Below are 72089 nucleotides of genomic sequence, written 5' to 3'. Positions count from 1 at the left end.
AGCCTTAAATGTAAATGGGCTAAATGCCCCAATTAAAAGACACAGACTGGCAAATCGGATAAAGAGTCAAGACCCATCAGTGTGCTGTATTTGGGAGACCCATCACACGTGCAGAGACACACATAGGATCAAAATAAAGCAATGGAGGAAGATCTACCAAGAAAATGGAAAGCAAAAAAAAGCAGGGGTTGCAATCCTAGTCTTGGATAAAACAGACTTTAAACCAACAAAGATCAAAAGAGACAAAGAAGGCCATTACACAATGGTAAAGGGATCAATTCAACAAGAAGAGCTAACCTAAATATATATGCACCCAATACAGGAGCACCCAGATTCATAAAGCAAGTCCTTAGAGACCTAGAAAGAGACTTAGACTCCCACGCAATAGTAATGGGAGACTTTAACACCCCACTCTTAATATTAGACAGCTCAATGAGACAGAAGGTTATAAAGGATATCCAGGACTTGAACTCAGCTCTGGACCAAGCCCACCTAATAGACATCTACAGAACTCTCCACCCCAAATCAATAGAATATACATTCTTCTCAGCACCACAGCACACTTATTCTAAAATTGACCACATAATTGGAAGTAAAGCACTCCTCAGCAAATGTAAAAGAACAGAAATAACAACAAACTGTCTCTCAGACCACAGTGCAATCAAATTAGAACTCAGGATTAAGAAATTCACTCAAAACTGCACAACTACATGGGAACTGAACAACCTGCTCCTGAGTGACTACTGGGTACATAATGAAAAGAAGGCAGAAATAACGATGTTCTTTGAAACCAATGAGAACAAAGACACAACATACCAGAATCTCTGGGACATATTTAAAGCAGTGTGTAGAGGGAAATTTATAGCACTAAATGCCCACAAGAGAAAGCAGGAAAGATCTAAAATGGACACCCTAACATCACAATTAAAAGAACTAGAGAAGCAAGATCAAATTCAAAAGCTAGCAGAAGGCAAGAAATAACTAAGACCAGAGCAGAATGGAAGGAGATAGAGACATAAAAAACCCTTCAAAAAAATCAATGAATCCAGGAGCTGGTTTTTTGAAAGATCAACAAAATTGATAGACCACTAGCAAGACTAATAAAGAAGAAAAGAGAAGAATCAAATAGACACAATAAAAAATGATAAAGTGTATATCACCACTGACCCCACAGAAATACAAACTACCATTAGAGAATACTATAAACACCTCTACATGAATAAACTAGAAAATGTAGAAGAAATGGATAAATTCCTGGACACATATATCCTCCTAAGACTAAACCAGGAAGAAGTTGAATCTCTGAATAGACCAATAACAGACTTTGAAATTAAGGCAATAATTAATAGTCTACCAACCAAAAAAAATCCAGGACCAGGCAGATTCACAGCCGAATTCTACCAGAGGTACAAAGAGGAGCTGGTGCTACTCCTTCTGAAAGTGTTCCAATCAATAGAAAAAGAGGGAATCCTCCCTCATTTTATGAGACCAGCATCATCCTGATACCAAAGCCTGGCAGAGACACAACGAAAAAAGATAATTTTAGACCAATATCCCTGATGAACATTGATGCAAAAATCCTCAATAAAGTACTGGCAAACCTAATCCAGCAACACATCAAAAAGCTTATCCACCATGATCAAGTTGGCTTCATCCCTGGGATGTAAGGCTGGTTCAACATACACAAATCAATAAACGTAATCTATCACATAAATGACAAAAACCACATGATTATCTCAATAGATGCAGAAAAGGCCTTTGACAAAATTCAACAGCCTTTCATGCTAAAAACTCTCAATAAACTAGGTATTGATGGAACGTATCTCAAAATAATAACAGCTATTTATGAAAAACCCACAGCCAATATCATCTGAATGGGCAAAAACTGGAAGCATTCCCTTTGAAAACTGGCACAAGACAGGGATGCCCTCTCTCACCACTCCTATTCAACATAGTGTTGGAAGTTCTGGCAGGGCAATCAGGCAAGAGAAAGGAATAAAGGGTATTCAATTAGGAAAAGAGGAAGTCAAATTGTCCCTGTTTGCAGATGACATGATTGTATATTTAGAAAACCCCATCATCTCAGCCTAAAATCTCCTTAAGCTGATAAGCAACTTCAGCAAAGTCTCAGGATACAAAATCAATGTGCAAAAATCACAAGCATTCCTATATACCAATAACAGACAAACAGAGAGCCAAATCATGAGTGAACTCCCATTCACAATTACTACAAAGAGAATAAAATACCTAGGAATCCAACTTACAAGGGATGTGAAGGACCTCTTCAAACTACAAACCACTGCTCAATGAAATAAAAGAGGATACAAACAAATGGAAGAATATTCCATGCTCATAGATATGAAGAATGGATATTGTGAAAATGGCCATACTGCCCAAGGTAATTTATAGATTCAATGCCATCCCCATCAAGCTACCAATGACTTTCTTCACAGAATTGGAAAAAACTACTTTAAAGTTCATATGGAACCAAAAAAGAGCCCGCATTGCCAAGACAATCCTAAGCTAAAAGAACAAAGCTGGAGACATCACGCTACCTGACTTCAAACTATACTACAAGGCTACAGTAACCAAAACAGCATGGTACTGGTACCAAAACAGATATATAGACGAATGGAACAGAACAGAGGCCTCAGAAATAACACCAGACATCTATAACCATCTGATCTTTGACAAACCTGATAAAAACAAGCAATGGGGAGAGGACTCCCTATTTAATAAATGGTGTTGGGAAAACTGGCTAACCATATGTAGAAAGCTGAAACTGGATCCCTTCCTTACACCTTATACAAAAATTAATTCAAGATGGATTAAAGATTTAAATGTTAGACCTAAAACCATAAAAACCCTAGAAGAAAACCTAGGCAATACCATTCAGGACATAGGCATGGGCAAGGACTTCATGACTAAAACACCAAAAGTAATGGCAACAAAAGCCAAAATAGACAAATGGGATCCAATTAAACTAAAAAGCTTCTGCATGGCAAAAGAAACTATCATCAGAATGAACAGGCAACCTACAGAATGGGAGAAAATTTTTGCAATCTACCCATCTGACAAAGGGCTAATATCTAGAATCTACAAAGAACTTAAACAAATTTATAAGAAAAAAGTAAACAATCCCATCAAAAAGTGGGCAAAGGATATGAACAGACACTTCTCAAAAGAAGACATTTATGCAGCCAATAGACACATGAAAAAATGCTCATCATCGCTGGTCATCAGAGAAATGCAAATCAAAACCACAATGAGATACCATCTCATGCCAGTTAGAATGGTGATCATTAAAAAGTCAGGAAACAACAGATGCTGGAGAGGATGTGAATAAATAGGAACGCTTTTACACTGTTGGTGGGAGTGTAAATTAGTTCAACCATTGTGGAAGACAGTGTGGTGATTCCTCAAGGATTTAGAGCTAGAAATACCATTTGACCCAGTGATCCCATTACCGGGTATATACCCAAGGGATTATAAATCATGCTACTATAAAGACACATGCACACATATGTTTATTGCAGCACTATTCACAATAGCAAAGACTTGGAACCAACCCAAATGTCTATCAATGATAGACTGGATTAAGAAAATGTGGCACATATACACCATAAAAAGGGATGAGTTAATGTCCTTTGCAGGGACATAGATGAAGCTGGAAACCATCATTCAGAGCAAACTATTACAAGGACAGAAAACAAAACACCACATGTTCTCACTCATAGGTGGGAATTGAACAATGAAAACACTTGGACATATGGCAGGGAAGGTCACACACTGGGGCCTGTTGGCGGTGGGGGGCTGGGGGAAGGGATAGCGTTAGGAGAAATACCTAATGTAAGTAACGAGTTGATGGGTGCAACAAACCAACATAGCACATGTATACCTATGTAACAAATCTGCACGTTGTGCACATGTACCCTAGAACTTAAAGTATAATAAAAAGAGAAAAAAAAAAGACATCTTATTTTGTCTTACTTTAAGAAATTTCCACAGCCACCCCAACTTTCGGCAACCAACACCCTCATCAATCAGCAGCCAACAACATTGAGGCAAGACCCTCCACCAGCAAAGGTTAGGACTTGCTAAAGGCTCTCATGGTCACTGGCATTTTTAGCAAGTATTTTTTACTTCAGGTATGTACATGTTTTTTAAACATAATAAGATTGCCCACCTAATAGATTACAGTACAGTAGTAAATACAATTTTATATGCTCCAGAAAACCAAAAACTTTGTGCCACTTGCTTTATTGAGATATTCATTTTACTGTGGTGGTCTGGAACTGTAACTACAGTATCTCTGAGGAGTGCCTGCACATTGTTGCTTTGTTTTTTCTGTTTATTGTTTATTGTTTTTTGTTTTTTGAGGCGGAGTCCCGCTCTGTCGCCCAGGCTGGAGTGCAGTGGTGTGATCTGGGCTCACTGCAAGTTCTGCCTCCCAGGTTCACGCCATTCTCCTGCCTCAGCCTCCTGAGTAGCTGGCACTACAGGCACCCGCCACCATGCCTGGCTAATTTTTTGTATTTTTAGTAGAGACGGAGTTTCATCGTGTTAGCCAGGATGGTCTTGATCTCCTGACCTCCCAAAGTGCTGGGATTACAGGTGTGAGCCACCCTGCCTGGCAAGTTGCTTTGTTAACATTGCACTCACTGCCAATAGCACTGCTCATATTTGGACTCATGCAATTCAAATGTTCAAGATGTTTTGGAAGTTATGTTGCTGAATCAGGAAAGAGATGCTTGCTTCTCATGTACAAGTGGCCCAGTGACTAAACTGGTATTAAATTATAGGTTAGGTCACATGCCCTTGTATCACTAGTCTATTGGTGATGCAATTCTGATATTAAAAAGGGTTACGAATATTGAAGCTTTTCTGGCTATTTGGAAAATATGTTTATGTTCTACCAGGCTCATGGACTTTAGATTTCCATCACCTTTATTTTATTTTATTTTTTTAGACAAAGTCTCATTCTGACACCCAGGCTGGAGCGCAGTAGTGCAATCTTGGCTCACTGCAATCTTGGCCTCCCGGGTTCAAGCGATTCTTCTGCCTCAGCCTCCAGAGTAGCTGATATTATAGGCACGTGCCACCATACGCCACTAATTTTTGTATTTTTAGTAGAGATGGGGTTTCACTATGTTGGCCAGGCTGGTCTCAAATGCCTGACCTCAAACGATCCACCTGCCTCAGCCTCCCAAAGTGCTGGGATTACAGGTGTGAGCCACCACGCCAGGCCCATCATCTTGTTTTTACTTGTCTGTTTCCAAAGAAGGGGTGAGTTAACAAGAAACTTAGAGGGCATAATTTTATCCTTAAAGATCTCCTTGCCTCAAAAAAGCAGCAGTTGTAAATAGCTTAAGGTCATTTGACCTCAAAATCATGTTGCTTCTGTGCCCTCGGTGCTTGGTTTGAGAACACATCCTCAACACTTAGAATCCTTTCCTCTCCCTCTTCCTTGAATAGATGGTCATCTTCCTCTCTTTTCTACTCTGTTCAAAAACTAAAATTGGCAGAACACATTTGTTTGCAAGAAACCCAGTTGCTCTGCTGGTGGGACATGCAACCTGCTGTCTTCAAGTAAAGAAGTTTCCAGAAATATTAAGACAAACGCTTAACCATTAGTAGATTGGCAATAAAAACGTTAAAAATGGTCAAGCCATTACTTCAGCGTTTCTGAATATAGGGCATTTAGGGGAGGGGCATCATTCTAAAGATAAAGCATTCGGTCCCATTTAGCTGGAGTTACAGCCCCCCACCGCCTAAACAACAATGGAACTAGTGGTATATCTCAGAGATTTGGGAGAAATCTTTAAACAAGAACCCATTGCTGCTCTGGAATATTCATTTCCTTCCTGACCACTTTCAGTTAATAGAGTGAAAGTTAACAGCATCAAACTCATGCAAGAGCTTTTATGAAAATGAATGTATCAAACAAATGGATCTTTAAAAAAATCTGAGAGTTGATGCACGCTAATAATATTAGCTTCAATTATATTTAGCCTTTTTCAAATAAAGCCCTTGCAAATAGATAAGAGATAACTGCTTCCATTTCCGCTCCTCCCACCCCCATCCTCCTTTATGCAGAATGACTCATGGGTTAGTCTGAGGCCCAAACAGCAAGCAAAGAAATCGACAAAAGCACAGAGGAAAGATGGTGCCTCTGTTTTTCCTTCCTTTAAGTGCTGACAGAAAGGTCTCCCAAGAGATGCTGAAATTGGTCAGGATGTTGGATTCTCTCTATCTGGCAAATTCCATTCTTCATACTTATTGTCTTCCTTGCCCCATTGTCATTTTCTGCGATTAAGTAAAAATAAATGTTAGCATCATTAGGAAGGTGAGATAATTCCGCAGTGCATGCTAATTCACCCTGGTCTGTCTGCAGTGTGTTTTCAAATCCCAAGCCCAGCTCATTTCGTTTCTGGATCTTTAGAAAACACTATTTATAACATTAGTTGTCACCCCTATTAAAGAGACTTTCTGGAAGTTATAATGAACCTTGCCATGTTTATACAAGAGGGTGTGTCTCAGTAAATCACATCCTTGCCTTTGCATATCATTAGTGTTTTCAAGCCAGCCTGGAATACCTGCAGATTGGGTGGGAGAAGGAAAAAACAGTTTACAGATGTCTGATAACTAACCGCAGAAGCTTCATAGTTTTTCCTCTAGACTGAATCACTTGTCAGAGAAAATTATGTTGATAACTTTCATGCAGTTACATTGATAACAAATTAACACTTGAAGTCACCATATGCATTAATTGTAGTGATGCAAGTCAACTTTCCTGCTGTTCATTAATATCCATCTGGGTAATAACAATTTCCGTCATGGAGCAGAGACAATAGGGAGGCCTCTCTCACCGTCTGGAAACTGACACTTTTACTCCCTATTTTCATCTTTCATTCCTACCCTGAGATTGCTGGTTGCAGTGTCTCATAGCAGTTTATGACATTACTACTGATTACAACATAATGAATCTTCATTGATTAAATGCAGTTTACATGGGATTGTCAGAGATGGATCAGGGAGCATGCAAATAGAAATTGTAACCACTAATGAATGCTAGGCCTATGCCTACTTATCCTGGAACGCAATGACAATGTAGAGAAAAGTAATTCAAGCCCTGCATATAGGGCTAACTTACTCATTTTCTAAAACGAATTAACAATCAATTCAGTAAAATAACGGATTTGATGAATTTTCAAGTTAAAATCAGCTAATGTAATCATTGGAGTCTGCAAATCATAAAACTTGTTCTTTGACTATAAGTTCAAGAATTTTTGTTTTCAGTGATTTCCTTATCATTTTGGTTTTATGTACAAGTCACAATGACAGTTACTTTGACAACTGTAAACTCAGTTAATGGTTTGGCAAAGAAGCCCTGTCCTGTTAGTCATTCTATTCGTAAATCTGCAATTGGCACTCAGCTAGTAATTGTACGTATACAAAACCAAACTGTACTATCCAGAATATTCTTAGGTAAGAGGTTAAACTCTGGGTTCCCTGTTCCTCTTGACTCTGTGATACAGGATGAAGTTAAGAATATTAAAAAAAATGTAGACTCTCAACATACTTGAAATCCCTCATAATAGAAAATGTTATTTAGGGCAAGTTAATATCACATTAACTAACTTGGAGGAGAGAAAAAGTTTTTGTTTTTACTTTTGTCTTTTAATTTTGTGGAGCTTAGGCCTTTGTGGGAAAAAGTCATCAAAGTTTGGCACACACTTACTGAATTAATATATTGAGTTAAGCTAAACTATACATTAAGAGAATACATCAAATAATTCACAATCTAGGAATTGGTCCAATTTGTGGAAGATGATTTGTTGTATATTTATGGGGCAGTCCTCTTAGGGGAGGTTAGGAGCAGGGACAAAGGATACCCAAGAATTCAATTACCTGATGCAATAAATATGGAATGTATGATAATTGGTCTAGAGGCTGGGCTGAAGTTTATCCTCATATATTAATCACAAAACATTTGACTAAGATAAGGAACAACATGAAAACTGTTTCAGTTCCTAAAATTAAAAATAATTCAAATAATTCATTAAGTATAAACACTTCATATTTTCTAATTATATGTGATTCTTAAATAGTCATTAAAGCAAAGTTAACTGAACTGCTACTAGCCTATATTTTGTTGGTCTATTTCTAGTTACTGCATTTCCCTGAAAGACAGAAACTGGACTTTTGAAGTCTTCTGAAATCCTAACTTGCCTTTCTCCCCAATAATTAGACTGTACCATGATAATTAGACTGTACCATGAGAATTCTTCTCTGCTTCAGGATTAGAGTGTAGCAGAGCTCAGCACATTCGTTTTAGGTTGACTTTCATGGATTTCTTAATCCCATTGCACATTTCCTGTCTACAGAACCAGAGGAAGAGTTACTTGTGAATTTCCTTACAAGACCGCTTTACCAAGTGACCCTTTCATTGTTATTGTAGGAATAGTTCAGATTTTCTAGGATCACCTTAAAGGCTATTTGCCTCTCAGTTGTTTTTACATATTGGTGCTAAAAACACTCCACCAAACATGACATACATCTGTCATCGTACCATAATCCACAGTAAATTTCTCAAGTTACCATCAGGTGCTCAATGTATTCCTCTTCTTGTCTTCCTTCCCTGCCCCATCCAGGCAAATTTATGTGCTGCTCTCCTTGCTACCTTTCTGGCTCTTTCTAAACCATGCTTTCATTCCATCTGTCTCCACCTCTCACTGAAATGGCAAGTCTCTTTTGACAGCACTACAGAGTTAGGTTAAGACCTCTAAAGAGAAAAAGAATGGGTCAACACCAATATTCTCATTTAATGCAGTGAATTACAGTCTGACACTCAAAATAGCATATATTCCCCTGCTCTTACCTGATATAGTGGATGAGGTGAAATAAATTATTTTCACTCCTTAAGCTGTATTTTATCCATGTGCTGATGAAAAACTGCACAAGGCTGCCACTCATGGAGGATGGTATTCTTCCCCAAGTTTGGAAGTAAGGCAAGCTGTTAATAGTAAATATTTAAGATTAAATCCAAACCTATGATTGGAATTACACTCCTTTCTTACTGGGCAAATAATAATTTAAGAAATAATAAAAATCCCTGGTGAGTGCATTATTGAGCAGCAGCCATGCCCCAGGCTTTGATCTTAGTGCTAGGGTGTATAGTAAGTGGTGAGTAAATGTTAGTCACTATTATTACTTAGCATTTATTAATTTATTTTGATCCATGTTATGGTTTGAGTGTTTGGCCCCTCCAAACCTCAGGTTGAAATTTGATGCCCACTGTTGGAGGTGGGGCCTAACAGAAGGTGTTTGGGTCATGGGCACACACCTCATGAATAGATTAATGCCCTCCCTTGGGAATGAGTGAGCTCTCAATCCATTCATGATTGCAAGAGCTGGTTTTTCAAAAGAGCCTGGCATCCCCTCTCCCCTTTGATTCTTCTCTCACCAGGTGATCTCTGCACATCCCTGCTCCCCTTTGCCTTCTGCCATGAAGCCCTCACCAGATGCAGATGCCCAATCTTCCTGAACTTTTCAGCCATCAGAATCATAAGTCAAATAAAGATTTTTTTTTTTAAAAATATAGGCCGGGTGCAGTGGCTCACTTCTGTAATCCTAGCACTTTGGGAGGCTGAGGTGGGTGGATCACGAGGTCAGGAGATCGAGACCATCCTGGCTAACATGGTGAAACCCTATCTCTACTAAAAATACAAAAAAATTAGCTGGGACTGGTGGCGGGTACCTGTAGTCCCAGCTACTCAGGAGGCTGAGGCAGGAGAATGGTGTGAACCTGGGAGGTGGAGCTTGCAGTGAGCCCAGATTGCACCACTGCATTCCAGCCTGGGCAACAGAGTGAGACTCCATCTCAAAAAAAAAATATATATATATATATAAATTACTCAGACTCAGGTATTCCTTTTTAGCAACAGAAAATGGACTAAGACACCTCACAACTACTATGTGAATTTAATGTCATCTCATTTAACAGATGTATTTGTTTGCTAAGGATGCCATAGCAAAATGCCATAGATGGGCTGCCTTAAACAATAGAAATTAATTTTATCGTGGTTCTGGAGGTTGGAAGTCCAAGATCAAAGTGTCAGCAAAGTTGATTTCTTCCGAGGCCTCTCTCCTTGGCTTGCAGTTGGCCACCTTCTTGCTTTGTCCTCACATGGTCATTTATCTGTGTGTGTCTATGTGCTAATCTCATCTTCATACAAGGACAGTAGTTATATTGAACTAGGGACCACCCTAAAAACCTCATTTAAACTTAATTTACCTTTGTTAACACCCTTTATCCAAATAGTTACATTCTAAGGTACTGGAGGTTAGGACTTCAACATACAAATCTTGGGGGACATGATTTAGTCCAAATAGCAGACGAGAATACAGAGACACGTGCAGAGCCAACCTGTGATTCCAGGCAGTGAGCTCAGGGGCTGTGTTCTTAATCATTACACGGTCATGTATTTTGAATAAAATATAATGCCAGCATATGTACTTTTGGCATCTCTTACTAGTTATCTCAATGCATTTTTAATTTCTATGTAATCAGTATTGATCAAAATAGTCAGGAAATTAGGTTAGTTCATTTTTTTTCTAATTCATTAAGCATTAAGCATAATATTTTTGATTTCATACTTTGTTTAAAAATGTTCTAGGATGAATGTCTCCTTTCATCCTTTACTATGTGGACTTTGTAACAATGACTGAAATCCTATTTTGTGATTGAGGACTTTATGATCTGTGAATGAGGTAAATATTCTGAGTATTAATTTGAATTGTACAGTGCTGTTGCCACTGAAGGTGTGAGAGGCTGAGTCAACTAAGGGCGCAGTGTTGTCTTGTCATTGCCTTTTTCTCATAGAAGGAATAGGTACATATATACACATATGTGGTTAATTGAGGCTGTGGTAGGTTAATGCTAATTTGAAGATTTTAGCATTATCTAAAAATACAGAGATTTTGTTGAGATTAAATTCTACAAATTATTGCATATTTTTCTTGATGACATTTTCTTTTGCCAACAAAAAAGTTTCCATACTCCTAGGAAAGACTAATTATTCTGTAGCCATAGTAACAGGTAAGCACCAAAATGGATTTTAAACCTGTTGATTTGTAATAAGACAATTTCATAGTAATGGAGCATGAGAAGTCATTGTAAACCTATTTAATCCATCAACAACTCCCCTCAGTAAATATGCTTCTGAAAGCCAAGTAATCAGCATCAGCCTTTAGCTTTGGAAAATCAGACAGTGGGAAATGGACTCCCTCCAATGAATAGCCTTCTAGTGGTGAACCCATCCACAACAGTCTCACCTGAGTAACTACGCCCCTACAGGTTACACTACCCTCCACTCCACCCATCAGTTACCTACTCTTCTTCTAAGAGATCATGCCCATCCAGCATAACTCTTCCTCACTTAAGGAAGGCATAAATTAAGTTTTGTGTGTTTTTGTTGTTGTGCTTTGTTTGTTTAAGACATTGAGCAGTGGTCTCATCCTTTGACACTTTATTGCTTCTCAGTAGCACTCAAATATTGACTGGTCTAAGGGCCTTCTGGCTCTCCTTTAGGTCCCTTTTTGGTAGAACATGTGGGAAAAATGACAACGTGGCCTTCTTAACTCCTTTATTCCAACTGTCTTTATTGATTGAATTTCAAGCATAAGGCATAAGTAAGTGATCTGTCTTTCTTGTGGCATGATACGAGATTAGCTCTAACTTCCAATGCCTGCAAAGTGGCAGATTAGATGTGCAGAGAGACCTTTTCCAGTACAGCATACCTAAAAATCCTGCATAAAAATCAGCCTCTCACAGGGAGAGTGCAGGTAGAGTGAGGAGAAAGTAAAGGAATTTCTCCAAATCCTTTAAGAAACTTCAGGAAAATACAAATCCAAAAGGGCAGTGTAGCAGTGCTGGAGCCAGTTTTTGTCCTGGGGGTATCTAGTAAAACCTGGAGATGGCTTTCTGGGTTTTAGTGGGACAAAGACACAGGGACAGGGGACAAAGCCTGAGCCCCAACAGGGAAAGGGGGGGCATCCAGTCAGAGTTCCTGTGTAAATCTAACACCCCTAAAGTAGATAAATAGAAAAAAATTTGCCCTGCTGATAAAGAGCTTGGAGATACACACCAGAGATATATTTCTGTCTTAATCTTGGCTTTCAATAAATTGGATGAAAAAAATTTCCCACTTCTAATCACAGGCCTGTAATCACAGGTTGGGGACCAAAAACCCTCTACCTGTTTGGTTGTAGAAGAATTAATTTACAGTAGTCTTGTGTTGGTAGTGCTTCTGGAAGGTTGGCAGAAGCAAATGTAAATACTCCCTAGATGAATACAATTTCAACTACAGCCTCAGAAATTTCTCATACAAAAATCCCCAAAGGGAGTGGGTTCAAAATTTCTTACAAAAATTAAGCAAAACCAAGCCATTATAAACAAAAGTCAGCAGCAAAAACAAAGCACAGAAGTAGACTTGCAAAGCCAGTAGACATTAAAATGATAAGAAACAGAATGTACAGGGAGTATGTTTGATATGTTTTCATAAAACAAAGTATTGAAAATATAATGAAGAAACAAGAGATCAACATTTACTAGGTGGATTTGGAAAAGAATCAAATAGAATTTTCTGATAGGAGAATAAAATAATTGGAAGGCAGAGATGCCATGCTCTCAGGAGGTGGTAAGGGCGTCTGTTTACATGAAAGAATGCCAGGTCTCCCTGTGTACATTTATAAGGCTGGCTTTCCTACAGGTGAAATAGGGAAATCAGGGACACTGTTGTAAGAGGAAAAATCCCGATGCTTGATTTATAATAAGAGTCAGAACTCAATGGCAGTCCACAGATGTTCTGTGGTTTGGTTTTTACTGTCAGTCAGTTTCTCTTTCCTCTTCTAGTTATTGTGTGGCCCCTTGAGAGTCTAGGTGGTCATGACAGGGCTCATTTTCCCAAGGTTGATAGGCTAGCAAACAGGACCTTCTATAGTGAAAATGACCAAACTTTGAAATATCCCATCTCCCAAGCTTGGAACACAGACCACCAGAATAATTTCCTCTTTCTTTGTCATACTTTACTTACTGTACTTTACCTTACTACTGGAAAATCTGCCCATTGTTTTTTTTTTCTGGATGATGAATTCATTATTAATTAACAAATATGTCTTTTCATTCCCTTGCTTATTGTTATTGCCCTAGTTCTGGTCCTCATTACCCCATTTGTTTCTTCAGCAAATGGTTTCTAATTGATCTATCTGTCTATAATGTTATTTTGCTCAAATTCTTCCTATACAAAACTCAAATGACATCTGACCGTACCACTCTTCTTGGCAATAAAAGTCAAAGATTTCCCATAGTGCATAATCCGAAAGACCCAACTCCTGGTTCTCTCTGAGTGGGCCTGCCTACTTCTGCAATGCTATGTTCTGCAAATCTCTACTTTCTTCCTCGCCACTCTACCTTCATTCTCTTACACATTCCATGCTGCCTCTCACCTTCATAACTTTTCTCATGCTGTTTCTGCTGTCCTGAATGCTTGGCGAATTCTAAGTTATCATTTGAGATTGAGATTGTGTGTCACTCCTTCCAGGAAATCTTTTCTGACACTCCCCATGTCCTGCTGAGTTAGCAGCTCTCCTTAGTACTTCCATGTACAAAGCATTTCTTTCTATATCAGTGTCTTACAATATTATACTCTGATTATGTATCCACATGTTTGATTTCCTCATTGTAGTGTGAGCTCCACATTTATCTAAGGGTCTACAGAGCTAGTCTGTATTTACTAAGCGTTTACTAAGAGCTCAATGAATTTTGTTCAATGAATAAATTATTACCCTTCCTCTAAGATTCAATTTTCTGAGATGGGACCTTCTTGAATTAATCATTCCTGGGAATTTAGTTTAACATCAAACCTTGGATGTTCTCAATGTGTCTGTAATGTAGCAACCAAGTACAAAAAAGACAGACCCTGTCATTGGACACCTCATGTGTTGTGGCCACAAAATTGCTTATTTGCTTTTCATGAGCTTAGTTTTTCTTCATGATGAAACTAGAGAAAGTGATAAAAACCTTGGTAGCCAGTATCCAAATAGTTCCCAATGATCCCCACCCCTGTTATTCGTTCCTTGTGTAGTCCCCTCTTATATTAAATAGAATGACCCATGTAACCAATAGGATATTGTGAAAATAACCACGTGACTTCCAAAGCCAGAATGTTCATAAAAAACATTGTGGTTCCATTGGTCTTGGATTATTCACTCTAGGGAAAGCTAGCTGATATGTTATGAGGACATTTGAGTAGCCCCACGGAGAAGTCCACGTGGAAGGAACTGAGGCCTCTTGCTACCGTTATGTGAGTGAGCCATCTTGGAAGCAGATCCTCCAGCCTGGTTGATCCTTTGGATGACTGCAGCCCCAGGTGCCATCTTGACTACAACATCAGGAAAGATTCCAAACTAGACTCCCCCATCCCAGGTAAGCTGCAAATAACATCACATAACAATAGCCATTTATTATCTTCCATAGAAACTATGCAAGGTAATAAATGGTTATTGTTATGTTAAACCATTAAGTTTGGGGGTAATTTGTTAAGTAACAATAGATAACTCATATAGGAAACATACGTTATACTTTAGGGTTTTCCTGTGTATCTTATCAGTAGATCTTTGTAGATAGCAAGTAATTACTAAATATGATTTTTAGTGTAAAAACATGCATGCAGTGAGCCAATTATCTGTGAAATGGCTGGGGTGAAGCTTTATTTTCCTTGAATTGTGGCCAAAGGATAAACACGCACTGCCACAAACAGCAAACAGATGTAGGATTCAGATGGTCTGTGGATGCCTAAGAGTTTTCCATCACAGATTTGTTTCTCACTTAAGCGAAGTTAATGAATTTGGGGTGAAGTGATGTAACTCTCATGGTTACTTTTATCCTGTCTCAGCATACTATGCTATCCTACCTCTCAAGACTATACACCTCCTTAATGTAAAAAACAAAAAAACAAAAAAAACACTAAGTTTTAACAAATCGCAGCATTTACTTTATAAGCTAGTCAGCACTTGAAATGAAAAAGAAATATTCTGCGTAATTTTGAATACTAATCCACACAATAGGAGACAATGCTGTGCTGGGATATTGTTCGTTCATTCATTCATTCATTCATTCATTTATGTGTTCATTCATCATGCATTTCACAAATACTTATCCGTGAAGGTATTGGTTTTAATGCTATGGGAAAACACAAAGTGGAACCAGCGTAATGAAGTGGAAAGAGCATGGCCTCTGGAATCAAATGGACCTAAGTTCAGTCTCTTACAGTATTTGAGGCAACCCAATAAATAATTTCTGGTTTCCAACCTGGCTTTTCAATCCTCGGAGAGATAAGACAAAAAGTAAGATAACATATGGAAGCCAGTATATCACTACTTTTAGTAATGAGATGATTTTGGTGAATGTGGCTTGTATCTGAAGTAAGTTGACTTCCTAATTCTGAACTTGAGAATTAGGCAGACTTTTACACCAATCACTCATGGAGAGCTGAGATAGAAGAGAACTCATGCTGTCTGGGCACTCCCGGGAGAAGGAACAGGAGCAACAACAGAACAGCTCCTTACTCCAAAACCACCACCGATTATTACAGGGCCTGTCCTGAGGCACAGCGAATGCCAGGGTGATGGAAGGCAGAGGGTGTGCCAAGGGCACTCCATCTTCAGGAAGGGAAACTCCAGGAGTGGAGAAGGAGCATTTGGACCTGGAGCCCATGAGAGGGATGGCCATTCCCTACTCAGGAAGGGTCAGCTGGCTCTCAGGAGAGATCCACTCTCATGCTCCTGATGCTGCTCCCAATACCAACCAGGGTCTTTTGGGCATCTCCCTGATATCTCCAGGGCAGTAGATTTTGCTCCAAGAGGTTTCTAGAATAAGCCAGAAAAGTGAATTAGTGAAATCAAAGCCAAGGCCAGTCTGAAATCTGTAAAATCAAAGCCAAGGCTGAAAAAGCAATCCTTCTTCCATTTCCATTTCAAATTAATATCAGCTACACTGTACAATTCAGCTCATTCTAGTGTTTTTAATTCAGAGATTCAGAGATGAAATTAAATGATAACATAACAACAAAGTACAATAATACAGTATAACAATGTAGATATCTGAAATTTGAATCCAAACCCTCTTCCATTTTAAATTTCCTAGCAAGAAATTAGAGTTTAATGATTAAAATTCCTATGCAGATTAAAGTTCAAACATTCACAGCAATTAACATCTGGAAGTAAATTCTATTTCCCTATCTGTTAAAAATGCAAAGATATTGCCATACCTTCATTGCTTAATTTATTATTCTGGCTGTTTTAGCCAGAGGGTTCTTACTGTCTATTCAGCAATTTTCCAACTTTTTAATCTCAGGATTTCTTGAAACTCTGAGTAATTGTTGAAAACACCAAAGTACTTATTAATATTTATTATATTATAAATTAAAACTGAGGAATTTAAAAATACTTATTCATTTAAATATAACAAAATAAAACCATTTCAACTTAACATAGATAGCATGTATTTATGAAATGGGGTATGAGAAGATGCTGGTCAAACTGTGCAAAATTTCAGTGATGCATGAGAAATATTTTAGTAATCATCGCAAAGCATGATGACTATAGTTAATAGTAATTCAAAACTGTACATTCCAAAACTGCTAAAAGAGGAGACTTCATTTTTTTTACCACAAAAAATGTTAGGTATATGAGGTGATAGATATGTTAATTAGTTATATTTAATTATTATACCATATACATGGTAGACTATATATATATTATATTTGATATATATGATATATATCAACACATCACATTGTACCCCATAAATATATGAAATTATTTGTCAATTAAAAATAAATTAAAAAATACAGTGAAAAAGTGTAGCTTTTTTTTTTTCATGTTGGCGAATCCTTCTCATGTTTGGTTTAATAGAAGGCAGCTGGATTCTGCTCTTGCCTTCAATCTGTTGCAATATGTTCTTTGGTTGAATAATCTGAAGAAAATTCGGCCTCACACAGATATGCAGTTGGAAAAGGCAGGCATATTTTTATACCTCTTTCAGATAATGGCGGATTTTCTTATTTGATATTATGATGATGATTGACAAGTGGTAGTTTCTGAAAAGTTAGTGCAATGCGTTGAATCTGAAACCACGTCAGTGAAGTTTTCACACGTTGCTGTATTAAAATCCATCATAGCATCTTGCATTTTGAAAGAATCCCTTATCCATGCATAATTTTGTTAACATCATATGTTGGTCATATGGAAAATATTGGTTCACTGAGTTAGGCAGATCTCCCAAATCTTGACACATTTCATTATACAATACCAAAAAATCATATTTGGTAATATTTCCATGCACCTCATCAGAAAAGTCTTTCGGTATTAAGAAGCTGTCAAGCTCACAGTGCTGGACACATGTTTTTTGAAATCCTGATTTTCACTTGAAAGCTTGAATTTTATTATTAGTGACAATTATTGTCAGCTATTCTCCTTGAAGTGACAGGCTTTCCTTGTTCATTTTTGAGCAAATAGTTGTCAAATACCCAGGTTTGAATAATCTCAATAGTTCCATTAAGATAAAAGAAATGCTCATTTAAAAAAAGAAAAGAAAAAGCCTAGTTCGCTCTTAATCTAAACAACTGCACAGTGCTTGCCCTTGAAACAACCTTCATACTTTGGTATGTTGCAAAGGTAATCTATGCAACTTCCCACTTTGTCACATGGACTATTAAAAGGACATGTCCTCAATCGATAAGATTTAATAAAACTAATATTTTTTTACAGTTTCATTAAGGACAGTCTTAAGTGAAAGTGACTTAATTTTTTGTGTGTGTGAGTGCTTGATGGTGAATAATTCAATGACTGCTAGTATACTTGAGTGTCATAGTGGAGAGAAGAGAGAAGGTAGTGTCTTTTCCTCACCTGTAGCAAAGTTCATGGCGGGGTTCCTATAAAAAATGATAGATTGACTTAATAAGTTTTACGTGACACAGGAGCCTTCATAAGGAAATGAAGAAACAAAGGAATAGGGGAACCTATATCTTTTTATGCTAAGTTTGGTGAAGAAGTGAATACTTGTGGAAAAGTATGCTTGGACAAAAGGGGTATGGTTTAATGGTAATAAGTTGGGGGAAACTTAGCAAGTCCTGTTTGTCTACATTGTTCTTTGTGTTTCTGTCTGCAGAGACAAGGACATCTCTTTCCTCTGGGTATAGGGTGGGCATCTCTCACATGAGGGTCTTATGACCTGGTCCAGAGGAAGGTCAGAGAATTCTTTCTATGTTTTATGGCTTGCTTTAAGGGGAACTTCCTCTGCTGTTTCTGCTGTTTTCTCAAATGTCGAGGTACCATATTTTGGAGTAGCATGTCCTGAAGCCCATCAGTGCTGTGTCTTGACATATACTAAGGGCAAGCTCTTTACCTCCCCATGCTTTTGTGCCACCAGTGCAAATGTCAATAAATGGAAAAAACAGACTCACAAATACCATCTTACTTTTATTTTGAAAATTGTTTTGACATGGCAGAACCCCTGAAAATGTCCGGAGAACCGTTAATGGCCGATGAGCCATACTTTGAGGACTGTAGTCTAGGGAGATGCCTAGTTTGTTTCTATCTGGAATGGGCATAGTTCTTTTTAGGTCTCAGAAGTGATATTAGTTCAGTCAAAAGTTCTTAAATGCCTTTCTTTCCCCCAACTCGCCACCCAATTTTTCCACATCCATACCAACACTTGTTATTTTCTGGTTTCCTTAAGATTAAAAAAAAATTCTTTTAAAATAATTTAAAGAGTTAATAGAACATATATCAGAACCCTGACCCCACATCCACCAAATTGAGCAAAGCAGCCCATTCCTAACTCCAGGGGCAGCTATTTCCAGCAAAATTAGGTTTCTAGAAGCCAGCAAAGTAGTTTGTCACAGAAAACAGCAGAGAATCAGATGAGTCAGGGATAAGATAGCTGGGGAAATCTGCCCAGCTACTGTCTTCTCCAGATGATGCTAGTTGTCATGAATTCATGAGCTTTGAAAAACATAATGGGGAAAAACAGTCTCCAAGCAAGGGCAGGTACCATGTCTGGGAGGAAAATCCACACACGTATACCTCCACTATCATACTAGCATACCTCGTTGCAAACTAGAAATTTGCCATGATGGTCACCCCATCTCCAGTAATTGATCTTTCTATTTTTGCCATCCACCATATTCATCACCTCCTAATTCGCATTTTCCATTTGCTTTGCCTTCTTATGCTTGGCACTAACAATTTAAATCTAGAACCTTAGTGCTCTGCAGTGCAAATGCAATTCTCTAGCACTGTAATTTAAAAACAGCAAATAGGTTCCGAACCCTAATGTCTCAGATCTCTTTTCTCTATAGATGAATCATTGCTTTACCTGTGTCTGCTTAGGAAATCTTGCACCTGTGTAGGTCAAGGGCCCCTTGAAGCACCTGTATGCAGAGGCCACCTTCACATGCTAACGGCCCACACCTGTGTTGAGCCTGTAGGGCCAGGATTGGCTCACAAGCTCCAAGAGACACCATCTATGGAGGACACCTGTGTGAACTATGCTTAGCTTTTTGGTGGCTGTGTGGTCCCCTGTGCCATCGCTAATCCTTGAACTACCTTGCCCTTTTGATGAGGCCTGGACACCTTATCAGCTTTTGGCACTATGCAAGCAACCCTGCCTCTCTGTAAGCTGTCAATGGCCTGTGAACAAAGGCATATGCCACAGCCACTTACCAAGGTCAAGTAGTACGTAGCTCAAGGCTTAAAGCATTTGCCCGGGCTGTAGTGGTTAAAATCCAATTTCACAGTTGTATTAACCATTGTGTATGATCCTCTAAACCTTCCAAAGTTAAAACACCTGCTCATACACTAAGATCCAAGGCTCAAATCCACTTTGCTGGCTCAAACGCTCTACATACATTTTATTCTTCTGAAATTTTACTTCTGGTCTCTTTTCTAAGATTGCTGACATACCATGCTAGGTATTAGTGAGTTTGAGTTTAGATCTCCCAAACTACAATCCCCCATGCCTTTGGCTACAGGAACCGAAGCTTCTTCCAAAAGACTTACAGTGATTAGAAGCAGAGAAAAATGGAAGAGAAAGGAAGAGAAGAAGAAAGTGCCTCCAGGTTCTCCTTCCAGACAAAACCATCACACTGAGACAGCTTTTTGGCTTTCTGAGGAGGAGGGAGTAAGGGGACAGGGAGAAGCCTGGAGTCTTAGGGAATGAGAATGCGGCACCCCTCTCCTACAGGAAAACACAGGGGAGGAGCAGAAGCATGACTTTGAGAACAACATCATAGCTCAGCTTCTTACCCACTGTGTATTACTTCCATCTCTATAAGCCACAGTTTTCTCATCTTTAAAATTGAGATTTTAATATCGACGCAGAATGGCCATTATATGGATTAGAGATTTGCGTGTCAAGCTGCTATCATGCACACAGTAGACCCTTAGTAAATACGATTCCTGATCTCAGTGCAGTCACAGCCCAGAGGGGACAAAAACACATGCAAGCAGATATATGACAAGCCAGAGTACGTGCTCAAGTGCTGAAAGGAAAACGCCAAGCTCTCTAAGAGCCCAGATAAAGGAACATTTATTTAATTCTAACATGGGTTGGTGTGGTGAGTGGGGGATATTGTGGATGATTTCATGAGAAGGATGGCTCTGGGGGTGAATTTTTAAATTTCAAGAAGGGCTTTTCCTTCTCTTGGTTCATTTGATGAGCATGTTGTTTTGATCATCTACCAACTGTGAGGATCTGGGCAAGCAGAAATGTAAAATATAAATAACAGAATTCCAGAATCTATAGAGCTAGTTGGAGAAACATCACACACACACACACACAGCTCTAATATGAATGTTTATGCCCCCCATTCATATGCTGAAATCCTAACCCCCCACGTGAGAATATTAGGAGTTGGGGTCTTTGGGAGGTACTTAGTTCATGAGGGCAGAACCTTTATGAGTGGACTTAGTGCCAGCATAAAGAGGTCACAGAGAGCTGCCTGCTCCTTCCATTGTGTGAGACACAGCGAGAAGATGCCATCTGTGAACCAGGAAGCAAGTCCTCACCGGACATGGAATCTGCTGGGGACTTCATCTAGGCCTTCCAAACTCCAGAAACATGAGAAGTAAATTTCTGTTGCCTATAAGCCACCTAGTCTATGGTAATTTATTATAGCAGCCCAAAGTGATTAAGACACACACACACACACACACACACACACACATCCCCAAGTGCGTGCATAGCACAGACACAAGAATAAGCCAAAGTACCGTATCTGTAAGCAAAGTGGTGCAAAGCACATGCCAGGCTTGGGCAGAGAATGCTGGAGGGACAGTGTAGAAGAGCTCATCTGAGACGTTCTCCTAGAAGCTGGGAGCTTAATGATAAGACAAAATTAGAAGAGGATGGGAAAAATGGTTGGAAGCAAGGTTATTTAAGGCCTATGGCAAGAAAGCAACACATTGAAAGTGGTCAGAATAAAGAAGGCTATTGGAGGAGGTTCCTTTGGAGAAGTTTGGTCCCATAGAGACACCCAAGTTAGGCTGAAGAATTTGGCTGTGAATGAAACGGCAGTATGGAGCAGGTGGTTTGGAAACAAGCCATTTCCTAGCTTTGTGGAGCCATTTTCTTCTCATCAGGATATTCCTTTTTGCATTTAAGATCTTTAAGATCACAGTTGCTGGGTGCGGTGGCTCATGCTTGTAATCCCCGCACCTTGGGAGGCCAAGGCAGGCGGATCACCAGAGGTCAGGAGTTCAAATACCAGCCTGGCCAAAATGGTGAAACCCCTGTCTCTACTAAAATACAAAAATTAACCAGGTGTGGTGGCAGGCATCTGTAATCCCAGCTACTTGGGAGGCTGAGGCAGGAGATTTGCTTGAGTCCAGGAGGCAGAGGTTGCAGTGAGCCAAGATCGCGCCACTGCACTCCAGCCTGGGTGACAGAGTGAGACCCTGTCTCAAAAAGCAAAACAACAACAATAAAAAAAAAAAACCCAAAAAACCCAATCCCCAAATCACAGTCTTATCACAAATGTATCCATGTAGAAAGCCTGCCAATGATACAGGGCACATTTCTCTTAAGGAGAGAAAGAGACCATGACATGATATTCCAATAATGCATCATTTATGTTTGAATATGAACATGTTTTCAAGCAGGTGAACTAAAGTTGAAAGCCAATGTTATTTAGTGATCTACATTTATGCCTATTTTCTGAGTATTTCATTTTGTGTAGAGAAGTTCAGTGAAAAGAATAAATGATTTCCTTGCCTATTAATGAATGGAAATAAGTTTAGTGGCTTCAGTGTCTTGGGTTCCATCAGATTTCTCAGAAACTCAAAAGAAAGTAAATTGCGTGGTCTCGACTCAGCAAACTGTGGACAGTGGTCAGTGCTATACACAATTAAGCTTGTGACTAGAGACTCATCCAGAGAATGGGAAAATAATTCTGTGAGAGAAGCACCCTCTCCCTCCAGCCTGGCAATGCTCCCCAGCAGAGAGCTTGCATCATTTAACAGCAGTGTCAGCTTATTGACCATCATAAACTTAAGTCTCACTGAAGCACGAATAAATAAATTAGTATCTTGAAAGCACATAACAGGAAAAGGACGTAGAAAATAGCTGCAGGATCAAGAGTGCCCTAAAGTACAGCGGTCTGGATAATGCAAGCGTTGAATCAGATCTTTCCCTGCTGCCTTGTTCCCCTAATAATAATATGGGCCCTCTGTACAGATGCCAATTCCACTGACCCACCAGTATTGGAAAAGGAGGTCATGGGGAGTTATTTCTGCCACTCTTTTAAAAAAATAATTCGCTTATGAGATGGAGGTGGAAATTCACAGATAATTGATAGGTATGGGTTATCTTTTGTAGGGCCTCAGAATAAAGCAATGCCAAGGACCCATTGTGGGGCTGGTCTTGTGCTATTGACCTTACTGGTCTTCCAGAAGGACTGCTCCCATGGGCTCTTGGGTGGGATGATAAATTTGCTAAATCAGGTTCACTGCACTTTCCTCTCACAAAGGAGTATATATGCCTGGAGTGGCTCCATTACTAGGCTCCATTTCCAGCACCTACCAATTGGCACTGTGTATTTTTTAAAGAATAACATTGAGGCTCCTTGCCTCCTTTCAAACTGTGAGAGAAAGTTTCTATTCAGTGTTCTAAATGCTATCTGCTTAGTTTAATAGGGTTGTAGTGACCATCATGGGTGTTTTACTGAAGTCCAAAGTATCCCAGAAAATGTATATTCCTCTCTTTTCTTATTAAATGGTGCACAGGAACAAGCTCATCATCATCCTTATTTTATTGCAAATTGGTCTGTTGAATTATTTATTCTTTCTTTATCCCTATTTCCCCGTCTTACCTTGAAGCCCTCTCCCTCCACCAAATGGCAAACATTCTGCCCGAAGACAGAAACCAAGTTGTTAGGAATGTGGCTAATTGGGTGTCTGGGGCAGTGTCATTTCCATACACTGATTTTCCCCGCACTTGAGCAGTTATACAGGAAGCAAATTGGCAATTAAAGTAACCACACAATCCTGTAGCTGACACTGTCTTCCAATTATTTCCATTATTCAGATGTGCTGCCAGAGCTTGCAAGGAGACAACCAGGTCAGCTTGCTCCAATTCTTCCCTTACTGGCAAATTCTTCCCAGGTGACTGTAACAGCAGGGAAGGACTACACAAACGGAGTTGAGCTTTCCAAATCTTCATCAGGCTCAGGAGGAGCTGCACAGGCTGTTGTCGGGACTGATTGTCATATGAAACTCCCTTGCTGGCGGATACTCCCTTCTTGTGCTATGGGATGCCCAGGTTCTTCCACAAGTACAGTTGTCAACAGGTGCCATCAGGGAGAGCTTCCGGCAAGAGGGGTGGAATGTGAAACTGCAATGCCACTGATCTAGCAAATCCCCATCTTCCTGGGTGCCTTTGCTGGGTGCAATAAATTACAGGCTCATTTCTCCCGCCATGGGCTGAGGGCCATCTTGATAGATGGTGAGGTGGGTCAGCAGCTGCCCAGAAATGGAGACTGTATCCAGGGAGTTGCACTGGGGAAGGGCAGGCTGCCTGGTCATTCAATCTGAGCTCCTCTGCAAAGGTTAGATGAGACATGGTTGAAGCAGTTGTTGCTAATGAAACACATTAATAAGGAGGCTGGAGGCATTCTGATTTGGTGTTTTGGCCTTGCTTAATTCCAAAGGGAAGCAGGCATTGCAGTAAAGTGATTCTTGATCTTCGTTATGATTCTTGTCTTCATTGGGGAGGTTCGATCCTGGCAAACTGGGTTGAGACTGGGCATGGATGGACAGGGTGAATGTGAATTAAAGTATATTTCAAAGCAGGTTGCATGTCCTTGTGGATTCACTGACATGGAGCTTCAGGTTCATTTTATGTCAGGTATTGTCCTGGGGGCAATGATTGGAGAGCACAGGTTTCATAGAGACTGTGGGGTCCCCAAAATTGAGCTCAAATGGCTTTCTGGCCAATGAGGTTAAAGAAAAGGATACTTGGAGGTGCAGAGTATGAGGCTGGTGTGTGTGTGTGTGTGTGAGTGTGTGTGTGCACACACGCACATGCTGACGGCCGGGGAAGATGATTCCCATTCACCCAGGTTTCCCAGTTCCCAGGCTAGGATGGCTACACACCTTTGAGACTAAGTACTGAGATATGGCTTTTGCTTGTATTTCAGGCCTGGCCCAGAGAAAGAGATGAAAGCTGACACGCAGCTCTCAGAATCACCCTTGCTGTCAGGTTTGGCTTCTGGAGCTGATGGGAATCTGAGAGACGTCAGGGTAGAAGCCGCCTGTCTTGGTGAGCTTCCCGTGCTCATCTGGCTTTGGGAAAGACTCTCAGCCTCATTTGCTTATCCTCCATCACGGGCCAAGCACTTGGTTTGGGAATAAGGGGACCTTGGCACTTACTGTTGTGTTCTTGGCCTTTGGGGCCTTGGCCAAGAGTCAGGTGGAAAGAGTTCCACCCTAACATCCTCTCCTATGCTTCCTTCCAGAGCAGGGGATGGGAGAGTATGGGGAGAAAAAGGCTCCTTAGGGATTTACTTCACGTTAAAAAATATTTACTAGGCATTTAACAGGTACGCAGAAATTTACCAGCGGCTGAAGTGGGTAATAGGGATGTATCAATTAACTAATAAACTAATTAATTAGACAAATGTATTAGACATTGACTGTGGGTCAGGCACTGTGCTGAGCATTGGGGATATAGCAATTAAAAAAAAAAAGCCATGGCCAGGCACGGTGGCTCACACCTGTAATCCCAGCACTTTGGGAGGCCAAGGCGGGCAGATCACCTGAGGTCAGGAATTTGAGACCAGCCTGGCCACCATGGTGATACCCTGTCTCTACTAAAATACACAAAAGAATTAGCTGGGCATGGTGGCATGCATCTGTAATCCCAGCTACTCAGGAAGCTGAGGCACGAGAATCGTTTGAACCCGGGAGGTGGAGTTTGCAGTGAGCCAAGATGGTGCCACTGCACTCCAGCCTGGGTAACAGGGTGATACCCTGTCTCAAAAAAAAAAAAAAAAAAAAAAAAAAAAAAAGACAACAAAAACACACACACACAAAACAAACAAAAAAACCCAAAAGCCTAAATTCATACCCTCACAGAGCTTACTGTATAGTGGGGGAGACTCAAAATAAACAAAATGGATATGTTACGTAAGGAAAGCATAGTGGGTAGGACTGTGCACACTCCAGGCCGACCTCCTGGTGTTTCAGTCCTGGCTCCACTGCTTGGCCATTTTGTAATCTTGGGCAAGCTACTTAATTTCTCTGTGGCTCGGTTTCCTCATCTGTGAAATGGGATCAACAAGTGACTCACTCTGCCATGCTGCTGTGAGGGTTAAATGAAATAGTGCATGCAAAGCTCTTAGAACAGGTCCAGCATGCAGCGAGCCTTCCAGAAGGGTTTGCTGTGATTTTGTTGACATTAGATGGTGAGAAGTGCTCTAGAGATAAATGGAAGGAAAGGATCGAGGAGTAGGGGGTAGTTTAAGTTTCAGATAGGGCCATCAGGGAAGGTATCATTGAGAGGGGGTCATTGGAGCCAGGACTGAGGAGGTCAGAAATTTGAGGCTGCTTTGGGGAAGAGTCCACCAAGTAGAGGTAGCTGCTAGGGCAAACACCCTTACTCAGAGGAGGTGAGGAATATTAGGAAAAACAGCAAGAAGCCCATGTGGCTGGGATGGGAAACAGGAGGGTGTGAAGGTGAAGGGATTGGTGGAGACAAGTCATGTAGGACCTTGTCTGTCACTGTAAAGGCAGATATCTGGAAAGATCTCCCGACCTTAATAAGTTGATCGCTTTCTTGGCAAAGGTGACAGCTTAGAGGCTATGGTTGACAATATTCCTGGGGTTTTATATTCGAAGTCTGGGAGATGTCATTAAAAATTTTTCCTCCTAGGTCTTGATATTTGATCTACTATTATGTGATGGGTGGGATAAGTCCTTGAGTTTCCTACCGAGTCTATTCTTTTTCTATGAACCATCATTTAACCTAAATAAGGAGAAAAGATAAAAGAAAAAAAATTGCCCATGATTCTATCACCTTGGTAATATAACTGTCATGATTTTACAACATTTCAGACTGAAACCTTTTAAATAAAATGGGGATGATAATATCTGCTTGCAAGGTTGCTGATGATGGACTAAATGTTGTTTAACTGTGAATGGGGGTGGAGTGGACACTGGCCACACCCCTTTGGAATCTCCATATGCACAGGCTGGAGGCTGGGCACTTCTAGAGGATGAGAGACATCCATTCTGTGCTGCCACTGATCCAACTTCAGGGCCAACAGTGGAGATGGAAGTTGGGGAAATAATTGGACAAATCATGTGAGGTTAAAGCTTCATGACTTGGTAAACAATTGCCTAAAGGAAGGTGGGAGAATAAAGCAAAGAAAACTCCAAGGTTTTGGTTATGGGCTCCTGGGAAATAGTGAATTTATAACAGAGACAGGAAAATCAGGAAAAAAAAAAAAAAAACCCTGAATTGTGTGTTCCATTTTGGATGTGCAGAGTTGAGGAGACTAAAGCAGTGTTTCTTAACTCTGGGACACATTGGAATTTCCTAAATTGTTAAAAAATGTGGATGACTAGGCCCCACTCTGACCTACTAAATCAGTAGTTCTGGGGTGGAGCCAGGGTACTGGTATTTTATAAAAGCTACAGTAATTGCAATGTGTAATCAGGGGTGAGGACGTTTGCATTGGAAAATAAATTCAGGTGCTGATGCTCTCAAGAAATGTAAGAGCTAGGGAGAAATATCTGGGAGTTGGTTGCACAGAGGCCATTGGACAAGAAGGCTGAGAAAGAATAAATTAAAAAAATAAGAGAGGCCTATCACTGTCTCAAAGAAAATTGGGGCAAATGGTATGAACAGATCCACACAAATCCTTCCACAATTGTGGGAAATCTGCTCAAAATCTATGCTATGGTCACAAAAGAAATAAAGGAAGAAGTGCAGGATTGAAAGTTGGGAAATTTGGGTTTTACTCACAGTTGGTACTTGTGGTGTGATCGTAACCATTCATTCCACTAACATTTATTGAGCACCTATTATGTGTATGGCATTATCCTAATAGCAATGAACAAAACTAGTCAAAAATTCTTGCCCTCCTTGAGCTTACATTTTAGTTAAAGGGATTGGACTAGATTGACCCTTACACTCCATCTTGCAATTCTCCAGTGTGCCCAGAAATTGTGATAACAGGGATAAGAGTAACAGTGCAGATCTCCTTGCCTTCCAGGACCACTCTACCCCTCTCTGCATTTCAGAAGGTGATCTACATGGTCTGATCAATGGATCTCTTGTCCTCTGGCTTCTGGGTTGCTTTGACCAACGAGAGTGCAGGCATTGCTAGGAGACTGAAGGGTGGGAAGAGAAGGAAGGCATTCATTCCTTAAGCTCTCTCTGTGTCTGCCAGGTTACCACAGGTCTGCTGTATCCCTCTACTGAAGGTCACCTGTATCCCCCTACTGAAGGTCACCATTCCTGGCAGGTGGCCCTCATCACTTCCTGTCAGGAATCTCATAACTGTTTCTTCCCCTTTCCCATTTTAGGTCTTAGAGTGATATAACTTTGTCCATTGTTGCTTTCCATAAACTCTACCCATATCCTTGTGAACGGACCCTTTGCTAAGCTCTTCCAATGCACTGGTTTGAGTATGCCATTTGTTTCCTGCTGGGCCCCGAATGATTCGTTTTAATGACTGCCCCAAAACGTGCACTTAATTCTAAACATTTTTGAGTAATGCCAGCATCACGGGAGTAAGTGAAAGCTTGCTGAAATGCTTCAGTGTGAGCTGATAAAGCAGCCTTTTCCCTTTGTGTTCCTTCACTGGACACAGGATTAAGGGCACGCCTTACAGATCTCCACACCTGTAAGTTTTGGGAATCATGGAGGCTGACTATGAATAGAATGCTTTTGGCTCTTGGAAGACTTCCAGCAGGGCTTAGGCACTGACCATACTTCTGAGCCTTTTATGCTCTGTGAAATGTGTTTTTCTCAGCATCTCCAGCTCCAGGCAACACGGATCATGATAGATCTGGATGGAGATACTGTCAGGGGAGGACAAGCACTGAGAAGGGTTACACATTCCTAAAAGCATGGGAAATAGCTGCCAATCACCCTGAAGTAAGAGGCGAAGAGACTGCTTGCAGAAAAGCACATGGCTGCAGTGCAGGCCAGTGGATGATCAAAGCCATCTCCTCTTCACGTTTCTTGTCTTCAGGGATTCAAGAGAGCAAAGAACGAACCCCAGCCCTACAGAGAGGCCATCTGAAACTGCGTCTTGGAGGCTTTGTATTAAAATCTTTAAGTTAATGTTGAAGAACCACCAACATATTGTTCTCCTTACCATGACATCAGCCACACCTCACAAACATCCCAAATGTGTTGGATAGTGCTGTGTGTCAGCAATCAGCAGTTGCCGGCAATTGCACAAGTCAGCCTCTAACATCAACTAGGGAGAAAGCCAGGGAACAAACCGAAGGTGAGATTCCAGTTTTTGTTTTTGTTTTCCTCTTTTCTCAAGAACAGGGCAGGAGAAGCTCATGAAATGGATGGACAACTTATCTTGGTTTGTCCAGAACTTTCCTGATTTTGGTGGTGAAAGTCCTGGTTCTCTGAAGGTGGATAGTTGGTTGCTGACAGATGTGATATCAATGGCTGTGTGTTGATTGCTCTTAAATATGCATACTTGGATACTGATTTGTTTTCTTTATGGTAATGTGTGACTGGATGGCTTACACTCATTCTTAGTATATCTTCACAATGCAGTGGGATGTTTTCTAGTGGCAAATTTGAAATGAGACCTTTTAATCCTGGATTGGAGAAACTTCATGACAAGAAGGCATAATTTGTCTTTCCATGAAGGATCTAATGAAATACTTTAAAAAGATCGACAAAACGTACGAATGGCTGATACAACTTTTAAACTATTAATTTGTAGACTTTTTTTTCACCAGTTGATATTGTTTGGGGTTTATTTACTGGGTCTTTATAGATGTCAATTAAAAAGTATTGCTAATATTCTTTTTTGTCTCCTAAGAATCTTTTTCAATTCCAAAGCAGAATTTATTTCAAAATCAATTAATATTTTTCTTCCTTTGCTCACTTCAAAAGTTACATGAAAGTGTGGAAAGTGGAATCTGGCTTGACTTTCCCTGTGAGGGGAAAACAAACAAGAAACAAAATATCCTGGAACGCGATGATGCTGGTGTTGGTGAGGGAAAAGAACTCTTCAGTGAGAGGCAGAGAGAAGTGCCTCTCTGAGTGCAGGGGAGAAGCACCATTGGTCTCTCCATCCCAACCGTGGCTGCAGGATGGAAGCACTTGGTGCCTGGGCCCCACCACTGGAGACCCCGATATGATTCTTCTGGGGGTTGCTTGAGCTACTCCCCGGCAACATCGCCTGGGCAAATTATTTTATTTTTTTGAGACGGAGTCTTGCTCTGTCACCCAGGCTGGAGTGCAGTGGTAGCATCTCAGCTCACTGCAAGCTCCGCCTCTCCCGGGTTCACACCATTCTCATGCCTCAGCCTCCTGAGTAGCTGTTCTAAGCATTGATCTCCACCTGATGCTAGATGAAGATTTCTCAAATCCTCATTCAGAGAAGCAGTTGAATGGCATTGGAGGGAAAAGTCGCTCGTACTCCTAAATCTTGATATTAAAAAAAGACAAATTGTGAGAGCTGACAGGCCATAAAATCATTTAATCCAATCCTTCCCTTTACAGATAAAGAAACAAGACACAAATATTTTGAGTGCACAGCTGTTTGACAGAAGAGCCCAGAATAGAGACTTTTCTACTGAGTCATGACAAGAGGGAAGAGAAAGATAAAGTCAAAAAGGAAGAGAAAATGATGAGGTTGAGGAAGCTTGTGTTAATAATTCATTCTCTATTTGTGTTGTTCAGAATTTGAGAATGGTTTTGGATAAATTATTCATGGCGGAAGGTAAAGAAAACATCAGATGCCATAGTACATCTGATCTGACCCTTTTGAGAAGCACAATTTCCTGGGTCCAGTGCAGTATAATGAAATTAGTCCATCAAGGATCTTTGAATATATTCACTGATCATCCTCTGTAGACATCCTGACATAGCCTAGAAAATAAAGTCAGCATCCTCCTCAAGTGATTATTATGCATCCACTTGCAAAATAAGCCTGAAGAAATGTCTGCTTCCTGAAGTTGGCTGATTACTCCTCTCTGACACATTGGCTAGGTGAATATGAAACACTGGGTTTCTGTACATGACAAAAACAAGAGACTGTGCCTCCCAGGGTGAGAGGATATTGGTGAAAATAAGGTAGGGACTCATTCCTGATGATTGTACTGTTTCAGCACCTAGTACACTCCCATATAATTTGTAGGGACTTACAAAAAGTCTTGATGAATGAAGGGTGAGTGAGTGAGTGAATTAATGAATGAAAGCTACTGGCCGCTTTCAAACTACAGAATATAAATCTCCCAGCAATATAGAGCAAGATTATCTGAAGTGCTGGACGCATATTTTGCCTTCTTTTTCTTCTGAGGCTCTTTTTCTTGGAAGATGTGGACTGTATTTGAGAGAGAAGAAAGCCAACTTCAAGTTCTATCAGATAAAAATTGTGTATGTAGCTCCTCCATTGCTTGGGTAAGGTCAGGAGTCCACCACAGGGCTATGTGCCAAAGACGTGGATTAAAATCTTGAAAACAAGTTTTAAGTCTTTTAATAAATAGAAATCTTAATGAGAGAGTACAAATCATTTAACTCAGGTAGCTGGTTGGGCATGATGTCTTGAATAGAGGTGCATATTTTTTCCTTTTGACTTTTATGACATTTATCTTTTAGGTTGCCCAAACTAAATAAAAGAATTCCAAAGAGCATTTTTGGATTTCTGCCCAAGAAGATGCCCAAAGATCTGGTATAAAAGAATGGAACAATATCTTGGGGTTGAGTGAATTATATATATATATGTACACACATACATATTTAGAAATGAATAGACAGACAAATATCTATGCATAATAATATCACAAAGCTAGCAGAGTGTCATCTTCCAAAAGGTAAAATGGAAAATAAGCAATAGGGAAGTGTGCAATTTCTGAAATGGAGCAGGAGTTATATTTTATTTCTATGTCTCCATAACAAATGGAGGTAGACTTCAGCTTTTTCACTTCGGCCTCTGTGTCCATCCCTCCCCCAATCCTACCTCAACCTCATTCCTTATTGCCCCGACCAAGTCAATGAATTTGTGAATATTGGGTTGGAACTCAGCCAGGAATATCTGAAAATGCTGTCTCACGTTGCCTGAATCCATAAGGAGGAAATTATTCAGACGATTGATGCTCCTTAGGGCAGAACATTAAATTGATCCTTTGGCAGGGAAAACCTCATGGAACTTAACACAGCAATTTCCATAAATATCAATGTGATTATCAACCAGATTGGGACTTACCTATTTCTCAGAACTAGACAAGAAGGATACATGAGTACGTGTTTGTGTAGTTGTTATATTTAATATGTGTGTATCTTGACATGCTCAAACCTATTATTATATAAATCACACTAATGAAACTGCTTTGTCAAGCATGCAGTGTGCTTGATGAAACAATTCCATTGTTAAGACTTATTTTCAAGTACCTGCCTTTCAAATAAAATTATCCTCTGGACTCACATTTCTTCTAGTTTTCCTAGCTAAGTGGAATTTTCTTCTAAACAGAAAGTTTTATTTCAGTCCCTTCTGTGACTATTACTGTATTTTAATGACAAGCTTGCAGAAAATATTTTTTAAATGATTGCTTTCTTATTATGAACTGAAAACATTTCTTAAAACTTGTTCTCTCCCCAGGATGATATTTTTTGCATTCATTTGTTCCGTCATGCCCTCATCTGTTCTGTCATTCAGTAAATGTTTACTGAGTGCCTGCTTTGTGCCATATCCAGGGTTCTAGGAATTGAGTGTTCATTAGTGACGAAAGCAGACACAGTAATGATTAAAAAAAAATGCAATAGAGCAGTTCAATAGGCGATAGGAGCACTGAGTAAGAGGGACATTGCAGGGTTGCCAGGACAGGCCTCTCTGCTGACATAACATTTGATTAGGGACCTGAATGAAATAAGAAATGAACCGAGCAGATATCTGAGGAGAGAAGGCTCCAGGCTGACCGAACAATGTGTGCAAAGACCTTGGAGAGAGAACACGATGGACGTTTCTAAATAAAACATCTACTCTTCATCTCTTGAAAATGTATTTAAAAAATAACTCTCTGAATTTTTTGCCATATGAAATTTAATTGCATCCTGATTTTGAATAGAACTCCTGTTCCATTGACCATTAATTTTGGTAAGTGTGGCCGTTTCAGGGCATGAGTAATGGATATTCCAAATTTGGAGAGAGAAGCGATAGATGAGAACGTTGGCACGCTCTTGCCTGGCAAAGCTTATCACTGGAACAAAGAGATGAATAATTAAAGGATACACAAAAATGGTTCCATGAGGGGGTTTTGAAAATGTTTCATATGAAAATAATTAAAATAACACTTTCCCCCAATCATTATCAAGCATTTAAAGATTTGGCTTGTGAGATACGTCACAGGGTTTTGGGAAAGGCTATGCTCATCCCCAACCACTAGCAAATGAGCTAGCTGTTCATTTTACTCTGTGGATTTGTGTGTTTGTCAACCAAATAAAAGGCAACATCATAACCCACTTTTAGTGGTCAGAATTTTACAGGTGGCTCTCTATGCAGATATGCCACAGGAAAGAAAACTGGATGGATTCAGATTGCATCAATCCCAAGACCAAGTTTATGTAGAGGGAACAGCTGGCTGCTGTGTGGCTAAACTAAGTGGTTGAGTTTGTCATATCTCATCCACTCTAGCTGTGACTGCACATGCAAGCAGCTGAAACAACCCAACCATTGTCCTCTTGGGGCAGTTACCCTTGTCCCTCTCGTCATCACAGCCGTCACTCTTTCTCCTTTCTTAAAGATTTTATCTCCTGGCTTACTCTCTCTGATTCTACTGTCTTAATTCTTGGGGATTTCAATACCTATGTATCCTTGCAGTTCCTTTAGCTTCACCTGTTATTGAACTTGTCCTCCTCCATCTCAGCCCCTCACTCCTTCTTTGTCATTTAATAAGACAAACTCTGCATCTCTCCCACCTCCTACCTTTAGAACTCTTGCCTCTAGTATCCTATTTTTTATTCTTTTTTTTGAGATGAAGTCTTGCTCTGTCACCCAGGCTGGAGTACAGTGGCGTGATCTCAGCTCACTGCAACCTCCACCTCCCAGGTTCAATCGATTCTCCTGCCTCAGCCTCCCAAGTAGCTGGTATTACAGGTGCCCACCACCACACCCAGCTAATTTTTGTATTTTTAGTAGAGATGGGGTTTCACCATGTTGGCCAGACTGGTCTCAAACTCCTGACCTCAAGTGATCCGCCCACCATGGCCTCTCAAAGTACTGGGATTATAGGCATGAGCCACCACACCCAGCTAGTATGCTGATTTTGAAAATCCAACAATTCCACTACCTGCAAGGGTCCTAACATCATTTCACTGTCCCTCACTTCTCTCATGTCCTCACTTCTTAAAGGTAAGGACTCAATCCTTAACCTCCAGGGTCGTTCATTAAAATCTCTTCTTTGCCTATATATTCAAATTCCCTGCCTTTTTTTGATTAGTGGAATTTCCTGGCCTTCCTGAACGCTGGAAAATACACAGTGATATGCACAGGTCTCACTCTAACATCACATTTGCTAACATCAAATCAGCCCATGCATGCTGCTTGGCAATCATGCTGTTTTCTGAGATCTTCATCCTCTGTCTCTCCAGAGGACAATTCCATTCTTTCTCCTCTCTTCTCAGACCTCCAAATCTCAGCTGATGCCCTCTTTCCTATTTTTAAGAAAAAATTTGAAAAACCAGAAAGGAAATTCCATAAGCTCTCATCATTGTACCTACCCACTTACCTGTGTCTGTGCCCACGTAATCTCCCTTCTCTCACCCTTATCAGGGGTGAACAAACTCTCCATGAATAGCCTATCCATTGCTATCCAACAACAATGTTGAACATCGCTCCAACAATTTTAAACCTTCTCTAATACATGGACAATTTCTACCAATCATATCCACCAGTATACAAACTGCTTCTATTTACCATTATTAGATAAAAAGAAAAAAAACATCTTTGACCCCATTTCATCTTCCAGTTATTTCCTTATTTCTTGACTCCCCATTATAACAAAATTTCTTGACTGCTTTGTTTATGCTCTCCATCTCCAATTTTACTCCTCCAGTTGAATAGACTTCAGCCAGGTTTTCACTCCTAGGAAGGCACCAAAATTACTCCTACCAAGATCATCAGTGACATCAACATTGGTAAGTCCAGTGGTCCTTTCTGATGGTTATATAACTTGATTTTCAGGATTTGGCACAGATGATTTCTCTCTCCTCTTGAAACACATTCTTCACTTGGTTTCTAGGACACCTCATTTGCCTGGTTCCCTCCTTCTCAGGACCCTTTTTCAGCTCTTCATCTTCCATCTCTGAATATTGAAGTATCCTCATGCTCAGTTCTGGTACTCAGCATTTCTACTTATACTCACCACTTAGGCAATTTCCACGCCTCATCGTGTTACCAAAACACGAGGTGTTCAGTCTAGGTCCCATTGCTTGCCACACGGAAAGCCATTCACTGAGACAAGAAGTATTGCCAGGGAAGAATGTTTTTATCTGGGTGCTGCAGCTGAGGAGAACAGGAGATGAAATACATCTCCTCAACTGACTATAAAACTAGAAGTTTATAGATAAGATGAGAAATGTAAGCATGTGTAGGAAGACAGGAATTAGAGGGGTAAGGAGAAAGGGTTGTCTACTGACAACTGATTGTAATAAGAATTTCCAAACCAGTGCAACATTTGTACACATTTTGTTTTCAAATACACACTTGAAGGCCCAACAGTGATAAAAGGTTTAGAATAAAAAACCACTAGAAAGTCTCACTTCTTTTCTTACTATTTAATCCAAGTGAAGGTCGTTTAATTTTAAAAATAGTGAACACAACTAAAATAATTTGGAGCAATCCTAATCAATATAATTTTCTGAAGGACAAGGCCACTCTTTCTTGAACATTAGAACTTTGTACCCATATCACAATTTTCCTCATTACCTAAAGTCTGAGACCAACTCAAATTATTGATTGAATTGAACTACCTTCAAAATAAACACCATTTACACATTTCTACTCTCGCCTACTTTCCTAAATAACAATGAGATTCCAGAACCCTCACCCATCATGATTGTCTCACCAACAACCTGCTTTCTGTTGACCAACTCCTCTTCCTTATCCTTCCCTAATTCTTATTTTTCCCACACATGATTACATTTCTTCCTTGCTCTGTAAACCTCTAATTTTAGTTGGCTGCAGAGATAAATTTGAGACTGATCTTTCCTCTTGTCAGCTGCCACACCCAAATAAAACCTTCTTTCCTGGCAATGCCTGTTGTCTCAGTGATTGGCTTTCTGTGAGGTGAGCAATAGGGCCTAGACAAAATCCTTGGTGTTTTGGTAACAGTGGTTTAAAATGTTGCCTCTCTCAGGGGTGTATAACCTTTTCTATATGATGAACCCCCTTGGCAGACTGGTAAAACCTATGAACTCCCTTCTCAGAATAACATTTTAAAATAAAATACAGTATATAGGATTTAAAAGGAAACCAATTATATTAATATATATATCTTTACTTGCCTCAAATTCCTGGTTTTCCTACACTGCTGCTCTGTACTTGGGAAAATTGCCTTACTGGCCCTGTTCAGTGCCAAATTGGTCATAGGGAAAGATTCTCATTTCTTATTTCATCTATATGCAATTTTTCCAAGACTGTACTCTCTATTCAGGAGGAACTAAACATTCCTCTGCCCGAACTGCTCTGCTGCAGTCTTTCTGTTTTCAGTTAGTATCGTTCTACCAGGCTGGGTGCTAAGATCACACACCCTGCAGTCTCAAGACCTGAATCTGACCCAGGGGTAAATCCTGGTGGCTCTCTCTATCTTCAAATTATATAGAGAATCTGGCCACATTTCACCACTCTAATGCCACCATCATCTCTTCCTTGGATTGTTGTAAGAGCCTCCTAACTGTTGCCTACTTGAGTCTATTCTCAGCATGGCAACCAGAGGGATCCTGTTAAAATGTGGGTCATGTCATGACACTCCACTATTAAAAGTCATCCTAAGCCTTCTCATCCCCTCAGAGTAAAAATAAAAACCCTCCCTTGTGACTACACAGTACCCCTTCATCACCTCTGATCTTCCTCTACTTCCCTCCCCTAATTTGGTCCCTCCTGCTGTATTAGCCCCACTCTATTCTTTCAAGCCAGCAGGCATTCTTCTGCCTCAGTGCCTTTGCATTTACCTTTCCTCTTTTTCACATTTACATTTCCTTCTGATATTTATATGGCTTGGTCCTCAAATTCCTTCAGGTTTTACACAAATACCATTTTCTCACCACAAACCCCTCTTAGTCATCAACTAAATATTCCTTTTGCCTACTTTCTTTTCTTTCCTTGACCATTATCATGATCTCCCAGACTATTTATTTTGCTCATTCAACCTGCTTATTTTTGTCTCCACTACTAAAATACAATCTTCTTCACAGAAAGTATTTTTCTTTTTTCATTCATTATTTGATGTGGTTTGGATCAGTGTCCCTGCCCAAATCTCATGTCAAATTGTAATAAGGTTAGAAGTGAGGCCTGCTGGGAGGTGACGATCATGGGGATGGTTTCTCACAAATAGGTTAGTGCCATCGCCTTTAGTACTGCAGAGTGTGAGTGAGTTATCATGAGATCTGGTTGATTAAAAGTGTGTGGCACCCCTCCAACCCCCTCTTGGTCCTGCTCCTGCCATGTAAGAGTCTGGCTCCTACTTTACTTTCTGCCATGAGTAAAAGCTCCTTGAGGCCTCCCCAGAAGCAGATGCTTCCATGCTTCCTATAAAGCTTGAAGAACCTTGAGCCACTTAAACCTTTTTTCTTTATAAATCACCCAGTCTCAGGTATTTTATTATTGCAATGTGAAAACAGACTAATACACTATTGTGTACCAACCACCTAGTAAGCTTTTGATAAACATTTGTTGAATAAATCCATGGATGTGTTGTCTTATAGAAATACAATGTGAACCCCATGTGTAGTTTAAAATTTTCTAGTAGCCACATTAAAAATAGAACACATATGAGATTGACTTTAATAACATAGTCTACTTTACTTAACATAGCCATATTATGTCTTTACAATCCAGTGGGTATTTGACACATATAGCATATTTTAATTCACAGAAATGCTTGATAGATACATGGAGTTAGTAGCTACTGAATTTGGACAGTGCAAATCCAGAGGGATTGTTTTTATGACTAGTGTCACGATTAAGTAGGCTGTGGGTTGGATTGCCTGATTTTGAATTTAGATCCTCAAACATACACACACACATGCACACAGACATGATATTTTACTCTCTCCAAGTCAGTTGGAAGTAATATTAGTAGCTACTTTATAAAAGTGTTTTTATAATTAGAAGACATAATTTAGGTGAAGAGGCCAGCACATAGTAAGAACTCAGTAGGAATGAGCTATTATTAATATGGCTGAAATGGTGAGTTTTCAATCTCTTAAATCCCTAGGACTTTAAGTAAGACCTAGGAAACCATACCTTGTCTACTCTTCTATGCTAGAATAATAAAACAATTGCAACAGAAAACTTTAAAAAAATTTAATATGTATGTCTTTTTAAAAAAATTTTACTTTAAGTTCTGGGATACATGAGCTGAATGTGCAGGTTTGTTACATAGGTATACATGTGCCATGGTGGTTTGCTGCGCCTATCAACCCATCATCTAGGTTTTAAGCCCCGCATGCATTAGGTATTTGTCCTAATGCTCTCCCTCCCCTTACCCCCGACCCCCTGACAGGTCCCAGTGTGTGATGTTCCCTTCCCTGTGTCTATGTGCTCTCATTGGTCAATTCCCACTTATGAGTGAGAACATGTGGTGTTTGGTTTTCTGTTCCTGTGTTAGTTTGCTGAAGATGATCGTTTCCAGCTTCATCCATGTCCCTGCAAAGGAGATGAACTCATTCTTTTTATGGCTGCATAGTATTCCATGGTGCATATGTGCCACATTTTCTTTGTCCAGTTTATCACTGATGGGCATTTGGGTTGGTTCTGACTCTTTGCAATTGTAAGTAGTGCTGCAGTAAACATACATGTGCATATGTCTTTATAGTAGAATAATTTATAATCTTTGGGTATATACCCAGTAATGGGATTGCTGGGTCAAATGGTATTTCTGGTTCTAGATCCTTGAGGAATCGCCACACTGTTTTCCACAATGGTTGAACTAATTTACACTCCCAGCAACAGTGTAAAAGTGTTCCTATTTCTCTGCATCCTTGCAGCATCTGTTGTTTCCAGACTTTTTAATGATCACCATTCTAACTGGTGTGAGATAGTATCTCATTGTGGTTTTGATTTGCATTTCTCTAATGACCAGTGATGATGAGCTTTTTTTCATGTTTCTTGGCCACATAAATGTCTTCATTTGAGAAGTGTCTGTTCATGTCCTTCGCTCACTTTTTGATGGGGTTGTTTGTTTGTTTTTTTTCTTGTAAATTTGTTTAAGTTCCTTGTAGATTCTGGATATTAGACCTTTGTCAGATGGATAGATTGCAGAATTTTTATCCCATTCTGTAGGTTGCCTGTTTACTCTGATGATATCCAGGCAGTAATTAATAGTCTACCAATCAAAAAAAGCCCAGGACCAGACGGATTCACGCTGAAGTCTACCAGAGATACAAAGAGGAGCTGGTACCATTCCTTCTGAAACTATTCCAAACAATGGAAAAAGAGAGACTCCTCCCTAACTCATTTTATGAGGCCAGCATTATCCTGATTCCAAAACCTGGCAGAGACACAAAAAAGAAAACTTCAGGCCAATATCCTTGATGAACATCGATGCAAAAATCCTCAATAAAACACTGGCAAACTGAATCCAGTAGCACATCAAAAAGCTTATCCACCACGATCAAGTTGGCTTCATCCCTGGGATGCAAAGCTGGTTCAACATATACAAATCAATAAACATAGTCAATCACATTAACAGAACCAATGACAAAAACAACATGATTATCTCAATAGATGCAGAAAAGGCCTTTAATAAAATTTGACACCCTTCATGCTAAAAACTCTCAATAAACTTGGTATTGATGGAACATATCTCAAAATAATAAGAGCTATTTATGACAAACACAAAGCCAATATCATACCGAATGGGCAAAAGCTGGAAGGATTTCCCTTGAAAACTGGCACAAGACAAGGATGTCCTCTCTCACTACTCCTATTCAACATAATATTGGAAGTTCTGGCCAGAGAAATCAGGCAAGAGAAAGAAATAAAAGGTATTCAGATAGGAAGAGAGGAAGTCAAATTGTCTCTGTTTGCAGATGACATGATTGTATATTTAGAAAACCCCATCGTCTCAGCCCCAAAACTCCTTAAGCTGGTAAACAACTTCAGCAAAGTCTCAGGATACAAAATCAATGTGCGAAAATCACAGGCATTCCTGTACATCAATAATAGACAAGGAAAGAGCCAAATCATGAGTGAACTCCCACTCACAATTGCTACAAAGAGAATAAAATACCTCTGAATACAACTTACAAGGGACGTGAAGGATCTCTTCAAGGAGAATTACAAACCACTGCTCAAGGAAATCAGAGAGGACACAAACAAATGGAAAAACATTCCATGCTCATGGATAGGAAGAATCAGTATCGTAAAAATGGTCATACTGCCCAAAATAATCTATAGATTCAATGCTATTCCCATCAAGCTACCATTGAGTTTCTTCACAGAACTAGAAAAAACTACTTTAAATTTCATATGGAACCCAAAAAGAATCCATATAGCCAAGAGAATCCTAAGCAAAAAGAACAAAGCTGGAAGCATCATGCTACCTGACTTCAAACTATACTACAAGGCTACAGTAACCAAAACAGCATGGTAATGGTACCAAAACAGATATATAGACAAATGGAACAGAACAGAGGCCTCAGGAATAACACCACACATCTACAACCATCTGATCTTTGAAAAACCTGACAAAAATAAGCAATGGGGAAAGGACTCCCTATTTAATAAATAGTGCTGGGAAAACTGGCTAGCCATATGCAGAAAACAGAAAATGGACCCTTATACACCTTCCTTACACCTTATACAAAAATCAACTCAAAATGGATTAAAGACTTAAATGTAAAACCTAAAATTATAAAAACTCTGGAAGAAAACTTAGGCAATATCACTCAGGACATAGGGATGGGCAAAGACTTCATGACTAAAACACCAAAAGCAATGGCAACAAAAGCCAAAATTGACAAATGGGATCTAATTAAACTAAAGAGCTTCTGCTCAACAACACAAAACTTTTATTGGAATGAATGAAATGATGAATGTTTCTTCTGATAAGAAGCTAGTGGAGGTGGTTACACTAAATTATACTAAAAAGCCCCAGTGCAAATGTGCACAAACACGAATGCTACAAAAGATTGTTCCACTGAACACCTGGAGATTCATCAGAATCCTTACTCCTGTTCCCTCTGTTGCAACTCAAGTTTCTCACATGTCCAGTTGCTCTGGTATATGCTTGTTTACAATAGGGCTAGTGAGAAGAGGATTTTCCAGAGAATATTTTGGCAAAGAGTGATTGGTTTCACAGGTGTATGGGATACGCCTAAACTCATCAAATTGTATACAATAAACATGTTGCTATGCTATGAATGCTCATATCACCTCCAAAATTCATGTTGAAACTTATTCCCCAGTGCAATGGGATTACAACATGGGGCCTTTTAGGAGGTAATTAGAGGTAGTTAGTTACCTCTTTTAGGAGGTAACTAATCCCCTCATGGGTGGGATTAGTGCCTTATAAAAGGACTTGACGGGACAAGTTTGCCCCTTCAGTCCATTCTGCCATTTGAGGATGCATTGTTTGTACCCTCTGGAGAAATTAGCATTCAAGGAACCATTTTGGAAGCACAGAGCAGCCCTCACCACACACTAAACCTTTTGACACTTGGATCTTAGACTTTCCAGACTCCAGAACTGTGTGAAATAAATTTCTATTATTTCTTTCTTTCTTTTTTTTTAAGACGAAGTCTTGCTCTTGTCCCCAGGCAGGAGTGCCATGAAATGGCGCGATCTTGGCACACTGCAACCTCTGCCTCCTGGGTTCAAGTGATTCTCCTTCCTCAGCCTCCTGAGTAGCTGGGATTACAGGTGCCTGCCACCACATCTGGCTAATTTTTGTATTTTTAGTAGAGACAGGGTTTCACCATGTTGGCCAGCTGGTCTCGAACTCTTGACCTCAGGTGATCCACCCGCCTTGGCCTCCCAGAGTGTTGGGATTACAGGTGTGAGCCACCGCAACCAGCCTCTATTATTTCTAAGTTACCCAGTCTCTGGTATTTTGTTATAGCAGCATGCAATAACTAAGACAAACGTGCAACTCTTTTGTGTATCAATTATACCTCAATAAAACTGTCAGTTTAAAAAGTATTTGTTTGACAAATGAAATATGAGCAATGTTTTCCCATCTTTAAAGTCATGTCAAAAAATAGGTCATCATGAATATTCATAATATGATCACTGTTCTTGGATAGTTACTGATATAAGCAACTCCTTTGACCCCCAAACCAAAGCTAATCATAAAGTGATCCTGCAGAACAATTAGATATTTAAATGTAGGGACAAAATGACTTCAATAATCAATTTGTGGTTTAAAACAAACTTCCTGGAACTTATGCATGAATACTATTGCTTTAAATAAGTGGCTGTGAAAAAAATGTATACTTCATTTCTCAGAAGTTTACACTACATGGCCGTGAGGTAGATCATTCATTCATTCATTCATTCATTAAGTGTGCACCTATAATGAGTCAGGCACTGTTCCAGGCATTGGAGATCCAGAGCTGAGTGAAGCTGGTGAGGTATGTGTTTTTCTTTGGCTCACAATCTAGTGGAGAAAAGGGGAGAGTGCAGATAATGAACAAGATTGAGATAACTTCTGTAAAGGCAACAAAAAAGAAGTGAAGCAGGAGAGAGCCAGGGTGTAGGAAACCAGCTAGGGACCAGAGAAAAAAAGAGGATAAGAAAGGAGCCAAGGCAGGACATGACCATCGGAGACGAAATAAAAGTCTGAGCATCACAACCCTAGCTTGGTTTGAAGTCCTTGGAGAGTCAATGAATGAAGACAAGAAGGGAATGGGCTGGGCCTGCCACGTGGAGATGGCCAGAACCTGAGTGCTGCCAGAGATGAGGTGTGGCGAGCAGGAACAGCATCTCCATGCAGAAATAGGATGTGCAAGGGGCCCGGTGCCATGGCTCATGCCTGTAATCCCAGGACTCTGGGAGGCCGAAGCGGGTGGATCATGAGGTCAGGAGTTTGAGACCAGCCTGGCCAATATGGTGAAACCCCGTCTCTACTAAAAATACAAAAATTAGCTGAGCATGGTGGCGCGTGCGCACCTGTAGTCCCAGCTACCCGGGAGGCTGAGGCAGGAGAATTGCTTGAACCCAGGAGGTGGAGGTTGCAGTGAGCCGAGATTGTGCCACTGCACTGGAGCCTGGGCGACAGGACGAGACTCCATCTCAAAAAAAAAAAAAAAAAAAGAAAGAGGATGTGCAAGAAAGAGTTACGTAAGTGAGCCAAAGATGGCCTCTGTGTATGGACCCCTGGGCTGTCTACCAGTTCACAGCAGACTGAGACCTGTTAGCTCAAAAGCCTACCAACAGCAAACTCAAACTGTTACACATCCAATTGTTTTACACAGAGCCCCAGTAAGCATATTTTTAGTTAAAACCTGCTTGCTTTGCACACATCATGAAACTGTGCCCACCATCTACTAGCCATACACAAGATAAATCCTGGGGCTATAAAGATCCCAAACAGTAGCTTGCTGCCCTCTGGAGCTCTCTGACCCAGAGACTCCCTGCTGGACTGCTGTGTGATGTCACCTAGATGTGTAAATCCTCCCTCCAATTGCCCTCTCCCCTGGGAGTTTCATCTCCCCAACTCCTTCTAGTGGCCTTTGCATTATAGCCTCTGGACAGTCACATGCTATGAGGGACTTGTCCTTCCTGGAAACCGGTCAAAGTGGTACCCAAATCAGGCTTGTGTGTGTGTGCTGCTTCCACCTTTTGGTCATATCTTTTTTTTCTTCACCTTTTAAGCTCTGGGGTACACGTGCAGGACATGCAGATTTGTTACATCGGTAAATGTGTGCCATGGTGGTTTGCTGCACAGATCAACCCATCAACTAGGTATTAAGCCCAGCATCCATTAGCTATTCTTCCTGATGCTCTCTTTCCCTCAACCCCCCAACCATGACAAGCCCCAGTGTGTGTTGCTCCCCTCCATGTGTCCATGTGTTCTCATCGTTCTGCTCTCACTTATAAGTGAGAAATGCAGTGTTTGGTTTTCTGTTCCTGCATTAGTTTGCTGAGGACAGTGGCTTCCAGATCCAACCATGCCCTTACAAAGGACATGATCTTGTTTCTTTTATTCCATGGTGTATATGTACCACATTTTCTTTATCTAGTCTATCCTTGCTGAACACTTGCGTTGATTCCATGTCTTTGCTATTGTGAATAGTGCTGCAATGAACATACACATACATGTATCTTTATAATAGAATGATTATATTCCTTTGGGTATACACCCAGCAATGCGATTTCTGTGTCAAATGGTATTTCTGCCTCTAGATCTTTGAGGAATTGCCACATTGTCTTCTACAATGGTTGAACTAATTTACACTCCCACCAACAATGTAAAAGCATTCATTTTTCTCTGCGACTTTGCCAGCATCTGTTGTTTCTTAACTTTTTTTTTTTTTTTTGATATGGAGTCTCGCTCTGTTGCCCAGGAGTGCAGTGGGGCAATCTCGGCTCACTGCAAGCTCCGCCTCCTGGGTTCACGCCATTCTCCTGCCTCAGCCTCCTGAGTAGCTGGGACTACAGGCGCCCGCCACCACACCCAGCTAATTTTTTGTGTTTTTTAGTAGAGATGGAGTTTCTCCATGGTAGCCAGGATGGTCTCGATCTCCTGACCTTGTGATCCACCCACCTTGGCCTCACAAAGTGCTGGGAGTACAGGCGTGAGCCACTGTGCCTGGCTGTTTCTTGACTTTTTAATAATCACCATTCTGACTGGTGTGAGATGGTGTCTCATTGTGGTTTTGATTTGCATTTATCTAATGGTCCGTGGCGAGCTTTTTTTTCACGTTTGTTGGCCACATGAATGCCTGCTTTTGAGAAGTGTCTGTTCATGTCCTCTGCCGACTTTTTAATGGGTTATTTTTTTCTTGTATATTTGTTTAAGTTCCTTGTAGACTCTGTATAATAGACCTTTATCAGATGGATAAATTGCAAAATTTTTCTCCCATTCTGTAGGTTGTCTGTGTACTCTGTTGATAGTTTCCTTTGCTGTGCAGAAGCTCTTTAGTTTAATTAGATCCCATTTGTCAAATATCCCTTTGTTGCAATTGCTTTTGGTGTTTTTGTTATGAAATCATTTCCTGTTCCTATATCCTGAATGATATTGCCTAGATTTTCTTCTAGGGTTTTTATAGTTTTGAGTTTTACATTTATGTCTTCAATCCATCTTGAGTTAATTTTTGTATAAGGTGTAAGGAAGGGGTCCAGTTGTAATTTTCTGCATATGGCTAGCAAGTTCTCCCAGCAACATTTATTACATAGGGAATCCTTTCCCCGTTGCTTATTTTTGTCAGATTTGTTTAAAATCAGATGATTGTAGGTGTGTGATCTTATCTCTGAGTTATCTATTCTGTTCCATTGGTCTATGTGTCTATTTTTGTACCAGTACCATGGCGTTTTGGCTACTGTAGCCTTGTAGTATAGCTTGAAGTTGAGTGGCATGATGCCTCCAGCTTTGTTCTTTTTGCTTAGGATTGTCTTGGCTATTGGGCTCTTTCGGGTTCTATTTGAATTTTAAAATTGTTGTTTCTAATTCTGTGAAGAATGCCAATGGTAGCTTAATGGGAATAGCATTGAATCTATAAATTGCTTTGGGCAGTATGACCATTTTCACGATATTGATTCTTCCTATCCATGAGCATGAAATATTTTTCATTTGCTTGTGTCCCCTCTGATTTCCTTGAGAAGTGGTTTGTAGTTCTCCTTGAAGAGGTCCTTCACTTCCCTTGTTAGCTGTATTCCTAGGTATTTTATTCTTTTAGTAGCAATTGTAAATGGAAGTTCATTCATAATTTGACTCTCTGCTTGACTGTTGTTAGCATATAGGAACGCTAGGAATTTTTGCACATTGATTTTGTATCCTGAGTTGTTAAACAATTGGCTGTCGGTGATTCAGTCAAATGGAGCATCTCTCCTTTCCCCTGGGGATTAGGGGTGTGGCTGAAAGTTCTACACTTTGATCACATGGTTGGTTCCTCTGGTGACCAGAGTAGCCTTCATCCTGAAGCCATCCAGGGGCTCTGTCAAGAGTCACCTCATTAACATAAACTTAGGTATGACTGAAAGGGGCCTATATGAATAATGAAACACGTTTCTATCACCTCTATCTACCCAGAAAATTACAAGGATTTAGAACCCTGTGCCAAAAACTGAGGATGAAGACAAAATATACATTTCTTCTTTCTTTTTTTTTTTTTTGAGATGGAGTCTCTCTCTTGTCGCCCAGGCTGGGGTGCAGTGGCGTGATCGTGGCTCACTGCAACCTCTGCCTCCCCGGTTCAAGCTATTCTCCTGCCTCAGCCTCCTGAGTAGCTGGAATTACAGGCATGCATCACCATGCCCGGCTGATTTTTGTATTTTTAGTAGAGACGGAGTTTCGCCATGTTGGCCTGGCTGGTCTCAAACTCCTGACCTCAGGTCAGGTGATCTGCCTGCCTCGGCCTCCCAAAGTGCTGGGATTACAGGTGTGAGCCACCACGCCTGGCCGAAATATACATTTCTTAATATCACCACATCACAGTGCTCCTGTCCCTCTCCTTTGTTTTATTATTTTCCTTAGATGTGCATGTCAAAAACTGCTTCAATGTCTTCCTGCCCCAGTCACTGATGGTGCTCATCTGTCCACCAGCTGCTAAACATCAAGAGTTCCTCAGAAGCACATTGTGACAACTTCTGGGATCCAGAACTTACTTAAATGTGCTGAAGGAATACATTGAACAATAATGGCCTATCAAAAACCTGTGTGTGTGTGTGCGCGCGCGCGTGTGCATGTGTGTGATTGGCAATGGACAAGGGATTGTATAGGGTTCTGGAACTGAGGCATTCCACTCTGGAATTTTGTTGAGATTCTCAGGTAGGTAAATATTACTTAGGGACTCATGAAGCCTATAATGAAATCAAATCATGTCCTCTTCTTACTTCCTCAGACAAACCAGTACCTCTTGAAGCCTAGGACTTTCTCTCAATTTTCGCATCCACTACCTTTTATCTAATTGAATAACTCCCAAGAAAAATTGAAAGTATCTATATATATATGAACAAAACTATAAAATACCTGTACATTGTACATGTTATGGGTATATAGCATATATAATTTATTATATGTATATACTTATATGATTCACAGTACTTATGCACATAGTATACAACTCTTTTTTGATATGAATACGTGTGTGTGTGTGTGTGTGTGTATACAGAGAAAAAACTGACTCCATCTTGGATGCCAATCCACCATGATGACTTCTGATTAACCTGTCTTGTGAATGCTTCCTGATTTCTACTTTATTTACTGTCCTTAGTGTAAGAACATGTACTCGTTATAAATACTGCCTGTAGATCAAAGCACCCCTGATGTGTGCACAAATTATAGGCTGTGACTCATCTGGCACTCTTGCCTGTTTTGGAAAGTGGCCCTTAATTGTCTCACACACAGCGTGTATTCCCTTTCCCTGTGGTCTGGGAGTAACTGGAGTGGAGGTCTATCTGTCTTGCAGTTGTCTAGGCCACATTTTTGTGTGTAAATTCCCCCAGTAAGACACTCTACCAACAAACTGGATTTGTCTGTCTCATTCTTTGGTTTCTTGGTGCCTTTCTCATTTGGGGGCTGCTTTGCATATACAGCCTCTTCAGGGAACAACATGACAGACTAGGTATTAGTATGCTTATAAGTCTGATGGGATTCAAGACATACTATCCCAAAATACGGTGCTTTGGCATATTGAATATTTTAAGCTGAAGAAATCTGATAAGAAGCAGGTGCAGAAAGGACTCCGATCCTTCCCTGAGCGGGTCATAAGATTGTGAAAGTTATCAGTATCAAGACAGAGACACTAAAGTCAAATGCTAACAAAAGGGAGCTGGGAGGCCATGAAGGAGGAGACCTCATGCACCTACGCCTGTGATGGGACGTATGCAGGAAAATCCACAAAATCTCAGGATACCCGGCAAGGATATTTTCCTAACAATTATTGTTTCCACTGATGAGCTATTGTTAATTTCCACAACAAGTCCCTAAAACCAATGGTCTTTGTTTCAAAACGGTTTACAGAGACTTTTGTCTTTAAAAGCTTCCCCTTGCTCCAACATTGATGCGCCTATCATCTGTCATGGCACACGTAGCCCAGATTGCAATCCTCTGCTATTCCTGAATAAACTCTTTGCTTTGGAAAGTTAGTCTTTTTTGCTTATTTTAGGTTGAAAAGACCATTATGTGAGAGGTGTCCCTCTCTATACCCAGAGGAAAAAAAAGCATTCTTATCTCTGAAGAAGGAGGGAGGCTGAGAGGAATCTGAATAAACAGGACTTGCTCAGTTTCCCCTGGTTTACTCCTCTTAGCTCATACTCCTATTTGTCCTATCATATTTTCCCACAACTTTCTACTCTTTATCAAACCTACTATAAAAATACTCAGGGTTAACTGTTTCTTCTGGTCTTCGCTTCATTACAAAAGCTCTGATGCCATGTGAAACTTGTATTAAATAAATTTCCATGTTTTTCCCTTGTTTATGTCTTTTGTTACAAGGGTACAATCCAGCTACATCAGTTGGTTGTTTCAAAGTTACAATCTACTGGCTTATTCAATTTTTAAAAAATTACCTTTAAAAAATACAAATGTATGTGTCTTTGTGCAGAAAACTTTGGAAACAAAATAAGCAAAAAGAAAAACAAACAACTCAGATAAACCACTGTTCACATTCTGATGTATCTAATTTTATATAATTTAAAAAGTCATTGATTATAAGATATACCACTAAGAGAGATAAAAACAATCAACATGGGGAATCCAACTGGAGCTCCTCCCCAGTAAATCTGGGACACGAAAGATCCACACACAATACAGAAAGGAACAGAAGGAAACTTTTATGCTTAACTTAGTACTGGCAGAAGAAGAAAAAGGCTATCCCTTGAGAATTTGTATCACAAGCTGGTACTTATACGCAGGTTTGTGGTCTGAATTTACAGCTCCTATGTGTTCCAAAAGTGTTAAAGATAATTTAATGTAATTAAAAAACTCCCAGGAGCAACTCCAAATCTTTGGAAGAATTCAATGTCTTTACTCCAGACTGTCAACAATTGTACGACACACTTGGTTTTAAGATGCAGCCAGATTGTAGAAAAGGTGCATCTTAGAGTAGATGAAGCAGTTTACTTTGATTATGTATTTTAAATTTTTTTCTTAAAAAATTATATACTGTCTATTTTTCTGTACAGTGGTTTAGGGCATGAGTCAGACAGACCCCTGTTCAAACCATAGCTTTGCTTCCTTCTTACTGGGTCTTTGACTTTGTACAAAGTATTTAATCACTTCTAGGCTCAGTTTCCTTGTGCAAAACTGGGTACCGATACCATGTACACCCCAGAGGCTTGCTACAGGGGTTACAATGAGAAAAGCCCAGTAACCAGCACATAGTAGGCACTCAGGACATTTTGTAAAATATTATTCATTCTGATTTCTTTCTGATTTGGTAATGGGTCACAAACACCTTTTCATTACAATATGGGTAGATCTAGACATTACTATGTGAGAGCTGCCTGATATGCTGACAGGGAGAATAGGATGTTCCCCTTGTTTACTATTTAGAGGGTTTCCAATTTTGTAAACGTATAATCAAAGCTGGAAAGAAATCCTTATACATGCATTTTGGTATAATGTAACTTTAAAAAGTAATTTCTAGATGAATGCTACTCACTTTAAAAATTATCTCTATTTTAAATGATTTTTGTTGCCACATGCTTGACTGCTCTTTTTTAATTTTTTTAATTAAAAATTTTTTTGAGATAAGATCTTGCTCTGTCACCAGGCTCTGGAGTGCAATGGCATGATCACACTCACTGCAGCCTCTACTTCCAGGCGTCAAGCAATCCTCCCATCTCAGCGTCTTGAATAGCTGGAATTACAGACATGAGCCACCATGCTTAGCTATATATTCAAAAAATTTTTTTGTAGACATGGGGTCTCACTTGTCATCCAGGCTAATATTGAACTCCTGGCCTCAAGCGATCCTCCTGCCTCAGCCTCCTAAAGTGCTGGGATTACAGGTGCGAGCCACTGCACCTGGCCCTACTCTGCTTTTAAAATTGCTCCTCATTTCCTTTGAATGGAAGCACATACCCCTCAATTTGTTCCTTTATTTGAGCTCTTAGAGACCTTCTCTCCAACTTCCTCCAGAATCAGGCTGCATTCACTATCTTCAAACTGTTTTGGTGGGACTTTGTATTCAAAGCTTTCTTTCATTTGCAAATTTTCATTTTTATCCCTCCAGGTTTAATTTGCTAACCCTAACCCTAACCCTAACCCTAACCCTAACCCTAACCCTAACTAACTCCCAGCCTAACTCCCAGGCATTCTTTTCTACTGGACTGAAATCTGCTTCCATCCTGCCCAGTGACCTTCCTCTTTGCAGCTGGAGATCCTGGTACAAGAGAATCTTAAGCAGAGTTTTGTAGCTTGCAGAGGTTGGTCACTCTGTTTGGAAAGAAGAGTTAATTTTCAGAGTTCAGGTCATGCATCATGACTAAAGTTTTCTAAGAGATCCTGATATTTTCATATTTTACTATGATTGAGAAGTAAGCCACACATTGTAGCAGCAATGACTACCAGATTCCAATAATGATTGTGAGGCCGCCAATGTTCTTCAACTTGCTGATGCTGCAATCTACCAAGTATCAAAACAACAGCTAATTTTATACTTAAAACAGTAAGTTATGTGAGGAATAAAATGAATTCCACTGTTAGTTTGACTGCTTTGATTTATTACACTTTGGTTAAAATGGGAGAACTGTAGATACAGGCAAAGATTGCTGAAAGAATGGTAGGACCAGGCTAACAAGATTTCTGGCATCCTCAACTAACACAACAAACAATGCACCCAGTAATGCGGAGCACAAAATGACCCCAAGAAAGTGTCTGTCACTAATTAATGGATACGGTACCAGCACAAGGCAAGAACAACAGTACCACAGAAAAGACAAAGTCAAAGTAATAGGAAGAGAACAACACTGTTTTCAATACTGTGATAAGCTGTTCAGTTGGGTGAATCCAGTAGAAACAGTCCTAACAACAGAAACTGAAACTGTTTAGAGACATTTGCCATGGCACAGGATAAGTGGATGTATTAGTTTTCTTTATGCTGCCTTAATTACTTATTGCAAACTTAGGGCCTTGGAGCAATACTGTTAATTAATTCTCAGTTCTGTAGGTCAGAAGTCTTGGTGGGCTTGGCTGAATTCTGTGCTCCAGAATCTCACAAGGCTAAAATAAAAGCTAGTGGCTGGTCACGGTGGCTCATGCCTGTAATCCCAGCACTCTGGGAGGCCGAGGTGGGCAGATTACCTGAGGTTGGGAGATTGAGAGCAGCCTGACCAACCTGGAGAAAGCTTGTCTCTACTAAAAATACAAAATTAGCCAGGTGTGGTGCCGCATGCCTGTAATGCCAGCTACTGGGGAGGCTGAGGCAGGAGAATGGCTTGAACCCAGGAGGCAGAGGTTGTGGTGAGCTGAGATCGTGCCATTGCACTCCAGCCTGGGCAACAAGAGCAAAACTCTGTCTCAAAAAAACAAAAACAAAAACAAAAAACAACTGGCAACATACCAAGGTTGCATTTCTTTCTAGGGGTTCTGGAGAAAAACCTTGCTTCCAAGCTTCTTCAGGCTGTTGGCGGGATCCAGTTCCTTACAGTTGGATCTAGTCCTTACAGGAATGAAGTCCCCTTTATGCAGCTCTCCATCTTCAGCTAGTGATGATGGGATGTTAAATCCCTCTCATGCCTCAGATATCCCTGAATGTCCCTTCTGTCTTCTGCTTTCCTCTTATGCCACCATCAGGAGAAAGTTATCTGCTGTTAAGGGCTAATGGGATTAGATTAGGTTCACCCAAATAATCTCCCCATTTTTAAGGTCAACTGTGCCATACAACATAACAGAATCATAGGAGTGACTTCACATTCTCAGGTTCTGGAAATCAGGGTGTGAAATCTTCCAAGAAATTCTGCCTAGAAATTCAGTGGGGGTACTGGAAGCACACAGAAATCTCCAGCCTTATGGACACAGAAATCAGAGACTCCTTTAAAAAACACATTTGTGTAGAGATTTTGTTGTAGGACTTCCTTTTAAGGAATATTTCTACTTGAAAAATAACTTCAGTTCAAGTTTTCATATTATTTCAGAATTTTTAAAGTTTGTTTCTCCTCTCTGAGTATTTAGCCACTGGACTTTTCAAAGAATATTTTTTAATATCAAGGTCACTGTGGAGTCAAAAAAGAAGGGGCTAGGCTTTTAATGAATATAAATTTTGTATATAATAAGATCTTGGAAAAAATGCACATACATGCAATTATTATTATTAGAATGGATAGCTAGGCTGACATGAGCATGGCAGGAGAGTCTCCCACCCCCAATCCCGCCCAACCTCAGGAATGTCAGGCAAACATCAGGTGATGTTCAGGTGGTTGTTAAACTGTCTATCTAAAATAATAATTGGTTATAGCTGGCGCCAGGGAAAGGCAGTCTCCCAGTGCATAGAAAACACCTGAAGCTGGTGATCAGCAGCTTCCCACTAGGATCTCAGGAGTTGGGCAAGTGGGCTCAAGCATGCACACTAAGGGGCAAAATAATGGTGTTTAACTGGTCTGTGACCTTCCTCTAGGAATGCTTGACTGGTAAGGGAAAAATGCCTTAAATGAGCATGTACACAATTTCAGTAAACACACTGCGCATGTAGCCCCTCCCAAGTGCTGGGATGCCACTGTGCATGCAGACAGCTCCCCCTAAGGGAGAAAATCAAGGGAGGAGAGACACAAAATCCCAGAAGTATGGCAACATACAAAATTCCAAGTCAAAGGTCAAACAGCACACTTGGATCTCTCAAGTCACCAGCTCTCAAGTTACCCTCTTCCCAGTGTACTTTACTTCCTTTCATTCCTGCTCTAAAACTTTTTAATAAACTCACCCCTGCTTAAAAACTTGCCTCAGTCTGTCACTCTGCCTTATGCCCCTTTCCTTCAAGGAGGCAAGAATCAAGATGGTGCAGACCCACATGGATTCACCACTGCTAACATTATTTTAATGTCTTCATACTCATAAGGATAACATCTCCTTATGAGGTAGCATGGTGTACTAGAATTTTCGTATATGTAAGCTTTTGTAATGGTCATGATTTGACCTGAGAAATACCTGAATATATGTGATGTTGTGACACAGTTTAATTATAGAACTATGGGATTTTTATTATTTGGGAAACCACCTGCTATTTTCTCTGGTCATAAATACACTTTCCTTTATTTTTCTCCTTGATTTATATCTTCTCCTGACATATATTTGTTTACTGTATATCTCTCCCCTGTTCCCCAGCTAGAATGTGAGTCCATGAGAGCAGGACCTCTATTTTATTGCTTCTACAATCTGTCTGCCTAGAATTATGCCTGCTATATAGTAGGTACCCAATAATATTTGTTGAATGAATGAATAAATGAAAATTAGATGGGACTCCAATTTTCCTAAAGGTAGTTCAAGCACATGAAACTGTTTTATTAGAAACTTATGTTAGTGTAGGAATGGGGGAATTTTCCTTCTATCTTCTGAAGGTTTGATAATTTAAGTCTCTGGAATAAACTAGCAGTTGGCAGATTAACGGGAGAAAAGGCGTGTAAATTGATGACATGCATACTCAGGAGTCTTGCAAAATAAAACTCAAAGGAGGGCCAGATGGTTGAAATTTTTATAGTATCCTGAGCTACAGAAATAAATAGGGGTTGAGGTTTCTCAGGGGAGGTGGTGACAAGTTATAGGAGGTTGAGGGAAAGCAAAACATGGTAAACAAAGTTTGTCTTGTTATTCAGATAAAGTCTGCTAGATAGGAGTCCTCAGAAGAATAGGTGGTATGAACCTTCCCTTTAGTCTCCTTTCCCATGAGTTAATCATCCCTGTTTGATGAGATTATAGGAAGGGGTATCACGACAACTGCATTTCTTCTGGAGGAACTTTCCTTAGGCAGATAAGGGAACCTCAGAGTTCTGCATTTGCTGCTTCCAAGGTGTTCTCAGTTTGAAGTCCAAAGCAACATTTTGGGGATATCATTTTCTGAGCCCCAACATTAGGAAAGGTGAGATGTTTCTGATGACTTAAGTTCCAAATGAGGATGTATGTGAAGTTTGACTCTTGGCAGCTGAAATAAGAATGGAGCTGGAGGACACTATCCTTAGCAAACTAACACGGGAACAGAAAACCAAATACCGCATGTTCTCACTTATCAGTGGGAGCTAAATGATGAGAACCCATGGACACATAGAGGGGAAAAACACACACTGGGGCCTTTTGGAGGGTAGGGGTGGGAGGAGGAGGAGAATCAGGAAAAATAACTAATGGGTACTAGGGGTAATACTTTGGTGATGAACTAATCTGTAAAACACCCCCCACCTTGCCACCCACGTGACACAAATTTACCTGTGTAACAAACCTGCACTTGTACTTGTACCCTAACTTAAAATGAAAGTTAAAAAAGAAGAAGAAGAAGAATCACCTCTACAGGATACTTAAGGGAAAGAGGCAGAAAGGTTTTCAGGGAATTGCAACTTTAAGACAACCAGTGGGCAGCCAGAGGTGGGGGCCACCTGGCTGCCAGGACTAATTACCCAGGACATTTTTAGTGATCTAGAGACATAGATGAGCACCAAGATTAAAAGTACTCTAGAATCAACCAGTCTAGATTCAAATTCCAGTACAGCTATGCATATTCTGGTAAATTTCTCAACTATCTTGTGCCTTGATTTCCTTATCTATTAAATAGGGGAAGATAATAGTATCTTCCAAAAGTATTAAATGAATTGTCACACAAAAAGCTGTTAGACTAGTGCTTGGCACAGAGTGAGAAATTTGTGTTACCTACTGTTGCTGTTGCTGTTATTAGCTTCTGTTTTACTGGGTCTTGACCCTCCTGTTAGGATGTAGAATCTGAGTTTCCTGCACAGAAATACTGCAAAGTATTTTTCAGTGTTCTGGACACCATCTTAACTCCACAGGTACAAAGGTTGCCTGGTCTTCTATGATGTGCTTTCCTCTTCTTTGTCTTCTATCCTCTTTTTGCTACACAAGGCACCTTGTCTTAGCTTGGGCTGCTATGCTATAATGCTATACCATAGGTGAGTGTGTTAACAGAAGACATTTATTTCTTACAGTTATGGAGCCCTGGAAAGTCCAAGATTAAAGTCCATCAGCATTCAGTTTTTGGTGAGGGCTCTCTTGCTGTGTGGTAGATGACTGCCTTCTCACTGTGTCCTCACATGGTAGAGAAAGAGACTTATCTCTGTCTTTCCCTCTCCTTATAAAGCATTGATCTCATCATGAGGACACTATGCTCATGAACTTATCTAACCCTAATTACTTCCCACTGGCCCCATCTCCAAATACAGTCACACTTAGAGTTAAGGCTTCAACATGTAAACTTCTGGGGTCCGTAATTCATAGCACACTGCCCTGTCAGTGGACATTGTCCTGCTGGTGCTGGTACTTGGGATGCTATTAGGCACTGCCGTCATCTCTGCCGAGAACAGTCGTATCTGTCTCACTCTGTCATGCAGACAAGAACCACCATGTCAGCAACCATTTTTGAGATGCTGCTATCTGCCACTGAAACCCTGGACATCGACCTGTTTTCAAAGTTGCAGTCTGCTATAATGCAAAACACAACAAAAAATGGCTCTTTCCAATTCAGCATGTTTCTTTTATTCAATGCCCTGCAGAGTTTAGAGGTAAATAGTTCACATTAGGCAGGTTTTGCCACCAAATGCTGTGTGTCAAAGAACTACCAAATCTCAGAGGCTTACACAACACATATTTGCTCATGCTCATGGGCCTACATGTCAGTTGTGATTTAGCTGATCTTGTCTCTACTTGGTTGGGCTTGGCTAAGCTCCATGCTCAGGTTGGATTCAAGTGTTCTTCAATCTGGTACCCACGCTGGAGGAGCAATGGAGAATAAGACATGCTTTTCTTACAGTGAAGAGAACAGGCAGAATAAATTGATGCTTAAGGCTAGAATCTAGACTCCAATGCCATAGAAAAGAACAGTGACAATTAGAAACTAGGAGCCTGAGCAGATGGCCAGCAAACCAGGTTGAGGGAAAAGCTCATAGCACATCACTGAGCCTTGATACCTTTGAATCAGGACTTGATTTGCACTGAATCTGCGTGTGGTCCAACGGACTGGACAGGGAAGGGATTAATAATGGCAGAACAGTAAGAGCCCAAGAGAAGCCATCTAATAGCCTAAACATCAAGGAGGCAGCCTTAGTCCATTTGGGCTGCTGTAACAAAATGCCATAGACAAGGTGGCTTATAAACAACAGAAATTTATTTCTCAGCATGTTGGAGGCTGGAGAGCGTAAGATTAATTGCAGATTCATTATCGGGTGAGGGTCAATTTCCTTGTCCATACACTGCCATTTTCTCATTGTCATTTCATACGGTGGAAGGGGCAAAAGGAGCAACAGAGCCCCTTGGAGTCTTTTATAAAGAGGCACTAATCCCATTCACTAGGGCTCTGCCCTCATAACCTAATTACAGGCCCCACCTCCAAATATGTTCACATTGCAGATTAGGTTTTAACATATGAATTTTGAAGGGGACACATTCAGCCTGTAGCAGGTGCTAAAAAAAGCAAAGTTCAACAAAGATGACTCAGAAAGCAAATTTTTTTCAGCAACAAAGACTAGTTGGTAGTTAGATTATCAGTAACAATTAACTACTGCAGTGCATTCTCAGATGGTTCCACGGTTCCCTTCCTAATTGCTGCAGTTTTTCTTTACAACAAAATCAATCCAATTTGTTTAGAATAATCTAAGTGAGGAATCCACAGACTCCCCATCCATCAAGGAGTTTATGAATAAAATTCAGGGACCCTGAACTTAGATGAAATAAAGTTTATATCTTTATTTTTATTTTTATTTATTTTTTTTAATTATACTTTAAGTTTTAGGGTACATGTGCACATTGTGCAGGTTAGTTACATATGTATACATGTGCCATGCTGGTGCGCTGCACCCACTAACTCGTCATCTAGCATTAGGTATATCTCCCAATGCTATCCCTCCCCTCTCCCCCCACCCCACAACAGTCCCCAGAGTGTGATATTCCCCTTCCTGTGTCCATGTGATCTCATTGTTCAATTCCCACCTATGAGTGAGAATATGCAGTGTTTGGTTTTTTGTTCTTGCGATAGTTTACTGAGAATGATGATTTCCAATTTCATCCATGTCCCTACAAAGGACATGAACTCATCATTTTTTATGGCTGCATAGTATTCCATGGTGTATATGTGCCACATTTTCTTAATCCAGTCTATCATTGTTGGACATTTGGGTTGGTTCCAAGTCTTTGCTATTGTGAATAATGCCACAATAAACATACGTGTGCATGTGTCTTTATAGCAGCATGATTTATAGTCCTTTGGGTATATACCCAGTAATGGGATGGCTGGGTCAAATGGTATTTCCAGTTCTAGATCCCTGAGGAATCGCCACACTGACTTCCACAATGGTTGAACTAGTTTACAGTCCCACCAACAGTGTAAAAGTGTTCCTATTTCTCCACATCCTCTCCAGCACTTGTTGTTTCCTGACTTTTTAATGATTGCCATTCTAACTGGTGTGAGATGGTATCTCATTGTGCTTTTGATTTGCATTTCTCTGATGGCCCGTGATGATGAGCATTTTCTCATGTGTCTTTTGGCTGCATAAATGTCTTCTTTTGAGAAGTGTCTGTTCATATCCTTTGCCCACTTTTTGATGGGGTTGTTTGTTTTTTTCTTGTAAATTTGTTTGAGTTCATTGTAGATTCTGGATATTAGCCCTTTGTCAGATGAGTAGGTTGCGAAAATTTTCTCCCATTTTGTAGGTTGCCTGTTCACTATGATGGTAGTTTCTTTTGCTGTGCAGAAGCTCTTTAGTTTAATTAGATCCCATTTGTCAATTTTGTCTTTTGTTGCCATTGCTTTTGGTGTTTTAGACATGAAGTCCTTGCCCATGCCTATGTCCTGAATGGTAATGCCTAGGTTTTCTTCTAGGGTTTTTATGGTTTTAAGTCAAACGTTTAAGTCTTTAATCCATCTTGAATTGATTTTTGTATAAGGTGTAAGGAAGGGATCCAGTTTCAGCTTTCTACATATGGCTAGCCAGTTTTCCCAGCACCATTTATTAAATAGGGAATCCTTTCCCCATTGCTTGTGTTTCTCAGGTTTGTCAAAGATCAGATAGTTGTAGATATGTGGCGTTATTTCTGAGGGCTCTGTTCTGTTCCATTGATCTATATCTCTGTTTTGGTACCAGTACCATGCTGTTTTGGTTACTGTAGCCTTGTAGTATAGTTTGAAGTCAGGTAGTGTGATGCCTCCAGCTTTGTTCTTTTGGCTTAGGATTGACTTGGCGATGCGGGCTCTTTTCTGGTTCCATATGAACTTTAAAGTAGTTTTTTCCAATTCTGTGAAGAAACTCATTGGTAACTTGATGGGGATGGCATGGAATCTGTAAATTACCTTGGGCAGTATGGCCATTTTCACCATATTGATTCTTCCTACCCATGAGCATGGAATGTTCTTCCATTTGTTTGTATCCTCTTTTATTTCATTGAGCAGTGGTTTGTAGTTCTCCTTGAAGAGGTCCTTCACATCCCTTGTAAGTTGGATTCCTAGGTATTTTATTCTCTTTGAAGCAATTGTGAATGGGAGTTCACTCATGATTTGGCTCTCTGTTTGTCTGTTGTTGGTGTATAAGAATGCTTGTGATTTTTGTACATTGATTTTGTATCCTGAGACTTTGCTGAAGTTGCTTATCAGCTTAAGGAGATTTTGGGCTGAGACAATGGGGTTTTCTAGATATACAATCATGTTGTCTGCAAACAGGGACAATTTGACTTCCTCTTTTCCTAATTGAATACCCTTTATTTCCTTCTCCTGACTAATTGCCCTGGCCAGAACTTCCAACACTATGTTGAATAGGAGTGGTGAGAGAGGGCATCCCTGTCTTGTGCCAGTTTTCAAAGGGAATGCTTCCAGTTTTTGCCCATTCAGTATGATATTGGCTGTGGGTTTGTCATAGATAGCTCTTATTATTTTGAAATACATCCCATCAATACCTAATTTATTGAGAGTTTTTAGCATGAAGGGTTGTTGAATTTTGTCAAAGGCTTTTTCTGCATTTATTGTGATAATCATGTGGTTTTTGTCTTTGGCTCTGTTTATATGCTGGATTACATTTATTGATTTGCGTATATTGAACCAGCCTTGCATCCCAGGGATGAAGCCCACTTGATCATGGTGGATAAGCTTTTTGATGTGCTGCTGGATTCGTTTTGCCAGTATTTTATTGAGAATTTTTGCATCAATGTTCATCAAGGATATTGGTCTAAAATTCTCTTTTTTGGTTGTGTCTCTGCCCGGCTTTGGAATCAGAATGATGCTGGCCTCATAAAATGAGTTAGGGAGGATTCCCTCTTTTTCTATTGATTGGAATAGTTTCAGAAGGAATGGTACCAGTTCCTCCTTGTACCTCTGGTAGAATTCGGCTGTGAATCCATCTGGTCCTGGACTCTTTTTGGTTGGTAAGCTATTGATTATTGCCACAATTTCAGATCCTGTTATTGGTCTATTCAGAGATTCAACTTCTTCCTGGTTTAGTCTTGGGAGAGTGTATGTGTCGAGGAAGTTATCCATTTCTTCTAGATTTTCTAGTTTATTTGCATAGAGATGTTTGTAGTATTCTCTGATGGTAGTTTGTATTTCTGTGGGATCGGTGGTGATATCCCCTTTATCATTTTTTATTGCGTCTATTTGATTCTTCTCTCTTTTTTTCTTTATTAGTCTTGCTAGCAGCCTATCAATTTTGTTGATCCTTTCAAAAAACCAGCTCCTGGATTCATTAATTTTTTGAAGGGTTTTTTGCGTCTCTATTTCCTTCAGTTCTGCTCTGATTTTAGTTATTTCTTGCCTTCTGCTAGCTTTTGAATGTGTTTGCTCTTGCTTCTCTAGTTCTTTTAATTGTGATGTTAGGGTGTCAGTTTTTGATCTTTCCTGCTTTCTCTTGTGAGCATTTAGTGCTATAAATCTCCCTCTACACACTGCTTTGAATGCGTCCCAGAGATTCTGGTATGTTGTGTCTTTGTTCTCATTTGTTTCAAAGAACATCTTTATTTCTGCCTTCATTTCGTTATGTACCCAGTAGTCATTCAGGAGCAGGTTGTTAAGTTTCCATGTAGTTGAGCGGTTTTGAGTGAGATGCTTAATCCTGAGTTCTAGTTTGATTGCACTGTGGTCTGAGAGACAGTTTGTTATAATTTCTGTTCTTTTACATTTGCTGAGGAGAGCTTTACTTCCAAGTATGTGGTCAATTTTGGAATAGGTGTGGTGTGGTGCTGAAAAAAATGTATATTCTGTTGCTTTGGGGTGGAGAGTTCTGTAGATGTCTATTAGGTCCGCTTGGTGCAGAGCTGAGTTCAATTCCTGGGTATCTTTGTTGACTTTCTGTCTCGTTGATCTGTCTAATGTTGACAGTGGGGTGTTAAAGTCTCCCATTATTAATGTGTGGGAGTCTAAGTCTCTTTGTAGGTCACTCAGGACTTGCTTTATGAATCTTGGTGCTCCTGTATTGGGTGCATATATATTTAGGATAGTTAGCTCTTCTTGTTGAATTGATCCTTTTACCATTATGTAATGGCCTTCTTTGTCTCTTTTGATCCTTGTTGGTTTAAAGTCTGTTTTATCAGAGACTAGGATTGCAACCCCTGCCTTTTTTTGTTTTCCATTTGCTTGGTAGATCTTCCTCCATCCTTTTATTTTGAGCCTATGTGTGTCTCTGCACATGAGATGGGTTTCCTGAATACAGCACACTGTTGGGTCTTGACTCTTTATCCAATTTGCCAGTCTGTGTCTTTTAATTGGAGCATTTAGTCCATTTACATTTAAAGTTAATATTGTTATGTGTGAATTTGAGCCTGTCATTATGATGTTAGCTGGTTATTTTGCTCATTAGTTGATGCAGTTTCTTCCTAGTCTCGATGGTCTTTACATTTTGGCATGATTTTGCAGTGGCTGGTACTGGTTGTTCCTTTCCATATTTAGTGCTTCCTTCAGGAGCTCTTGTAAGGCAGGCCTGGTGGTGACAAAATCTCTCAGCATTTGCTTGTCTGTAAAGTATTTTATTTCTCCTTCACTTATGAAGCTTAGTTTGGCTGGATATGAAATTCTGGGTTGAAAATTCTTTTCTTTAAGAATGTTGAATATTGGCCCCCACTCTCTTCTGGCTTGTAGGGTTTCTGCCGAGAGATCCGCTGTTAGTCTGATGGGCTTCCCTTTGAGGGTAACCCGACCTTTCTCTCTGGCTGCCCTTAATATTTTTTCCTTCATTTCAACTTTGGTGAATCTGACAATTATGTGTCTTGGAGTTGCTCTTCTCGAGGAGTATCTTTGTGGCGTTCTCTGTATTTCCTGAATCTGAACGTTGGCCTGCCTTGCTAGATTGGGGAAGTTCTCCTGGATAATATCCTGTAGAGTGTTTTCCAACTTGGTTCCATTCTCCCCATCACTTTCAGGTACACCAATCAGACGTAGATTTGGTCTTTTCACATAGTCCCATATTTCTTGGAGGCTTTGCTCATTCCTTTTTATTCTTTTTTCTCTAAACTTCCCTTCTTGCTTCATTTCATTCATTTCATCTTCCATTGCTGATACCCTTTCTTCCAGTTGATCGCATTGGCTCCTGAGGCTTCTGCATTCTTCATGTAGTTCTCGAGCCTTGGTTTTCAGCTCCATCAGCTCCTTTAAGCACTTCTCTGTATTGGTTATTCTAGTTATACATTCCTCTAAATTTTTTTCAAAGTTTTCAACTTCTTTGCCTTTGGTTTGAATGTCCTCCCGTAGCTCAGAGTAATTTGATCGTCTGAAGCCTTCTTCTCTCAGCTTGTCAAAGTCATTCTCCATCCAGCTTTGTTCCGTTGCTGGTGAGGAACTGCGTTCCTTTGGAGGAGGAGAGGCGCTCTGCTGTTTAGAGTTTCCAGTTTTTCTGTTCTGTTTTTTCCCCATCTTTGTGGTTTTATCTACTTTTGGTCTTTGATGATGGTGACGTACAGATGGGTTTTTGGTGTGGATGCCCTCTCTGTTTGTTAGTTTTCCTTCTAACAGACAGGACCCTCAGCTGCAGGTCTGTTGGAATACCCTGCCGCGTGAGGTGTCAATGTGCCCCTGCTGGGGGGTGCCTCCCAGTTAGGCTGCTCGGGAGTCAGGGGTCAGGGACCCACTTGAGGAGGCAGTCTGCTGGTTCTCAGATCTCCAGCTGCGTGCTGGGAGAACCACTGCTCTCTTCAAAGCTGTCAGACAGGGATATTTAAGTCTGCAGAGGTTACTGCTGTCTTTTTGTTTGTCTGTGCCCTGCCCCCAGAGGTGGAGCCTACAGAAGCAGGCAGGCCTCCTTGAGCTGTGGTGGGCTCCACCCAGTTCGAGCTTCCCTGCTGCTTTGTTTACCTAAGCAAGCCTGGGCAATGGCGGGCGCCCCTCCCCCAGCCTCGCTGCCGCCTTGCAGTTTGATCTCAGACTGCTGTGCTAGCAATCAGCGAGACTCCGTGGGCGTAGGACCCTCCGAGCCATTTGTGGGATATAATCTCATGGTGCACCGTTTTTTAAGCCCGTCGGAAAAGCGCAGTATTCGGGTGGGAGTGACCCGATTTTCCAGGTGCCGTCCCTCACCCCTTTCTTTGACTCGGAAAGGGAACTCCCTGACCCCTTGTGCTTCCCAAGTGAGGCAATGCCTTGCCCTGCTTCGGCTCGCACACGGTGCGCGCACCCACTGGCCTGCGCCCACTGTCTGGCACTCCCTAGTGAGATGAACCCGGTACCTCAGATGGAAATGCAGAAATCACCGTCTTCTGCGTCGCTCACGCTGGGAGCTGTAGACCGGAGCTGTTCCTATTCAGCCATCTTGGCTCCTCCCCGCGGTAATAGCCTATATCTTTATTTTTATTAACCTCTAGCCAAAATGTAGCATTTCCTTTGATTATAAATATAAGCAACAATCACAGTAGTATTAGCTTTACTTGTGACTTTATCACCAATAGAAATCACAGACAAGTTTATACAATATTACATTTGTTACAAATATCTTAAAATACTGTTGATAGTCATTAGTACACTGAAATTTTTGTTATTAGACTTGTGATTATCATGTTAATAAAGAAGCATATACATTGCTGTATCATGAATTTATTTTTAAAACTAGTATTTTTTTAATTTAAAAAACTATTTATTTTTATTGTTTCAGACCAGTTTTAAGTTTACAGAAAAATTGGGTGGAAAGTTTAAGGAGTTCCCATATGCCCCATACCCCCACACATGTACAACCTCCTCTGCTATGGACATCCTGCACCTGGGTGGTACATTTGTTAAAATTGATGTACTTACGTTGATACACCATTATCACACAAAGTCCATAGTTTACATGAGTCTTCACTCTTGATGTACATTCTACAGGTTTGGACAAATGTATAATGGTGTGTATCCATCACTGAAGCATCATATAGAAGTTTTACTGCCCTAAAATCTTTGTGCTCTGCCTGTACTCTTCCCTCTCTTCCCACTAAACCCTGGCAACCACTGGTCTTTTTATAGTCTTCACAGATATGTCTTTCCAGAACATCATATAGTTGGAATCATACAGTATGTAGCCTTTTCAGATTTGCTTCTTTCACTTAGTAATATCCATTTAAGTTTCTTCCATGTCTTTTTATGTTTTGTTAGCTCATTTCTGTTTAATGCTGAATAATATTTCATTGTTTGGATGTGCCACAGTTTATCTATCTATTCACCTATTGGAGGAGTCACTGGTTGCTTCCAAATGTTGTCAATTATGAATAAAGATGCTATAAACATTTGTGTGCAATTTTTTTGTGAACATAAGTTTTCAATTCATTAGGCAAATACCAAGGGACATGCTTGCTGCATCATATAGTAAGACTATGTTTAGTTTTGTGAGACACTACCAAACTGTCTTTTGAAGTGGCATTTTGCATTCCCACTATCAATGAATGAGAGTTCCTGTTGCTCCACACCATCACTAGCATTTGGTGGTGTCGGTGTTTTAGATTTTGGCCATTCTAATAGATGTATAATGGTATCTCATTATTGCTTTAATTTGCAATTCCCTAATGACACATGATATTGAACACCTTTTCATATACTTACTTGTCATCTGTATATCTTCTTTAGTGAGGTGTTCCTTCAGGTCTTTTGCCCTTCAGGTCTTTTTCAATCCAGTTGTTTCTTATTGTTGAGTTTTAAGAGTTCTATGACTATGTTAGATAACAGTCCTTTATTACATATATCTTTTGCAAATATTTTCTCCAAGTCTGCAGCTCGTCTTCTTATTCACTTCCCATTGTCTTTCACAGAACAGAAATTTTAAGTTCTAATGTAGTCCAGCTTATCAACTCTTTTTTTCATGGATCATGGCTTTGGTGTTCTAGCTAGAAAGTCATTGCCTTACTCAAGGTCATATAGATTTGCTCTTATATTATCTTCTAGGAGTTTTATAGCTTTGTGTTTTACACTTAGGTCTATGATCCATTTTGGGTTAATTTTTGTGATGGGTGTAAAGTTTGTGTCTAGATTCTTTTTTTTTTTTTTTTTTGCACATGGATTCCCAGTTGTTCCAGAAACCTTTGTTGAAAAGACTTTCTTTGCTCCATTGTATTGCCTTCACTTCATCGTATTGTCTTTGCTCCTATATAGTCAAAGACCAGTTGACTATATTTGTGTGTGTCTGTTTTTGGGCTCTCTGTTCTGTTCTATTGATCTGTTTGCCTATTTTTGGCCACACTGTATTGATTAGTGTAGCTATATAGTAAGTCTTGAAGTGGGAAAGTGTCAATCCTTCAAGTTTGTCTTTCTCTTTCAATATTGTGTTGTCAGAGTTTTGTAATTTTCCTCTTATAGATCTTGTACATATTTTGTTAGATTTATTCCTAAGGATTTATTTTTTTGGGGATGCTAACATAAATGGTAATGTGTTTTAAATTTCAATTTCCACTTGTCCATTGTTAGTACAGTCAACCCTCTATATTTGTGGGTTTTCACATCTGCAGACTCAACCAATAGTGGATAAAAAATATCTGAAAAACAAAAACCCAATAATAATAATAACAATATACCAATGAAAATAGTACAAATAAAAAACAATGCAGTACAACAACTACTTTCCTGGCATTTATATTGTATTAAGTTATAGGTAATCTAGAGATAACAAAGTATATGGAAAGATGTGCATAGGTTAAATGCAAATATTATGTCATTTTATATAAGGAACTTGAACATTGTCAAATTTGGGATCTTCATGGGGTCCTGGAACCAGTCTCCTATGGATACCAAGGGATGATTGTATACAGGAAAGCAATTAACTTTTTAATATTAGTCTTACATTCTGCAACCTCACAGTAATTGCTTATTAGTTCCAGGAGTGTTTTTGTCAATTCTTTTGGACTTTCTACATAGATGATCATGTTACCTGCAAATAAAGACAGTGTTATTTCTTCTTGCTAATCTGTATGCCTTTTATTTCTTTGTTTTGTCTTTTTGTATCAGTTAGGACTTCCAATACAATGTTGAAAACAGTGGTGAGAGGGAGTATCCTTGCCTTATTCTTGATCTCAGCGGGAAAGCCTCAAGATTCTCACCACTCAGTATGATGTCAGCTTAAGATTTTTTGTAGTTGTTCTTTACCAAGTTGAGGAAGTTCTCCTGTGTTCCTAGTTTTCTGAGAGTTTTTTTTAAAAATCATAAATGGGTGTTGTATTTTGTTAAATGTTTTTTCTGATTGACATAATGTGATTTTTCTTCTTTAGCCTATTGATGTGGTGTATTACATTAACTGATATTCTAATGTTAAACCTGCCATGCATACCTGGGATAAATCCCACGTGGTAATAATTATTTTTATACATTGTAGAATATGATCTTCAGTATTTTGTTAAGGCTTTTTGCATCTATGCTTGTGAGAAATACTGGCACGCAGTTTTCTTTTCTTGTAATGTCTTTGTCTGGTTTTGGTATTACAATAATGTTGGTCATATAGAATGAATTAGAAAGTATTTCCTCTGCTTCTATATTCTAAAAGAGATTTTAGAGAATTGGTAAATATATTTTTAAATGTTTGGTAGAATTCACCACTGAACCCATCTGGGCCTGGAGCTTTCTGTTTTGGAAAGTTATAAATTATTGATTCAACTTAATAGGTATAGGCCTATTCATTTTGTCTACTTTTGTATGAGTTTTGGTAAATTGTGTCTTTCAAGGATTGGTTCATTTCATTAAGGTTGTCAAATTTGTGGGCATAGGTTTGTTCATAATATTCCTTGTTAAACTTTTAATGTCCATGGAATTGGTAGTGATGTCACCTGTTCCGTTACTGATATTAGCAATTTGTGTCTTCTCTTTCTTTTTTTCTTTGTAAGCTTGGCTAGAGGCTTATTGATTTTATCAATTTTTTTCCCCAAAGAATCAACTTTTTTTGTTTTGTTGATTTTGTCTACTGATTTTATGTTTCCAATTACATTAAGTTCTGCTCTAATTTTTATTATTTCTTCTGCTTACTTTGGATTTAATTTGCTCTTCTTTTTCTAGTTTCCTAAAGTAGAAAGTTTTATTAGTGATTTTAGATCTTTCTTTAACATATGTGTTCCATGCATATATTTCTCTCTAAGCACTGCTTTCACTGCATCCAAAAATTTTGGTAAGTTGTATTTTATTTTAGTTGAAAATATTTTAACATTTCTGTTGAGGTTTCTCCTTTGACAAATGTGTAATTTAGAAGTGCATCGTTTAATCTACAAGCATTTGGGGATTTTCCAGCTATCATTCTGTTGTTGATATCTAGTTTAATTCCATTGTTTTCTGAGAGCAGATGTATGAGTCCTATTCTTTTAAATTTGTGATGGTGTGTTTTATGGCCCAGGATATGGCCTATCTTGTTGAATGTTCCATATGAGCTTGAGGAGACTGTGTAATCTGCTGTTATTGAATGGAGTAATCTACAGATGTCAATTATATCCAATTGTTTGATGATGCCTTTAAATTCAATTATATTCTTAGTGATTTTCTGCCTCCTGCTGTCCATTTTTGATAGGGGTATCGTGAAGTGTCCAAGTATATTAGATTTATTTATTTCTCCTTTTACCTTATGAATTTGGATGCTGGATTGTTAGGTGCATACACTTTAAGAATTGCCATTTCTTTTTGGAATATTGACGCCTTTATTTTTATGTAATGGCCCTTTTTTTTTTTTTTTGAGATGGAGTCTTACTGTCACCCAGGCTGGAGTGCAGTGGCATGATCTCGGCCCACTGCAACCTCTGCCTCCCAGGTTCAAGTGATTCTTCTGCCTCAGCCTCCCCCATAGTTAGGATTTCAGGCATGCACAACCACGCCTGGCTAATTTTTGTCTTTTTATAGAGACAGGGTTTCACCATGTTGGCCAGGCATTGTTGCTATTATTATTTTGAACAAATTGTCATCTGTTAGATCAACTAAGAACAAGAAAAATAAAATTTTGGGCCAGGCGCAGTGTCTCATGCCTGTTTCACCATGTTGGCCAGGGTTTGGCCAGGCGCAGTGTCTCATGCCTGTTTCACCATGTTGGCCAGGGTTTCACCAGCCTGACCTCAAGTGATCTGCCGATCTTGGCCTCCCAAAGTGCTGGGATTACAGGTGTGAGCACCACACTCGGGTAATGGCCTTCCTTATCCCTGATAAAATTAATTGCTCTGAAGTCTGCTTTGTCTGAAATTAATATAGCTATACCTACTTTGTTTTGATTAGTGTTTGGCACATTTTTCTCTATTACTTTACTTTTTTTTTTTTTTTTTTTGAGACAAGGTCTTGCTCTGTTGCCCAGGCTGAAGCGCAGTGGCACAATCACAGTTCACTGCAGGCTCGACCTCCCAGGGAAGGGATTCTCCTACCTTAGCCTCTGGAGTAGCTGGAACCACAGGAACATGCCACCATGCCCAGCTATTTTTGTATGTTTTGTAGAGACGGGGTTTCTCCATGCTTCCTAGGCTGGTCTCAAACGATTGAACCCAAGCAATCCACCAGCCTCAGCGTCCCAAAATGCTGGGATTACAAGCATGAGACACCGTGCCTGGCCAGTCATTACTTTACTTTTAATTCATAAGTGCCTTTATATTTGAAGTAGATTTCTTATTGACAACATATAGTTGGTCTTGGTTTTTTTTTGTTTGTTTGTTTGTTTGTTTTTGTTTTCTATTCTAAGAATATCTGTCTTCTATTTGGTGCATTTAGACCACTGGCATTTAAAGTAATTAGTGATATAGTTGGATTAATATCTACCATATTTTTTGCTTTCGCATTTGTTGCCCTTGTTCTTTGTTCCTATTTTTGTCTTTCACACTTATTTTGCCTTTTATGGTTTTAATTGAGCACTGTGTGATTCCATTTTCTCTCCTTTCTTAGCATGTCAAATATATTTTAAAAAAATTTCAAATAGTTGCTCTATAGTTTGCTGTATACACTTAACAGCTAATCCAAGTCAATCGTCAAATAGCACTATACCACTTCATGGGTAGTGCAAGTACCTTATAATAATAAAATTTCTTCAATTCTTCTCTCCAGTTCCTTGTATCATCATTGTCATTCATTTCACTTGTACATAAGCATACATAGTTGAATGCATTGTTGGTATTATTATTTTGAACAAATTGTCATCTGTTAGATCAACTAAGAATAAGAAAAATAGAATTTTGGGCCAGGTGCAGTGTCTCATGCCTGTAATCCCAGTACTTCGGGAGGCCGAGGCAGGGGGATCATTTTGAGCTCAGGAGTTCAAGACCAGCCTGGGCAACACGGAGAAATCCTGTCTCTACTAAAAATATAAAAATTAGCCAGGCATGGTGGCGGATGCCTGTGATCCCAGCAGTGAGCCAAGATCACGCTACTGCACTCCAGCCTGGGTGACAGAGCAAGACAGTCTCAAAAAAAAAACAAACGAAAAACCCCAAAAAGACAAAAAAACAAAAAAAAAGAGAGAGAGAGAAAGTCGGGCACAGTGGCTCACGCCTGTAATCCCAGCACTTTGGGAGGCCGAGGCCGGCGGATCACGAGGTCAGGAGATTGAGACCATCCAGGCTAACACAGTGAAACCCCATCTCTACTAAAAATACAAAAAAATTAGCTGGGCATGGTGGCATGCAGCTGTAGTTCCAGCTGCTTGGGAGGCTGAGGCAGGAGAATTGCTTGATCTGGGGAGGTGGAGGTTGCAGTGAGCCAAGATTGTGACGCTGCGCTCCAACCTGGGCAACAGAGCAAGACAGCATCTCAAACAAACAAACAAACAAAACAAAAAAAAAACAAGAAAGAAGAAAAAAAGAAATAAAATTTTGTATTTTATCTTCACTTATTTATTCTCCAATGCTGATATTCTTTTCTTATGTGGGTCTGAATTTCTGACCAATATAATTTTCCTTCCTCTGAAAAACTTTTAACAAGTCTTACAAGGCAAGTTTACTGGCAATAAATTCCCTTAATTTTTGTTTGTTTGAGAAATACTTTATTTCTCCTTCACTTTTGAAGGATAATTTTTCAGAGTACAGAATTTTAGGTTTTTTTTTTTTTTTTGTCTCTCAATACTTTAAACATTTCACTCCATGGTCTCTCACTTGCCTGGCTTTTGAGAAGAAATTGGATGTAATTTTGTCTTTGTTTCTCTACAGGTAATGGTTTTTTTCCTCCTTCTGGCTTCTTTTAGGAGTTTTTTTTTTTTCTCTTTATCTTTGGTTTTCTAGAGTTTGAACAGCATATGCCTAGATGTAAAGTTTTCTGTTTTTTGTTTGTTTGGTATACATCCTCCTTGGTGTCCTCTGAGCTTTCTGGATCTGTGGTTTGGTATCTGACATTAATTTTCTCAGTTATTATTGGTTCAAATACTGCTTCTGTTTCTGTCTTTCTTCTTCTGGTCTTCTTGACATGTATAACTTTTGTCATTATTCCACAGTTCTTGGATATTTTTTCTTTTTTTCTCTGTTTTTCAGTTTTGGACCTTTATATTTTCTTAGCCTGAAGTTCAGAGATTCTTTTCCTAGCCATGCCCAGTCTACTAAAAGCCCGTTAAAGGCATTCTGCATTTCTCTTATAGTGTTTTTGGTGTCCGGCATTTCTTTCTGATTCTTTCTTAGAGTTTCCATCTCTCTTCTTATTATCCATCTGTTCTTGCATGTTGTCTACTTTTTCCACTGGAGCTCTTAGCATACCCATCATAGTTGTTTTAAATTACCATTTTGATAATTCAGACATTCCTGCCATATCTGATTCTGGTTCCGAAGCTTGTTCAGTGTCTTCAAACAGTGTTTTTTCTTTTTTTTTGCCTTTTAGTGTGCTTTGTCATTTTTTGTTATAATCTGGACATGAGTTACTGGTAGAAAGGAATTCTGCCAAATAGGCCTTTAGTTGTATGGTGGCAAGGTATTGGAGAGGGGAAGCATTCTACAGTTTTATGAGTAGGTCTCAGTCTTTTGGTGAACCTGTGTCTGGGACTGTGAATTCACCAGTGCTTCTCAGTTTTATTCTTCCTTAGATGGGACAGAATGGATAGAGGGGGCTGGAGTTTGGTATTTTTCTTCCCCCTGGTCAGCTAGGCTCTAATAAAACCCCAGCAGGTTAGGCTCTGGTGAGACAGATTCTTCTAAGGGCAGGCCTTGTTAAGAACAAAATATTATAGTGTATTTCAGAATGGCAATTTTTATCCTCCCCAGCTGGAAGCATGAGAAGATTTTTCTCTGATATTCACTGTGAGGACCTGGTAGAACTCCCGGAGGTAAGACTCACGGAAGTGTCGGGGGCCAACTATGCCTGGGTTCCACTGGAGTTTGTAACTCTCTGACTTGTCCACATGGAGCCTCCAGCAGTTCATCAATTACAATTATGGTTTTCCTGCTTTTGTCCTGGTTCTTGCAAAAGTTTTTGGTCATCGGTTCCTACTCTGGAATCTCAGTTGTGATTCTCTGTGTTAGGCTGTCTGTCTCTCCGATTTTGGGGGAAGCGGTTTTCCCTGTGACCTTGCTTCTCCAACAAATCGAAGGAGAGTTGTTGATACTCAATCTGTAAAAAGTAAAAAGTTCAGCTTTTTACTTGTTGCTAAGATGGAGTGGTGGCTTCTAAGCGCCTTACATGCCACACTGGAAACCCAAAGTGTTACACATTTATTTAAAAATATTTCACTACTGATATTTCCATATTATTGGTTTCCTCTACAATACCGTTTATTGTGTTTTATATTTACAAAACCCCCGAAGTATTAATCTGGGTGCACAGACTTCACCAAAATGCCAGAGGGTTTCATAGCATACAAGAGTTTAAGAAGCCTTGATCTAAATCAACAGGAAATGAAGGAAACCTTATGTTGGATTCTATTTTGCTATGTAGTAGGGTATTTCAAGTTTGGTAGAGATTTCATTGAGTGTTAAGGCAATGGGCAACAATCAATATGAAGCAACTTCTCGAAATAAATTAATTCTGTAGCAAGATACTTGCTAAGCCCTTTTGTACATGAAACTTACTCTCCACCCGTGCTGAGGCCTGGCTCAGATCTGCTATAGCCTGACCAAGATCTCTCTCAGAGAATGATTGGAACATCAGTGAGAATGGGAAGAGAAAACAGTGGATGAAACAAAACACGATAAAAATCTGTTAAAGTAAACAACCCATTCCGCAGCCTGGGTTTGTAAGCCATTTAGCAACAGTTTCCAGATAAAGAATAGAACACTTGATCTTTCTGCAGAAGCCACTCCAATTTTAACACAGATTCTCACTTGATATAGTCTGAGATCCAGAGTGCTGTTTAAAGCAGTTTTTAAAAAGCTTATTGCCAGAATAGGCGCCCGGTTATGAATCTGGCCAGCGTCTCTTTCCCAACAGCTGCTCCCAGCTAATGAAG

This window comes from Pan troglodytes, chromosome 4 (genome assembly GCF_028858775.2).
Source record: "Pan troglodytes isolate AG18354 chromosome 4, NHGRI_mPanTro3-v2.0_pri, whole genome shotgun sequence".
Classification (NCBI taxonomy): domain Eukaryota; kingdom Metazoa; phylum Chordata; class Mammalia; order Primates; family Hominidae; genus Pan; species Pan troglodytes.
The sequence above is the reverse complement of the archived record's forward strand: the minus strand, read 5'-3'. Positions refer to the sequence as shown.